This window comes from Sparus aurata, chromosome 4 (assembly GCF_900880675.1).
Source record: "Sparus aurata chromosome 4, fSpaAur1.1, whole genome shotgun sequence".
Taxonomy (NCBI): domain Eukaryota; kingdom Metazoa; phylum Chordata; class Actinopteri; order Spariformes; family Sparidae; genus Sparus; species Sparus aurata.
The window spans coordinates 3,061,444-3,133,532 of record NC_044190.1 but is presented as its reverse complement, the minus strand read 5'-3'; the positions used below and the strand labels follow the sequence as shown (position 1 = coordinate 3,133,532).

General features: G+C 40.4%; 2 protein-coding genes and 1 long non-coding RNA gene across 3 annotated transcripts; 2 read left to right on the top strand and 1 right to left on the bottom strand.

Moving 5' to 3' along the window:
- Positions 1–27,473: 27,473 nt before the first annotated feature.
- LOC115580042 (uncharacterized) lies at positions 27,474–35,086 on the bottom strand. Its single transcript, XR_003983797.1, has 2 exons — positions 34,909–35,086; positions 27,474–33,109 (listed from the first exon to the last, which is right to left on the bottom strand). It is a non-coding gene; the product is annotated as an uncharacterized LOC115580042 (long non-coding RNA).
- Positions 35,087–37,228: 2,142 nt separating this feature from the next.
- Positions 37,229–48,193, top strand: LOC115580364 (uncharacterized). Its single transcript, XM_030414635.1, has 14 exons — positions 37,229–37,235; positions 37,404–37,481; positions 38,365–38,442; positions 39,231–39,308; positions 40,965–41,042; positions 41,925–42,002; positions 42,791–42,868; positions 43,753–43,830; positions 44,619–44,696; positions 45,581–45,658; positions 46,450–46,527; positions 46,847–46,896; positions 47,624–47,689; positions 47,844–48,193. The coding sequence occupies exons 1-14, from the start codon at positions 37,229–37,231 to the stop codon at positions 48,003–48,005; spliced, it is 1,065 nt and encodes a 354-aa protein (XP_030270495.1). The 3' UTR covers positions 48,006–48,193.
- A 2,855-nt stretch (positions 48,194–51,048) lies between these two features.
- On the top strand, positions 51,049–56,350 carry LOC115580041 (prostaglandin F2 receptor negative regulator-like). The gene is made up of 4 exons (XM_030413866.1): positions 51,049–51,256; positions 51,392–51,510; positions 51,828–51,878; positions 52,634–56,350. Exons 1-4 carry the CDS (start codon positions 51,228–51,230, stop codon positions 52,744–52,746), a joined length of 312 nt encoding a protein of 103 aa, XP_030269726.1. The 5' UTR covers positions 51,049–51,227; the 3' UTR covers positions 52,747–56,350.
- Positions 56,351–72,089: the final 15,739 nt, after the last annotated feature.

The window sequence follows — 72,089 nt, the reverse complement described above, 5'->3', positions numbered from 1 at the left end:
GCTACTCGTAAAAGCTAGTAAAAATCTAGTTTGGTTAACTAAAGCCACTTATAAAAACATTTTCAAACTACTGACAAATTGACAATGAACATATGATATAAATATATCATCATATCATATCATATAGCAAAAGAAATTGCCAGTTCATTGCAATTAAAGTAAAAGTGTTTCTTTCCTCACAGTTCATACATACATCAAGTAAAAATATCTAAAAAATAAATAACATTTGTTAATAAATAACAAATTAAAACAATGAAAGTCTAAATAAGGAAATAAAAGTTCTCAGTTTTGAAACGACTGCAAAATGTATTTAAGCTAGTAGTTTAACTAGCCTGCATGTAGTTCTCAACTCCCCAACACTGGATATACTACATCACATCACATCCAATGGAGCAGATTCATTGTTTTATTCTATCATGGGATTGGGCGGAACATGTGAAAATCCACTACCGTGTCTCCTGGTAGCTCGATGGTGTTTTGTGCCCCAAACGCAGACTTAGAGGCAGCGCTGCATGGAAGGCACTCCCCGTCCCCACACACTAACACACACACACAAACACAGGTGGATACTTTTTTGTATTAATCATTGCATTTGTGAACTCAATAACTTCTAAAACTCACCTGACTGACAAACTTTCCCTCTCGTACACCTACAAACTGTAATACGCACCTGCAGTGTTCAGTATGTCAGATAAAGTCACGTGAAGAGGGGCAGAGGGCATCGCTGACGTTGTCAAAAATAAGATAACTTTTTGATTACAGAAAAAAAAGTTTGAATTATATGCCAGTTTATATTTGTTTGAACACTTCTACTTTGCCAATTATGGGCTTATTGTATTGATGTAGACACAACAGCACTCTCTCCAGAGGGGCAGCTCAGCTACTAAGGGCAAACGGGCTGTTGCCCGAGCAACAATAGCCCGTACCTGTGCACGTCAGTGGCTCTAAACATGTGGAGAACATCTTGCTGGGATATTGAGATGTTTGTGAAACCCAGAGGGAGCCATTTGAGTTGCTGGCAAGTTATCTGAAGCACAGTCCAATCTCCAGGATATAATGTTAGCAGTTAATGTTTTTGCAAACCACAGATACATCCGAGGCTGACATTTTGACAAACATGGCATATCATGTTCACGCTATATGCTTATGAGCCACCTTTTGGTTGCCAACAAAGCAGCTAACTGGCTAGTTTAGCTGCTGTTCTGGATATTTTTAAAGATACCTGTTGACATCTCCAGCCATTTTTGTGGTTACAAACACTGGCTATTTTTCACAGGAAGTTGGACTATTTCCATTCAAGTGCTCCAACTTCCTGTGAAAAATAGCCAGGAGTGTGACTCCAACTGAGAGTAACCAGTTGGGTGCTTTGTTGACCATTAATAACGTAACGAAACGGTGACACAATAATCAAAGTCTGAGATGGAAGTCACTTGTAAAATACTGTCCATTTATACAAATATGTTTCATACAAATCATCACGTATATATGGTATGATAATAAACCCAAATCAATAAGTAAGTAAAAATGTCGGACTGATGCATATACAGAGATGATATCCTAACAATAAACTCCCCACTTCAATCTGAATGAGACTCTTGGCCTTGTGAAATCATGATGCAATGATCTGCCTATTCATGCAGCAGCTCCCGGAATGTCGAGTCCTCCTAAATAATTTGACACGGGCAGTAGGAAGTAAGATTACTTTATATTGGCATGTATTTCTCTTATCTTTATGGTGCAGTTTGGAGATAAGAACTGCTCATCCATGCTGGCACTGTGTACTCACGCTGCAGGAGATGCATACAATTATGCAAATCGCGTTGAAAGTCATAAAGCCTTGTTCGAGGCTGAGAAGCCCTGCTCCCCCCCTCGCTACTATTCTGCACTCTTTAGCTGTGTAGAGCCCCCCCCGCTCCTATTCTGCACTCATTGTCTGTGGAGAAAACCCACAGATTTGGATGGCAGCGAAGGCGGGCTTGTGCAGCAGGCGTGCATTTGTAATAAGAGACGCACCGGGAAAGAGGCAAGCAGGGGAAATATTTCAAAAGTACGAGCAGGATGGAATGGAAGCTTTCTAACAGAGTTGAATCCATCAGCTGCTGTGTGTCTATGTATTCATCAACATATAGAGTGGTCGGTCAAGCCTCTCAACTGGCTAATCACAGATTGCCTCCGCTGTGGTCAAGTATCAACACAGTTAAGGGCCTTGCAGCGTGTAGGTGCTGTAATTATACGGTGCAAGTGGTGTGTGTATAAGCACCCTCAGTTGTGTCACTTTTTCCTTTTTTTCCCCTATCGAAGATATCCATGGTAACCTGTGTACAAATACTTCACCTAATCACACAGCAGTGCAAAATGCAATGGCTTGTGTGTTGCTTCATGTGTCCTGTAGAAGCAGGCAGGTAGGGAGGGACATTGGGCTAGATGTGAAAGCAGCTGCCTGTAACCTCCAGTGAACACAGCCGTACACGACGCACAACAACAAGGCAGCATCTGAGAACAATGGCGGCCAATTTGGAGACAGGAAATAAAGTATTGAGGTGGATTTCTGGCTTGTTTTGACTCCTTGCAATAGGAGGCTTAACGTTAATCAGTTGAAATGAATGCTAATGCTAGCTGCATGAATAGACAAAGAAGTGTTAAATGTCTAACAGCAGCTAAACTCCCTAAAGCCCCTCAATACTGGATTCTCTGACATAAAACTGCGAGCAATAGGTCTCAGAGTTTGTGTTCGGCTCCAACCCTGGCCTCGTCCACTTGGAGCCCAGTACAGTTAGCCACTGTTAGCCATTATTTTAAAGCCATTTGTTTATCAGGAAACTCTGTAAATCACTGTTGGCTGAGGACATGAGAGGGAAAACCAGAAAACACGGTCCTCAGATCAGAGATACAAAGATATACATTTGTGTTTTGTTTGTTCCTGCGCTGCGGCTCGAAACAACCAACAAGTGATTAGGCAGATGCAAGACCCACCCTCTCTTCTTTCATGTCTCTCCTGAGACTCCAGGTAACTGACTCATTCTGTAGCCAGTGAGATTTCAAATCCATAAATATACAGTTTATATAGGTTTTCTGAAGTCTGAACATGGACATTATGGAAGTTTATGTAATTTTATGCAATTTTCTCTTTGTAAAGTCTGTTTTTTTTTTTTAGTTTTTTTTTTTACTTCAGGTGAGAAAAATAAATAATTTAGTGTGTTCAAACTCCTGCACAACAATCACAGAAGCACTTACAGAGCTGCTGACTGTTTGGAAAAGACTTTCAGACTGTGACCTTTAATTTTACCACAATCTTACCTACATTTTTAGTAATTTTAAAGGTTTAACTTAAGTTTAAAATTGATTTCTTCATGCTAGCTTATATAAGCAAACATGACATTTTTTATTTTTACGGGGGGGGGGGCATGTATTCTTAAATAGGTGCACAACATGACTGTGAATGTGATCATAAATGTTAAACTAGTCATTTCTTCGATTCAGCTTGATTTTAAACGTTGCTTCTCTTTAATTCAACCTATTATCATTCCACAACACAAAACAGATTATGACCCCATCCGCACTGTTTTGTTTTCCTAGCGGTTCACTGTTACACATCCGATGATCTTAAAATATGGTTAAACAGTTACGATTGTTCAAACTTTATGATGTGATCTGATATTGGAGCAGTTTGGTTGAATTAAAGGGGACTTTGGGCCTTGGCGGAGGTATGCGCTCTGCCATTCCTGTCCTAATTGTTTTCATGAATACAAAGCTCTGCAGCCCGACCAACTCCTCATGTAACCTCCAGGTCTTAACACATTTAGATCAATAAGTTTCCACCGATTTTTAGACAGCACACGTGAATATTCAGGTTTGATTCGGAGCAAAGGTTTCCATACGTAAACCAGATAAATGTAAATGAATTATTCATATTAAGTGTGTGTGGGTTACATCACAGCACTGTCAATGATAATCAGATGACACTGATAAGATAATTTGTATGGTTCCCGCAACACAAGGGCAAAGAGGATAATCATACTTGTAGATGAGCTGGGACAATATGTAATATAACGAGCGTGATGTGGAAACCCTTCAGTACTGTGCGGCTCTTTCCCCGGCATCAACACATCTAGGATGGATAAGATCATTATCAGACTGTTTTGGCGTGTTCTACATTAGCCGTGCAGAGTGATTACCGCAACCAACTGAATTACGAAGCTGATTTCTGAACCATTATGGCGTCGCTTATCACAGACTGATGGTGATAAAGAATCCAGAGTTTAGACGACGGAGGCGAGTTATGAGGAGAGGAAAGTAGGACACCACAGCACAACATTTGACTTGGAAACTCACATAACCGTGATGGATTAGAGAGGACATCTGGCTTGCAGATTTGCCATCAAATCAATTACATATGTATTTGTATTTGTCTGATGTACAAAAGAAAAGGCAAAAAATAGAAAAAGGCAGTCAGAGTAATGGATGAGGACCACTCGCTTGTGTTCTTCACTCCAATTTTTCATTTTTGTGACGAATTGCAGACGAGGGTGAGGTTTTAACGCAAGACTCCAGTTCTCAGACAAAGGCTCTGCCATTCAGTGACGAAAATCATCATGACAAACAGTGCTGAAAGAGAAAGTGTCAAAAAAGCAGTGTTGTAATTTGTGAGTCAAACAAGATGCAAAGTAAGGTGTTTCGCTTCCAAAACACATTCTCACACTCTTGTCATCAGTCTGCCAGGATGTCTGCTCCTGACTAAATTCTGAGATGGCTCGACGCCAACTGCAACTAAAGCAAACATGTGCGAAAAGATCTTTTCTAATTTTACAACACATGTGCGGTATAAAGTAATGCTGCAATGGATGCACAGAAAATGACCAGAAAGCAGTGCTGCCAGATCTGGTGAAAGAAACAAGCAAGGTTTATGGAAACCAGCCCAAAAGAAGCAAACTGCCCTTTTTTATAAATCCGAAACAGGCAATCTTTACTTTATATGTGAGACAGTCTAATTGATAAATTTACACTGTATATACTGCACAGTATATGAATGTTTTTTTTTTTTTTTTTTTTTATCATTTCATCATTTTCAAAACTACAAGACCTTGTTATATTTTTATTGTAATTTGTTTTCCTTTTGAAATCTCAGGAACTTTAACAAAACCAACTGGCAAACAAGAAATGGGAAATAATTTAACCAGTCAATGAGGATGAAAGTAAAGAAGCTGCATTTAATGACCAGAACAAGAGTCCTTAACCATGGTTGTGTTTAACAATAAAAATACTATAACTCAATACTAGGCTGTGTAAAGATGCGTTGACAGAAACATGATCCTTTTCTATCACACGTGCATGTTGTGTCAGCTTCAGCTCACTCCTGTATCAGACTGTGTTTTTATTTGGCTGTGTTTAGTGTATTCGCTTTGTTTTGTGTGTATTTGATCGTTTTGTGTGTATCTGTATGTGGTTGTGTTGTGAGAATTTGTCTTGTGTTGTGTGTATTTGGTCATGTGTGTATTTGGTTTGTTTCGTGTGTATTTAGTCATGTTGTGTGCAAGTAGATGTGTTGTGTGTATTCAGTCATATTGTGTATATGTGGTTTTGTGTGTATTTGTTCATGTTGTGTGTATATGGTTTGTTTTGTGTGTATTTGTTGTGTTGTGTGTATTTGGTTGTGTTTTGTGCATTTGGTCATGTGTATTTAGTCATGTTGTGTGTATGTGGTTTTGTTGTGTGTACTTGGTTGGTTTTGTGTGTATTTGCTCATGCTGTGTGTGTGTGTGGTTGTGTTGTGCGTACTTGGTTGGTTTTGTGCATACTTGCTCATGCTGTGTGTGTGTCCGTGTGTGTGGTTGTGTTGGGTGTATTTGGTTGGTTTTGTGTGTACTTGGTCATGCTGTGTGTACTTGGTTGTGTTTTGTGCATTTGGTCGTGTGTATTTAATCATGTTATGTGTATGTGGTTTTGTACTTGGTTGGTTTCGTGTGTACTTGCTCATGCTGTGTGTGTGTGTGTGTGTGTGTGTGTGTGTGTGTGGGGGGGGGGGGGGGGGGGGTGTAGTGTGTACTTGGTTGGTTTCGTGTGTACTTGCTCATGCTGTGTATACTTGGTTGTGCTGTCAGAATCTGCAGGGTGTTTCTGGATGTTTTGTGTGTGTGTGTGTGTGTGTGTGTGTGTGTATTTACAGCTTTTTTGGTTAAGCCACTTTCATGTTGATCACAGTGGAGGGTGTATTTCTCATTTTGCCTGTGTGTTACTTTTTCCCACCGCTGCACACGTGTGGTTAAATTGGCGGAGGACTTTCATTCGCTTGTGTTTGATATATTTGCATGCGTTGCCTTAAGCTGCAGCACGTGGTCAGCGTAACATTCAGGTACATTTGGGATGAATTCATACCTGATGCTGTGCACTGAAACAATTAGGCTGAAATCTTTGAACATACAGCTGAAAAAAATTAGCATGTCTGCACAGTAATAATGATCAAAGGAGACGTGACTTGTTTCAAGGGCAGAATCTCTTTGGTCTATTTGTTTGCGCGCCTGCCAGTAATCTCTGGAGAGTGGCTGTGTTTTTGGATTGCTGCGGACCGCGTAGGGAGCCCGGAGAGCGCTGCAGGCAAGTGTCACTTCCCATTGGATGTTCCCGGTAACTACTATACATGTTTCAAAACAAACTGTCACACGCCGGGTCCGAGATGTTTTCATATCTCCGTCTGCCTTTTCACTCGATGACTTTGACCAGCTTACAGCTCAGGAGGAGGCTGATTGGGGAGGTTATGGGGGTTAGAAAAACAAATGGTTGACTCAGAGATGCAAAGTGACCTCTAAGCTGAGAGGATCACACCTTGTGCCTGAACACTGAACGCAGAAGTATAATATGACCGGTGTTACTATGGCCACCGTGGACATGAAGATGTGTGGAGCTGCAAACCAAATCAAATGTTGTGGCGCTAACATCTACCTGCTGATGAAACACCTCTCATGAGGATTCTACACAATTATCATTTACAGCGTGCCATAAATAACCTGGTGGTTTGCGTATTGCATAAGCAAAACAGAAAAAAACAACAAATAAAATTGCTTAAGGTATTTATAAGCTGAGAAATAATGGTACTGTATCTTTTCTCCTCTGTCACAAAGAATAAAAAGTTGTGCAGGGAAGAAAAAGTTCCTCGCTCTCTTCCCTCCCACTGCAACTCCAGAGACATGTTTTCCCCCTCTCTGTGTCTGTGTAATTGCACTTCACTCTCAGATGCCTCTCAACATATTTGATACATTGACAAATTCCCTCTTTCAGTGTTCTCATCATGGCTAGTCCCTGGAAATGTACAAGAAAAAGGAGGAGGCAGGCGCAGAAGACAAGCACAGAGCAGGTCCTGCTTCCCAGATGGGTTGTACCACGTCGATAGACTGGTGAAATATATCTCATATCATATAAAACCAGCTCAGGGCCATGACAGCTCTTTAGGGAGAAAACTCAGAGTCTCCCAAAGGCTTCTGGAAAACAAATTGACAAGATGCAGGGCTTTTTTGCTGCAAGTGAGAAAGCTACAACCATCACAGCAGAGCCGCTGCATCGGTTGTTTTCATCCAAGGTTGCAAAAGCACCAGGAGAGGGTTGATATCGTTGATTTATGGGTAATTAAGAGGAGCTTTAAACATGATTTGTTTTATTTCAAGCCTCATCTAGCATCAGGGGAAATCTCTACTGAAAAGAAGCTCCTCTGGTTGCCATAATATATATGACACATAGATCTTGGAACAAGACAGACAGAAAAAAATTCTGATGGAAATTACTCTGAGGGAGCTGTCATTATTAAGATATTTATACTTGTGATTTTTTTTTAAAACAGCAGGTTAACTGTGGGAATTTTTTCACACCCACCTATGATTTTAAGAGGTGACAAAATATTACATTGTTTGTTTTTTCCCTCAAGAATCTGAACTGGTATGGCACTGAAGTGCATGAAAAAGCTTACAGGACCATCAAGTGGTCTCGCACAATCAGCCCACTATTATCTGCTCAAAATGATATTCCTGACAATCATTTCTCAATCTATGCAAGTGGCGCTGTAATTTTTGAAAGTGATTCTTTCCTTGAGAAAAAAAATAACACTGCTCACCCAGTTTGAAATTTAGCTGAGCTGCTGGAGCTGTAACGGAAAAAGAATCATCTACACACTCCAAACTGCAAATATCCCACATCTGTACAAATGTTTTCTGATTCAGTTTGAGTGTTTTTCTTACCTTCCAGGGGTCCACTGGTTTCAGTTGATTTAAAACACTATGAAAATCAACTTTCAGAGACTTGAATCTGGCAATGACATCATGATGATGCTCTCTCGCTCTTTTTTGGAGTTCATTTTAGCATTTGAATGGTGTGAAAACCATTGAGTGATCTGTGAATCCTGCTTTCTGGTGTGTCTTTGTTCATGGAGTGTATCAACCTAAAAGCCATCCTGATTCTCGCTGACAAGTACACAGTGAAAGTGACAAAGTCGCGCGCCCTCATACTTTTGATCAGAAACACAGTGAGCGTCACAAAGAAGACTCAGTCCAATTAGAAAATACTTGTAAGCAGGACATCTGTCGTACACAGCCAGAATGTGAAGGACTGCCACAGAAACTATAAGGGCGATGGATTGTTTAATGAGAAAATTATACTTACCACAAGTCATAAATGTGGATGTTTTGATAGAAAGTTCACTCAATCTTAAGGTGGGTGTATGACTTTTGTAAAAATTGTATTCTGAAAATCTAAGCAATTAAATAATAATGTACAATAAGGCTGCATGCTTTAGGAGATGACTGGCACTGATTGAAGCTGAAGCATAGGTAGTTATTAAACATACAAAACCATCCATAATGTACTTAGAGATCCAAAGAAACTGAGTCGGTGCTCAGTGCTGTTTGCACACACCAGGACACCTTCTTTGTAGGTCGCACAGTTGTAAGTCGTGTGCTAGTCTCCTGCTGTATTGCACATGTCTCATGTTTGTATGTTAACTATATAATACTGATGTAGATCCAAGCGGACTCATTTACATCTTAACCTCACACTGGGTGTGGGTGGGATGTTGGACCTCGCTTTTCAAAACTCTCTCTCAAAATTCAGTCTCATTGTTTCATCCTACTTAATTCTCTCCTGCCACTGCACTCCAGATGAGAGAAGATCGGAGCGTATATTGTCGATATGATCAGCTGAGATACCGTCAGGTCAAAGCAGGACTCTTAATGAGTAGCGGCAAGTGCCTTGTTGACTTTTTTTTTTTTTTTTAGCCCTGAGACTCACCTCTCAGACTACATACATATTGCTCTACCTTACTGGTGAAGGTTGTTAGGGATGTTTTCAGCCTGAGGAGATAAATTACAGACAATATTCAGGGCTAAACAAGAATAAATACATTTTTGTTGTCAGTTTATTAGTTATAAAAAATAAAGCTGACTTAAAAAAATTCTAAGAATTGTGTTTTATTATACAGAGGTTATTTCTTCTTTTAGTTAGCACAACCAACTTGTATTATAAAATATGAAATTGTCTAAATGCACGTAAAATGCAGAAAATAGTATCCCGTTTAAGCCCTTCTAGTGTCTCATAATTACTTCTGTTAAGTACAAAGAAAGATGGTGTGTATTTGTGTAGTCTGTAATCCAAACTGAACTCAAACACACACCTAAATGTGTTTTGTTTTTTGTTTTTTTTCAGGATAGTATTTTTCCACGACTCTGAAAGGAGATGTAAGGGAATAAGGTAGCCCAAAATTTTATAAAGCTGTAGTGTCTCCTCTTAAATATAATTCATACACATCAGGCAAGGTTTTCTAGAGGTCCATTTTGGATTGGACCCATGGCGACCTCTATTGTATGTGTTTATTTTCAGCCACGTACACCCTCAGGACTCAAAGAGTCTTGGCGTAGCCTGTGAGCCCACACAGACCATGTTTGGTGCTTGCCCACTGACATTAATGCCAATCAGTATTCATGGGACAAGTACTCATGTCTTAGTTATCAGGGAAATCTGCTGAGATACAAGAAACTCTAAAGAGCCATTAAAGCATGACATTCTCCAATGAGTCGATATGTGACAGATTGATAAATGAACAAATTATCCGACTTCATTCACGCAAGACTGTTGTCATAGTTAACCATCAAAAATCAAAATATATCTATTTCATTCTGCAAGCTGTCTATAGCATCAAAGTCAAAGGGATATTGTAATTGGATGCTGATGCAGGCCAATATTAATCATCATTTTATTGTCAGGCTCAGCAGTGAGGTGGGCAGAGCCGCCCCGTTTGGGGGCCAAGATGGAGTATGCAGAGGAGAAAAGACCAATTTCCTTGTTGTGAATGAAAAGTTCTCTAAAGCAGTTTGGAGTGATTTTTCATCAATCACAGCACATTCCTCCTGAGCTGGGAATTGGGGTGGGGGGGAATGAGTGAGCAAGACAGAGAGAGAGAGAGAGGGCTGGACCAGTCTATTACCTGAGCGCACTTCACTGTGAATAATGATGTATGACATAAAAGCACTCAAGAGTTTCTTTAAAATGTTGCCAGCACGGATCTACGGCTTCAGTCATGGGATAACACACATTTAACACTTAGGACACCCCTGGGTGGGAGCTGGAAAACGTTGTACAGCAGCTCCGCCTCTGGTTCATCAATAGAATAGCACAGATTATTTTTAAGAATACTTTATTTTTATTATGTATTATCATAACCTCAGACATGTTTTTCTGTCTCTCAAACAGACTTGACATTATGGTCACGTCTCATTCTCTCCACACCATTTCTTTTGACTTATTTGATAATATCAAAAAGTGTCATCTCTGTGATGCAACGTCAAGCAAATCTGCTCATTTGTGTATCTCACAAAAATCTCCACAGTACAAGTTTTGACATGTTTGCCATCAATATTCTATAACTAAGCCCAGAGGATTTTTTGTCTAAACATCACACTGGCTTTTTCCAAACCACCCAAGGTCAAATCGAGTGCTTGTATCAAGGACCTTTTCTTGACAGTATCCATCCAGGCAACTGAAATAAACTGATATTCTGTGCCAGAATAACATATTGTGTTAGAAATAATTGAGTATCCTATACATGTAAGTTGCAGCATGGGAAAACGGTAGCTTTGACTGGCATTATATCTGTATATTGACAGGTCAATGCGCTTGCATTGCGCTGTGAGGCTCTCTCACAGTCCTTCAGTTATGCAAAGCAGCTGTGTGTGTGTGTGTGTGTCTGTGTGTGTACACTCCAAGGCACAGTGCCTCTGTACCTGCAGGTCTTTTAATAAATAATACTGTACATTGGTCTTTACAGTAATATGGAAAGAAAGAAGTGTGTCATATTGGTGTGCCTAATGCTAATTTCTTTTTTTACTATCGAATGATAATCTGCAAAATTGTCATGGTAATTTATATTGGTTCAAAAAGAGGATGTGTGGAATGAGTTGAATGGCTGCCAACGTCAATTTGTTTTCTTACATTCTGATCTGTAATGTTAAAGGATTCCCTGTATTCCATGATTTGTTGACAAAACGTTTCTACATAAATAGACATTCAACATGCTAATGAGATTTAAATATTCCCTCACTGACCTTCTGGCATGCACCAATGCTGGTTTGAGGGCTCCCATGATGTGTAATCACTGTTATTCCAAGGTCTGGCAGGGAGCTTCATGTCACACTGATTATCATTTACCACTTGCATTAATATACATTACTCATGCGATGTACAGTTGGTCAGTGTACGCTTTGACCTGTCAGGTTGCACTCAGTGTACTGCTTCAACTATATATAAAGGTTTCCTGAGTGCAGAATAGAGTGGAAATATATTCGACAATGTATTTTTTTTTTTTTTTTATTAATGCACAGTATATTTACATGAAAATATAAGTAATGATTCCTTTTAAGTTTGATAAATGAACTTTGCAGATGGGAATGATTTGCTCTGGTTTATAGTTTGTGAATGGTGCATTTGCATTGTGGCAGCTGGCAGATAAGGAGACACAAACAGGACGTTTACAGAGACAGTTGAACATTTACCTCCTGAAATTTAATTAAGGAACCCTTTTTAAAACAATGACAAGACAACTGTCAGTGACATATTTCATCAACTTCCTAATTAAGCTAAGGTTAGCTCCATGAGTTGGTTAAAAACTGGTAGAAGCTGATTTATTTTTTGTCCTAAGCTGTCACTTTAGAATCTTGTAAAACGTGTCTGATTATGCACTTCACATGATATTGTGCCAGAAGACTGAGGATAAAGCTGTCTCAGGCAAAAGGTCAGCATTCTCACCAGCTGCTACTCAACTTGGAAAAAATGGAAATAAACAAACCATCATGACGCTTATATTGCAGTGTATTTCTTGTTCGTCCTATTAAACACCCAGTTCTCATCAGAAAACGACCATGAAAGCTTCTTTTTACAACAAATATCTATGGTTCATGTTAGGCAGCGACCTCTAGTAGTCATATCAAATGTTACTGCAGCAAAGGAGGAAGTCAGGTAAAGGAGTACAAAGAGCAAGAAAGTCTGGGAGATCAGGAACGGATGGTTGGGTAGAACAAACACGGGACGTAATGTAGTTTAGGTTATGAATATAACATGGGTACCTGAGTAACTGAGGTTACAGGAGTAACACTGTAATTTTAACCCCAACCACAATGTTGTCCTAAACCAAACTAAGTAGTTTTAGTTCCATAACCTTAGCAAGTTATTTTGGTTCATAAACGTAACCAGGCAGTTCTATTGTCTAGACCTAACCAAGTAGTTTGAGTGTGTAGATCTTACCAAGTAGTTCTAGTGAGTTAACCTAACTAAGTGGTCTTGGTTCCTCAATCTTACCAAGTAGTTTTAATGTCTAAACCTAACCAAGCAGTTTTTGTGTCTAAACCAAATGTAGTAGTCTAAGTGCCCAAACCTAACCAAGTAGGTTTAGTGCCTAAACTTAACCCAACAAAGGTATGACAAAGGTCTGGTACACTCTGCAACGCTGCAGCAACCATGTTGTTTTGGAAAACCGTGAAACTGTATATGTGCCTTTGGGAGCCACTGATTATTGGTCTAACTGGATGTTCATGTACCTAGATATCCATTTAGCTTAAACATGAACCTAAGTAACTCCAGGAAAATGGGATTCTGTATTCAAATATACTTGAAGTTGCTATTCTGTAAAACTGTACCAGACAAATGAAATAACATGTTGATATTACAGCTTCAAGGAGGTAAGTATGGAAGGAATATATCGTACAGTAAGTATAAAGAAACACAAATGGAGGCCAACAGAGAAATCAGAATCAGAAGGCTATGCTATGCTAACGCTAGACTAGGCAAATAATGCTAACGATGTTAAGCTAACAATGAGCGAATACACAATATATACAACAATATACTTTTAACTAACACATTTACTGACAGTGTATAACCCCAAGATTTCACCAGATACGTGTCCACTGGGTTACGGCTCTGATCTGGTTTCGCTTCCCTGTCCGCTTTCCGGCAACCCCCACCGGTTGCTATTTGAGTCTGCCACGGAGCAAGAATCACATGATCACTCGCAACCGCAGTTATAGGTATGTGTCATAAAAACAACAACACAAAGTGTTTCCGATCGAAGGATTAACAGAAGAGCTTATGTTTGTCTCTTTTTTGAGATTTGTGTGCTGGTGTCAAAAAGGAGTGTTTTATTTTGAAAAGTCACCGGATGTCATATTGTTGTTTCAGTGGTTGACTGAATGCCCGGTGCCAAGTTCAGCTGAATTGCTGCGTTGTGCTCCCGCATTCGCCAGATATAGAAGTGCTGCATATTTGTTCCGGAGGACTCCGGAGTGACAGAGCTGGGCCGGAGCCGATACGCAGTGCAGCGGACCTGGTGGAAGTTAACTCAGCTCCGCTGGCATGGCTATAATGTTTTCATTCAATAGTTTTGGTTGCTTTTTCATGTTTTGCTAGCTAATTTACCATTTTACCCTGTAATGTGTCTTAATGTGCAGTATCCCCAATTCCAGCAAAATGAGCTTTTCTGTGATTAGCTTTCAAGCTTGTGGATTAAAGGGTTAAACTAAAGAGCTGTATTGCTTTGAAAATATGGTGCATTATCTCTTTGGTATGCCACACAGCTATATCCATCCTCATAGTCATTCTGCTCTTAGCACATATATGTTCACTGCTCATCTTACAATAAAGCTCACTGACCTGAGGATACTCTCTCCTGCCCTGACTCTTTGACAGAAATCATATCTGAACCTGCTGACCCAAACCAGTTAATATTTCCAGAGGCCTCAGCCTTTATTACATTAACTCTTAATGTTATAAGTGAAAAGGCTTGTAAGGTAAGGACTTACCATTGGGTTTGGCAAACAAAACGTTATCTCAGGTAAATATGGCCGGTGTTGCTGCAGTCTAAGGCCTGGGGTCACACTATAAAAGAAGTGTTAGGTAAGATGTGCCATCAAAAATCAATAGTGTTAATCGTTGTTCCAAACAGTTTCACTGGAGGGCTGAATGAAAAGCTGGCCATCATAAAAAGGGGGAAACTCAATACAGATTAAAATTTAGATGTGCACATCTTCACTCTGACCTTTAAGATATTCATGGTGCTGCCCTTATTTGATCAATTAAAGCTGACAAAAACAGTTGTGTGAAAAATGAAAAAAAGAGCGAGAGAGGAAAGTTCAAACAGGGGTTCCATCCTATGTGTACACAGCTCGCCAATCACAGTGTACAGCGGGTATGAATTTTGGATTGTCACCTTCGGAAAAAGTTACATAAATGGTTGGATGCAGGTAAAACAAATGTATATATATATATATATATATATATATATATATATATATATATATATATATATATATACACACATATATATATATATATATATACACACATATATGTACATATATATATATATATATATATATATATATATATATATATATATATATATATATATTATTTATCTAAAAAACACACACCAATTTGCGGCTTTTTATATAAGGTGTGTGCATTATTTCTTCTAGCCGTACTGTATACACAAAATAATAGCGATAAAAAATACTAGTACTATGTTCACTACCTGCCCTGAAAATTAATTAAGGTAAAATCAGTGATTTGAGACAACTGTCATAACCATGGTAGCTTTGCTGAGCCAGTGTTGGCATGAGATGAGGTACACTTTATTAATCCTAGAGGGAAACTGACTGGCATGAAGGACAATGAGACCCAGCAATGGAAAGAATGCCAAATGTCTCATTTGATTGCTATTTGGGGAGTGTCACAATTCAGTAAAAACTGGAAGGCACAGGCTGTACTCTAACCAAAATATGCTGGAAACTGAAGCAGATGTGTCAACTTGTGTTATTGTTGCTCTGCACAGGCTTCTCCTTTGAATGTTGCTGTCAGATTGTATTAATGTTGGATATGGGCCACATCCAAGACTATAAGCAGCAATTAAGAACTGTGAATAAATTGTGGCTTTTGTGAACAGCAGGAATAATAATTTACCCACAAGCCCTCTGGGGTTCCTTCTCCTTCAACCATATTTGCCTTTACATACTCAAGCAATATATTTCTATGCTAACGAAACTAAAGTAAGCTAAACTAATGGACTTGACATAACATTAGCTAGAGGGTTCAGCGCCAAAGAAATTCACTCAAAATTGGTGTTGGTCTGAATCATCTGGCCTGAATATGAAATAAAACACTGGCATTTTAATGAGAAGAATGTTTAATAAAAATCTGTGATTTTTTGAAGATTAATCATGTGATTGTTTTTTTAAAACCCAATGAGATATTAAACATTCATTTAAACATATGTTAATTATGATGACAATACACCAAAAGCAATACTAAATATTGTAAAAGGCATTGTGAGTTTTGCATCACCAGTGGGATCAGTGCTTATGGTACTGGAGGCCATTCCATTTAAAAAATAATACAACTAACTTGAATAAATGTTGTATTGCCCCACAGTTGTCTGTCTCACATATTTTAGCATTTTTAAATTTAGAAAACATGAAATATATTCACTTGTATCTACTCTGCTACTTGAAGGAACCTCATTCACAGTTCTAAAAGGAATATCTGATTATGTGAAAAACAGTGAAATAATTTCATGTGGAGGAAACAAAAAACATGAAACTTAACATTATCCAGCTGCAAATGTTCATGTTGAATGTTTATAAATGCTAAGCTGGTGTTAACAACCACACATTCAAATGATTTCACTCTCAAAGCTTAACATGTATATAATGTATGGACTTGTAAGGACAACACAAAAAAAGGACTTAAGTGTATAACCTCAATAAGGTATGTTCAGTTGACTTACTTGTTAAAGCTCCTTTTGCTAATATTCTTTACTCAGTGTTGGGAAAGTTCACTTTCTACATGAACCAGTTCAAAGTTAAGTTCACAAATTTTAAAATTAACTAGTCCAGTTCATAGTTAATAATTCAAAATTGTGAACTAAGTTCACAGTTCCAAAAATGAACTAGTTCATAGTTCTTTTTTTCAGTATTTTCCTGCGAACTATTAATTTTCAAAATTATTGTCACAGCCCATATAGAACCACAGACAGCAATTATTTTATCAATTTCAGCACTGAACCTGCAGCTCTCCCACAATATTCTGCAAAACCAGGTTGTCCAGCTGCGACTGGGAGATGAAGACAGTGGAGCTGCTACTGTACGCCGTTAACATGATTTGGGTGGTAGAGGACCTGTTTTGGCTCGCCGTTGCCGTGTCTTTTGATTTTTTATTCAGTCACACATACCTTGAAAGGCTCACCGGGTGCTTAAGTTCAATGTGCCGTTTCAGGTTTGCTGTTGTTGATGTACGGAGTTGCTTCTTGAAACCCGGCGGGCAAAGTCTACACAAAAAGGTCAGAATTTTCCCACCTGGATCATCACTGACCTTTTCATAAAATTGTTTTAAGTTATCATACGAAGATGCCGTATTACTGGTGGAGGCAGAGTAGGGCTGGATAATTCAATTCAATATTGATTTAAATGCTTCGATATTGATTCAGTATTAAGAAGTAATAAACAAATAATTAATTAGAGTACCTGTTGATAATTTTTAAATTAAAAAAAGTCATCTTAAATTATAAATCTTTCCTCTAGTAAGTTCTAGTTCGAAATGCAAACAAAGGAGCAGGATGTGTTTAGTTATAAAACAGTGCACCTGTAGCTAAGCTGAGACAGTGCCATTGTTTCTGGGACTGCATGGTACTTTTTGTCTGACATAAACATAGACATAACCGCGGTCCCTCCGCCTAGACGCCAGGGGGTAAAACGTTGACACTGAACCCCCCCTCTAATCTCTAACTGGAGGAGAGTGCTACCTGCGGGCGCATGGTGCAGCGGCCAGGGTGAGGCCGGCTGTGCTGGGAGTTTACAGTCTACAAATAGCGGTGCATCAGACATCGGCTACCCGCCTCCGCAGGACGTAGGCGAGGTCGTGGGCGAGGCGCTTCCAGCTGCTGGAGGTGGGGACCGAGAGGTGTCTGGCGAGGGACAGCGGGTGGTCGGGGGGTGCTGCTTGCCTGAATCAATTCAGAAGATTTTCTGAATCGATATTGAATTGGGAAGAAATAAATTGCAATGCACTGATGAATCGATATTCTTAGCCAGGGGCTAAGGCAGAGTCTGAGGTAGTGCTGCTGCCATCATTTGTTTTTGTCTCCATGCTTAGCATGTTGATGATGCATGTGGCGATGCGACTCTGTGGTGGCTGGTGCTGCCAGATTGGGTGTTTTTCCGCTACATATTGAGGCCTGTTTACCGTGTGTTTCAACCGGGTTTTCGCCTGGAAGGCTTTATGGAAATCTGGCACTCTCACGAACGAAGTTAAGCTTTGTGAGTGCGCCGTTCACAAATGCCAGAATGAACGCGTTCATAATAATGTTCATCAGGCAGAATACAGAACGTTCAGTTCACGTTTGCCCAAAATATGAACGAGTTCATGAACGATCGTTCACTGAACGCGTTCAGACACAACACTGCTTATACTGATGTATTCGGTTTCCCAACTGGCCAATTTTCAGCTTTGTGGTGGTAGGTCGAGTCGGCCACTATTCAAAACCGTTAAGTTTTTGATGAGTTGGGGAAACCCAAAGCATCAGGATTTGACAAGTTGGATATGAGACATGGGAAATAAACCACCTCATCAACAGGTGCTTTACATTGAATAGGATTTCATATTTAAGAAACTTTACAGAAGCAATTCATCATTGTACTTTGTTACTGTAGGATTATCAGCTGCTGGGTCTGAATGATTGTTTGTAAGCTTTGTAAAGGAGTCCCAGTGCATTTTTTACTCCAGTGTCTCAACTGTTAAAATGTTTAAAAATTAAATATAGATCAATCTGGTGTCATTGTTGAGTTGCTTTTATGTATATTAGTAACTCCTTGTTCTTGCAGTTTAATAGTGCCTTTATTCAAATGCATGAAAGAAAATGAAGTTGAGCTGAAGGTAACCTTCACAGGGCCAGTTTATTTTTCATGTTTGCAATGTTATAGTTGTGGTTCATTTGGAAATTTTGTAGGCATGAGTGCTACATCAACATCAACAATCGCATATCTTTACAAAGGAATGAAAACAGGTATAGTCCTGCTTAATAAAGTCACACAAGAATGCCAATCCCAAAATCGGTGCAAAGTGCTTCCTAATTCCAGGTTCACACCACATGATATATTTGTCTGTTACTGTTTGTCTGGTCAATGTTTCAGATCAAGCGAATATGGTCATAAATTATTGACATGACTTGGCCAACAGGTGTATCAGACTACACACTGATCCTCAATCAATCATAGCCGTCGTTCACTACTTGTTTGATGTGACCAGGAAGCAAATAATTGGAACTGAGAACAAAATTGCAAAGTTTTCTCTGTTTTACAGTTCCACTTCTCAACAACATAATTCCTTTTTTCCTTTCGAAATGTGTACAGCTGTGCTGGCTCATCTCAACTGTGATATAAACGTAACACTCGGTTGAACATGCTAATTCACTCTCCTTTTCCGGTGCAATGGTACGATTTGTGGTGTTAATGTCTTTCCATCCATCTCTTTCAAGCAGCTTGAACATCAATCAGTCTGCACTGAGTTTGAAAGAGAGACTCATGTTAAAGATATCAAAAAAGTAACTATTGTCAGTTACTTCTGTGTTGTTTGAGTCTTGTCAGCTGCATGATCGGTACTGCGCATGTGCAACTGTCGACAAAGATGAGATAGAAGACAGATGTGTCACTTCTTAGCAACTTTCATTTACATTTACATTTAGGGCATTTTGCAGCTCATGCAGGGTCGAGGTGAAGTCTGAACAAGTGAGTCTTGAGTCTTTTGCAGAAGATTGCGAGTGATTCTGCTGTCCTGACATTGGTCTGAAGTTCATTCCACCACTGAGGCTCTTTCTTTAAGGTTAACTCTTGTACTGTCTTCACTTTTGGGACCCTCTGATAACCCTCAGGTCAAACTGACCCGGGGCATATTTGGGGTGAAATAAAGCGTTACCTCATAAATCATTAACATAAATTGTTATCTCAATTTCAAACAATAGAAATAACATACATGTTTAATGATTTCAATCAGTATCTGCTAGAACACAATTAACAGTGGATGTGTGATTTTTTTATTTTTTTTGTCGTTGCTGGCTGTTGGGCTGCTCCAGTGCCTGCCTGTGGTGCATAAATTATTATGTATGTGTCTACATATACCCTACAAGAATACTGTCTTAAGTATTCCATCCAAATTACAACAGCGCTCCAAGTTTGTCTCTAGCCACAAATCTGGAAAACGCAATTACCACATCTTGCACATTTGAGTTTACATAGCCCCTCTGTGCTTTGCAGGGAACAGGACTCGGCCAGTTGACAGAGATACCCAGTGTTGCACAGTAACTCAGCCTTGAAAGACAAATACTATGAGAGTCAGAATTACTGGTAGCTCAGTTTTTACTGCTGTGGGTAGAGTTGTTTCTGATTGCCAGTAGGAAAGGGACTCCTCAGAAACGTTTCTCCCAGGCACAACTTCCTTCAAACTGTGTGATTTCCATCAGTCAGATAGTTATGAACAGTAGGTTATGTAAGGGAAAGTGCAATAGCTGGTGTAAGGGGTCAGAGGTCCAATCATAGAGAGAAAGGACAAATTGAACATAGCCTAAAAGGAAACGTTGGCTAAAAAAATCAGGGCTAAGCAGCAGTCGCCTCAGCTGTGGAGAGTTGACTACCTCTAAATCCTACCATCGATTCTCCAAGTCAAAATTTAACATATCATTGCATGACTTACCCAGACATATTCTAGTGAAACATTTCCTGTTGTTTTTCTTCTGCTGTCAGTATAGAACGCTGACAAACAAGGACACAAAATGACTGTAAATGTATTTGGGGTTTGATCACCTCGAACAGTGTTCTAAAGTCAGGTTGGTGTGTTTAAACTGCAGAAAAAAACACAGTAAAGTCTGGAAAACCCAGCACTGTGATATATGTGGACATAGAAGCACATTACAAAATGCAATGATCATTGATTTTTGCTTTCTCGTAATAATCACTATTTTTATTCAATCATCCTGCCCAGAGTGCCACTTGTACCCGAGAATACTGTAGAGCTTTTGTCTCAAGAGCCAGAAACTGTGCAGTAATGCCTCACTGAATAAAAGAGCCATTTAGTGAAGTGGATATCCAAGATATATGGCTCATCATTATTCCCATGCTATATTACGCTAAGGCCCCTAAACTCCCAGCGCCCATCCCGAGAGACCAGTCCTAATGCCTCCTCTTCCACAGTCCCTTGACCACAATAATAATGGGTAGCTTTTTACCACACAGCATTCTCCAGACTGCAGCTCTGTTCAGACTGGCTCTCAGTGCTACTCTTTGACTTTGCAAGCATCCAAAACACAGACAACCGCTCATTTATCTGTCAAACAACATTTTTTGGACAATCGCAGAGAAAATTAGGTGGAAAATAGTCTTTATCCCAAGACAGGCTTTCAAAAGAGGTGCTGTCCGGGGCTTGAAATGTTCTTTGTCTCCTTTTGTCACTTTCTACATCTGCTCCTCTCCTTTCTTATACCCTTCTTAACTTAGACGTTCATAAGAATGTACTGTAATTGGAGATAAACAGCATTAATCTTCTCTATTGTCCCTGAATAACCCTCTGGCCCATTTCAGGTTTATTAGCCTCTTTATTGCATGAGTGTGAGGGTACAGTACTTGACATATTCATCTTCCCAGTAATCTTTTATACTGCATTTATAATGATACCACCCCTTGGAAAATGAACTTTTATTCATACCAGCAATTAAGATCTTGTGCAGTTTGTCTTGGCCACCGGGGAATGAAACAACCTGAGGAATCACTCTGCTAATGATGGCCTGTCAACGATGCAGCTGTCTGGAATAAATCGTCAAGATCCCCTCATAAACAGCTATTCCCCCAACATCCAGCACACACACACACACACACACACACACACACACACACTTAGTTAAAGTTTGTTGTGTTGCCAACTTTGTACCTCATGCTTCCTTTTCAAGATAAGGGTAGAACCAATGTGAACCATCCACACACGTTTATTGATTGACAGCTCACTAACCTACGTCCTTTTAGCTGCACCTTTCAAGCATGCCATTCCAGCATAGCCCATTAATAGCTCACAGCAAGAAGAATCGCTTACAGTGATTTCTTCTTCCTTTTTTTTGAAAATAGGATGCAATTACTGTTCATGAGATTTTACCAGCTGTATCTAGCTAACGAAAGCTAATGCTAATGCTGAAACTCTGTGAGGTGACTTTTAATGTTACCAGTTGATTCATCTTAACAAGAACCATGTAAAAGGGCTGTGGAAATTCTGACCCTTATGTTGAAAAGTAGCAATGAACTAAAAGTGTATGTAACAGACTGATGTGAAAATGTAAATGTCCTATGGGGAATTGTTTTATTCATATGTAGAAAATGTAATCACTTGTGAAAATGTTCGGTTTGCATTGTGACATAATTTTCTTCTGAAATGTTACAATTTTAGTGCGTCATATGATAAACCAGCTGATCACATTAGAAAATATTCAATTCAGACGGAGAAGTCACATTTACCATGCAATATTTTTATTCAAAACTAAAACAGACTTGGCATTTCAATGTGTCGTACAGTGTTACGTTCACATTGCATGTTCATGACCTGTCTTTCGTATTGACAGGTGGAGGTGATGGTGGTGGAGTCACAGGTGATAGAGTACAGTTCAAGATTGCTTTTAATTTATTTTTTTTGTTTGAAACTGCTGGCAATTTCTGATGAGTGACTATAGCTTTTTCAAAATGAATAAGCATGACACTGTGTTTGAAAATGAATATGTTTGAATGGTGAATGGACATTTCTATTGTGCTTTTCCAGTCCGCTGACCGTACCATGAATAAAGCAGGTATTTTAAGCCAAACCACAATGTTTTTCAAACCATGACCAAATGTTTTTTGTGCTTAATTGTAAATAAAGCACACACTCGGCACTGTTACAGGATAAAAATGTAATTTGAATTTAAAGAATCGTAACCTTGCAACTTAAAAAAATATAATGTTTCAATATATCTGTTATCATAAATACATGCCAACATTCATTGTGGCGACAGGGTTGAGGATCCTCATCATGTTGATGATGCATCTGGTTGAATTGGAAATAAAGCAGCAGCAATGTGTATTGTAGGGAAACTATTCACAGTGGTAGCCACAAGGGGTTTGTGTGCTTTCAATAAATAAATTACAAAAAGAAATAAAGCACTTTTCCAAACAAACGGCAACAACAACAGCAAACGCTGATAAAAGCAAAGTAAATAAATAAATAAATAAAACCAACAAGAATGATTTACCAGGGGATTAAAAAAAAAAATCAAAATATAAACTGTATGAAGGACCTGGATAAGCCACAAAGTGAGAGAACACCTTTTTCACAGCATACATTTTGACACAGTTATAATTATCAACATCAGTGGTGGCTGTACTTCATTTAAGTGTGCCATTTCCAGGGTTTATTACTGTTCATTTTGGCTCACCAGAGATTCTCCCAGGAACACTTGATGAAATGGCGCCTTCCTTAATGTCAGTGTTTTCATGTGTTTTCCCTGCTGTTCGAAGTCAAAATGTCTGTTGTGAAAAAGGTCTATTAAAGGTCCCAAATTATACTGATTTTCATCAATTTCACACAGCTGTCGGAGGTCCAACAACACTGTATTCGAAATGCATTGCCCCAAACTCATCCGTGGTCCTGAATTTCAGCTGTCTAAGTCGCTCTACTGAGTTCTACTGAGAGCAGGCTGTTTCTGTGCCTGCACCTTTAAATGCTAATGAGCTCCGTCTGTCAACGCCTGCCTTGCCTGCTACACGCCCCTCTCAGGGAGAGGATGCCTCTTGCTAGCGGTAGCATGCGTTAATGTATACAGTGGATGTATCGCTATGGCTCGCTGAGATGCTGTCGTTCAACCGAACAAGTTTGACCCAGAATGAGACCCACAAGGAGAGGCTCCTGAAGAAATACAGACCCTGCGGCTGCAGCAGGACATTTCCGAATGGTTAGTGTGCCTGAATAATGTTAGTTTGTTTGTATGTGTTGTTACAGTTACTACCATGTAGCTTATGGCTTACAGCTAGCGAAAGCTGTGTTTGTCCCCAACACAGTCTACAAACTCTTGGACACTGTCCGCATCGTTTCAGTCTCCAGTCTGCACATGTTTCCAGACTTTTTACAGGGACAACCAAGCTCCATCGTAATATTATTTACATTAAACTTGCTTCAAACGGCATTGCATAGCGGACTGAAGTGGAGCTAACTAGTTAGCCAATTTCCAGCTGACTTCAGCATACTCTTAGGCAACTGTAAATACTATCAAAACATGGCGACACTTACCTGTGGCTCAGGTGCAGTTGCTGGGTCCGGTATGGTTGGGACTGATCCTTTCACGAGGGTCAGTGTCGAGGCAAAGCCAGCTTTGTACTGACCCTCGTTACTGAAGCAGCCCGAAGTGAAGTGGTTAGCACGCACATATTACATACAAGCTAACAGGGACTGCAGCCGGCGCGTTGTCATTAAAAATGAAAGGCAACCACTGTCTCTTCTGTTGTTCTGTAGCTGGGACAGAATATAGGCACTGATGCTGATTTTTACAACCAACAACAGAGTAATTTGCGTGTCGTTTACGTAACTCTGAGAGATGAAATTGTGAAACACTGCTATCTTACTGCTGGTCACGCCGAACTTCACCTCGGGGATGGATGCCCCCCTCTCGGATATCTCCTATCATTGCGCAGAGGAGGTCGGCCAGTGAAAATGACTCCTTACGTTACCTAACGACAGGAGCAGAATCTGAACAGCCTGTAGGAGCGCCGTTTTACCAGTGGGTGGGCTGCAGAGACCATGCAGGACTCGCTTGTTTTCCTTATTCTAGGAGTTGGCAGGCTAAGGGAGGACCAGCTTATATATGCAGACACAACAGAAAACATGTGTTTTTCATAATATGGGAACTTTAATGCTTCATTTTTTAAAAATTACACTCTGGAAAAGCTTTAAACTATCTATCTAACACAAGTTTCGGCACAGTTGCCAGAGTGTTACATTCCCTAATCAAAATTTTAAAAAAAAGGTCAAAGAGTCGTGTCTGTTAGTCTGAACTCTGATAGCTGCAACAGAGTGGTCGTTTTACACAGGTATTTTTCTGGCGTTACCTGTAACCTCACAGAAAAAAATGTGTTTGGCTACTGACATGCCTGTTAGCAGTTACTACTGTGGGGACTAATCTTTTTTGTCAGACTTGTGAATGTTTGCAGCTTGAGAAGAAAAACAACAGACTAATCCACTCCCTAAAATATCAGTCTTTTTAAAAATGTAAAAACAAAGAAAAAAACACCAGCCTCCAAATCTTTTAAAAACTCCTCTTACCAGAGCCGCATGCTCACTTCAGGCCCGCCGTGCCTGGTTACAGGGGCAGGTGTTAAGCCAACAGTGAAAGTATGTTTTTAAGATTTTTTTTTTTTTTTTCCTTTTTTGTTCAAAGCATGCAAACTCTCAAACCAGGAGAACAAAGTGTTAAGCGGCCATAAACCAGGTAATTAATGTAATTTGCACAATGAAGGACATCATGGTGTGTAATGTCCTGATAACAATTTCCGATGGCAACGGATAACAGGATCGGTTCATTAAGAATATCACACTGTGACCACACAGTATTACATAAACAGAAAAGCAGCACACGTAGTCCGTCCAGCCAGAATCTGCACATTTTCAGTTTTCACAACAAAAGCTCTGAAAAGTAGCAGTTTCAATCTCAGAGGATGCAAAATAATTTAGGACTTCATTTCTCCCCCTCGACAATATCATATGTCAACTCAGATGCCATTTACTCTCATCAGATCAGTTTTGTGATTGTTAACCAAGACCATCCATCTCACACTCATCTCAGCAGCCTTATTAGTCCTTAATTCAGAAAATTTGAAATGTTTAATATCCCAAGATGGATTCTAATGTAGCTTTGTCAGATTCAATTTCACTGATCATATTTAACCCTGAGCCTGCAACTCACTCACATGTTTGAAGACTGCATTACCATTATCAATTGTTCAACCCACTTGCAGAGGCCTCTCAAAGTGAAGGCTCTAATCATTCTGTTCTGCTCTTGTGGACTGAATGGAAATTTCTCATTTGTTATGATTCATGATGAGTCATTTTGAGAGGCAGCCTGTTCTCCTCTAGCATCAGACAAGTTTCTACATTTGCACTCACATTTATTTCTGAATGGCACAAAGCATAGTTGTAGTAGCGGCTGTGTTTAGGAAATGTCAGCAATTAGGACCATGAATAGAGCAGATAATACCACAAATGAAGTGTAAAATACAGTAAATCGAATTCAGTTTAGGAGTTATTGGATACAACTGTTAGGGTTAAAGCAAAATGATAACTCTAGACATTGATCTGATATCAGTGGCTACAATGCATGTGGTAGATTCTTAACTGTTGAGAAAAGTGTGTTTAAACTACCAGGGCTCACTTGGCAGTAAGATTGGGTCGACTACTTTGGAATGAGGTCAGTCTTTGCATACAAACTGCATAACATTTAGGAAATATAGAGAAGTTGCTTCAAAATCAAACACTGACAATATTGTACCATCTAAATGACTGCGATCACTCACTACCATGGGTTGGGTTTGGTGTGGGTAGTATTTTGTTACAGCATCTTGCGATGCCACAGCTTGTGATGCTATCGGGCGGACAATATCTTTCCAATGACTGACAGAAAAGGTTCAAATGACAGCAGCTATGCTAGACTAGCAAATGATTCGAATTGGGATACAGTGACCTGCAACCTGGGCCAGCGCCATAAATTTGAGTTAATGTCCTGACCATGTTCATTTTGTACTATGCTGTGGAGGCTGGTAAAAATTTTAGTTCTACAAATATTGTATTCTCTATGAGCATCTCTGAATACTTTCAGTGCATATAAAAATCATCCTGCATGTTCAGGATTTATAGTTGATCAAATCAAGTCAGCCTTACATCAACAGAACTAGCACAAAAGATGAACTGTGTTCTGTATTCTTTTTTTTTTTTTTTTTTTTTAATCAAAAGCCACATGGAGGACTTTACGCTTGTAACACAAAGTGGAGCACATGTCGAAGAAACTCTGTATGTTAAAATGGCATTGTTAGCAATACAAAAGTTACTTCAAAATGTACATTTGCCATAGCCACTCAAGAATGTACTCCTTGACAATGTAACTATGATCTAATTTACATTTTTCAAATGTAATTTAGGCTGATTACAGTTAGTTATTGTCATCTGTTACGATCCAGCCCTGCTCGGTTGGTACAGTCCTGTGAGAGGAAACAGGAAAGATTTATAAAGCAGTATTAGTCTAAATATGGGTGCAGCATCTGTGCAGAATATAAGAATAGATAGAGATGGTGTGTGTGTGTGTGTGTGTGTGTGTGTGTGTGTGTGTGTACTTGTTTTCATGACAAATCAGGACAATTTTATGATAACACACCTTCACTATCAGGACACTTGGAAAAATGAGGACATTTTTGACGTCCTCATTTTTCTGAGCTCTCTACAGTGTTCTAGACCCCCCTAACATGCTCCCAGACCAAAAATCTCCAATGTACTGAAACATCACAATTTTAAGAAATGAAGTGTGTAAGTGTGTTTAGCATTTTTGCTCATCTTTGAGTACGCCAACTAGGGGCCAGTTTTGGAAGTTAACACACTTTTAACACACTTTCAGTGACGTCACTCTGCGGGTCCTCATATGTCACTTTGTTCAGACACACTAACACATTTGAAGCACTACTGCAATACACATATTCCATACAATAAGAGTCAAATAATAATAATAATAATAATAATAATTATCATCAACATCTGGGTCTTAGGTGCAATAGGTAATATCACCAACAGTAGCCTAAGGCATGTTAAGTGGGTGCAATGTATTGTGAAGGAACAACACTATTTAAAGCACTGGCAATAATCATATATGCAATATTTATTAGAATTATTACATTTTTAATAATTATAATCAATACTCTTCAACACTGTAGTAAACAAGTGTTACGCACAGTAAGCAGTAGGGTTGCAAAGGGGTGGAAACATTTCTGGGAACTTTCCATAGGAAGTTAAACTGGGGAATTTGGAAACTTACCATGTGAATAAATGGGAATTAATGGGAAATGTGGGGTAATTCATACAAACTCTGTCATAAGCAAGCATAAATATAACACTCAGACTTTTTGAATTATTTTCTTTTCGGCGTAACATTTTTGAAGCTGAAATAAGTAAATCCCACGGGAACCGTGGCAAAAGCCAGCCTCAGCTGACTCAACACTTCAGCCCGCACTATAAAGACGCTAGCAAGGTAGATGGTAGCAGTGTAGCAACAGGTGGAGCCCAACCGTTAACACTGGACATGGTCATCGGTGAACTCGAGAAAATACGCAACGATGTAACAGCTCACCACCTCCCTGAATACTGCCATGGCTCCTATCAAAGCATCTCTCCAAAAGATCGCTGATACCATAGCCTCACACACAGCTACCATCTCCGCAATGGAAACAACCCTCACTTCCCACTCAGGTGACCTGACGACTCTGCAGCGCGAAGTGGCCACACTAAAATCCAAGGTGGAGACCACCACTCAGATGAATGAAAAGCTACAGCTGGCAGCTTGGTTTCATGATCCAAACGGCAGAATCTCCTTGTGATTGGCATCCCAGAGGGAGCGGAAGGGACTGATGCTTGACTCTTCATGACTACGCTGTTCAGGGAGGTGACCGGAGATGCTTTACTGGATACTAGCTTTGAACTGGACCGAGCTCACCGCAGTCTGGGGCCGAAGCCAGCACAGGGTTCCCAGCCCATTGTTGTACGCTTTCACAGACACATCCAGAAAGAGCGAGTGCTGCTATGGGTGAAGAAAACACGGAGCATCTCCTACCAGGGTTATCCCATAAGGATCTTTGAGGATTTCAGCACCTCACTCACCAAGAAACAGGCATCATTCAACAAATTTAAGTCTCTCCTTTATAAGGATGGGATACGCTTCGGGTTGATATACCCGGCGCGGTTACGGGTCACCGTCGCATATTTGACTACTGTTTCTACTGTAATCTCAGCAGTAAGTGAAAACATAACGTCTCTTTACACATCTCCTTTAACTTTTTTGGTGCTCTATGAAAACTGGACTGAAGTTATAGGCAGACTGGTCTGCCTGGTAGGATTTGACTGTGCTGTTAAACATTAGTCCAAAGATTACCTATGAAGAGCACAATTGGTTTTTGTTAAGTACGGAAAACTGGAACACTAAGGTTTTTACGCTGTCAAATGGTAAATCAGAGGTGTACACATTTTCACAGCTGAAAAGGAAGCAAACTCCTATCAACTCAATCGGTTGCGTAAAGCAGTAGTTCCTGCATGCTCATCAGTGTTCAAGATGAGGTTAGGACAAATATGTAAGTTTCTTTGGAACTTGAAGGTGTCACTAAGGACATCTGCCTTTTCTCTTTTTTTGAATATCTTTGGTAGAGGAGTGTTCTTTTTTTCCTTAGACTCTCACGATGGCACTGTATATGTTGTTGCTACTTTGCTCAAAAGTACTGAAATGACTCAGCTAAGGCACCATATCATCAGAGCACTTGGAGGATTGATATTTTGGCACTGATTCCATGACTGACATAAGCCAGAAAGACATGTTACAAACCATCAGGCTCATGAGCTGGAACGTCAGGGGACTTGGTGGACCTATTAAAAGGACAAAAGTACTTTCACACCTTAAGAGTGTGAAAACAGTCATTGCGTTTCTACAAGAAACCCATCTTCGTCTATGCAACCACACCAGACTACGAAAACCCTGGGTTGGACAGGTTTTCCACTCCAACTTCAATAGTTGCTCAAGAGGCACAGCTATTTTTCTGCACAAGCAAGTACAGTTCTCATCAGAACAGGTCATATCTGATCCCAATGGCCGTTATATTATTGTCGTTGGTGTGCTGTTCCAAACTCCTGTTATTATGGTTTGTGTTTATGCCCCCCATCTGGGACTGCCCTAATTTTATGACTTCCCTATTCTTATCCATTCCAAGCCTAGATACACATCAACTCATCTTTGGAGGGGATCTTAACTTATCTGTCAATCCCACACTTGACAGATTGTGTTCAAGAAAACTAACTCAATCCAAAGCAGCTAAATGTGTATCTGTATTCACAGATCAAATTGGCAGTGTGGACGTGCAGCGTTTTTTCCACCCAACAGCGAAAGAGTTTTCATTTCATTCCCAGGTTCATCAAACATACCCTTGAATAGACTACTTTTTTCTTGATAAGATTTTATTACCCTCAGTGAAACAATGTGAATAATTATTTCAGGCCATGCCCCCCTCTTATTAGATTTAGAACTAGTCCCTAAAACCAAAAGCCACTCAACCTGGAGATTAAACACTGGGCTATTATCATCCGACAAATTTTGTGGATTTATTTCTGACAGGATTTCACGCTTTCTCGAAAATAACAAATCTGACTCTACATCACCTTCTCTCCTGTGGGAAACCTTCGGTAATATGTGGAGAGATTATCTTATATAAAGCGAGGATACGAAAGGGTGAAAAACAAAGACAACTTGAACTGATGGAAACAACTCTTCAAATTGACAGACAACACTCCACTTCAGCCAATCCCACTCTCTAGATGGAGAGACTTAAATTACAGACTGAATTTGACCCCATTTCCACAAACAAAGTGGAGTTTCTTTTAAGGGGTACAAAGGGCACTTATTATGAATATGGAAACACGGCTAGCCGGTTACTGGCAAGGCAACTAAAACATCAATCCTCTTCCCAATTCATTGCACAAATTCGTAAGAACCCCCAAACTTCAGTTACAGACCCAACCGAGATAAATATTTTCACTTCATATTATTCTGATTTATATAAATCAGAAGCCTCTTCAGACACTACCTCAATGAACAAATTCTTAGATAACTTAGTCCATTGCCGCTTCTAGGTAGAATCAATTCTATCAGAATGAATGTCCTACCAAAATGTTTATTTCTTTTTCAGTGTCTACCTATATACCTGCCCAAAACTTTTTTTAAAGAATTGGATAAGATCATTTCACATTTCATTTGGTCGGGAAAGACTTCAAGGGCAAAGTACTCAATTTTGCAAAGAACCAAGGATGAGGGTGGCCTTGCCGGATTTCAGGGCATACTATTGGGCAGCCAATATTCCAAAAATCTATACCTGGTACAACTCCCCCAGCACAGACTGGTGTCAGATGGAAGTCTACTCATGCAACTCCATCTCTTTATCAGCTTTAATATGTTCCCCTCTAAATGCACACCCTACTAAAGTCACCTCCAACCCAATTGTCTTGACTACTATAAAAATCCTGAAACAGTTTAAACGGCACTTCAAAATCACCTCTCTTTCCCCACTGATGCCCTTCTGTGAAAACCATTTATTTCCACCCACGGCCTTGATTCAACTTACACTCTGTGGAAAGAGAAAGGGCTGGTGAATTTTGATCAACTTTTCGACAAGGACATTTTGATCTCCTTTGAGAACTAAATTCGCCCTTCCATTTTTTTTTAGATATTTTCAAGCCAGAGATTTTGTTCGTTGTAATTCCCCGACTTCCCCCACAAACCATCTCGTACTCTCATTGATATAATTCTTTCTCTCCCTGCGGTCTGTGGGTTCATTTCAATTGTGGTGAAATTAATCTTGTCATCATTGTCATCCCCACTGGCAACTAGGAATTCATGGGAAAAGGAGCTAGGTGGTAACCTTGTCAGGCGAATGGTGGCAAAGGGCCCTTGACAGGGTTAACTCCACCTCATCTTGTGCCAGTCTGACATTAATTCAGTTCAAGGTCCTACATAGAATACATTTTTCCAAAGCTAAACTTGAAAAAAACTTTTTAATACAAGTGATACATGTGACAGATGCTCTCTGTCTTCAGCCAGTCATACACACATGTTTTTTTCCTGTCCGAGATTAAGCTCATTCTGGTCCTCTTTCTACAATACTCTTTCAAAAGCTCTAAACAGCTTTGGAGTCCTTTAACCTCCAACTTTGGTGTGCCTGAAGAATTCACGTAGCCCGCCGACGTATTTTACTTCTTTGGAAGGATAAGAATCCTCCCACCCCTAACTCTTAGCTAAAGGATCTAACGTAATTTCTACACTTAGAAAAAACCAAGTACAGTATTAGGGGGTGCTCCGATCAAATTTGATAAAACTTGGAATCCCATTCTTTACTTACTCAATTCCATTCCATCATTTGATGATTAAGATAGATGGTTCCAATTAAGATAAACTGATGTAACTTTTTTCCTTTTTTTTCCCAGTCAGGATTCTGAAAGACACCAGTAATAGTCTTGGTGTGATGATATGGTGGTCGAACACCAGGCACAACATACACAAACTGTTATAGTTAATTTTTGTTTTTTTCCCCAAGCATTGTGGGTCCCTCCTCTAATTGCCCCTTTTTACTTTTTGTTGGTTTGGCTACTGTTCACCCCCTCCTGTTTTTGTTTTTTGTATCCTTACTGATTGAACATACATTGTGTCTAGATAACCCAATAAAGATATGAAAAAAAATGCTGTATAAATGAATAGAAAGGCTAGATGAATAGATGAACACTCAATCAGTATGCTAAATCAAACTATAACCTACATTCTTGTATGAAAAAAGGCCAGCTGAAGGCAGAAGAAACACATCACAGTTGAGCTAGCTAGCACCATGATAGCTAGGCTCTTAAATTGTCAATGAAATGATGTTAGCTAGCTTACATTAGCATATCTGATTTACTTTTATTTGCTTGTTAAACTTGCATGCAGTAATGTGGCTTCAATAGTCCTGCTGTAGTGTGCAGGATACTAGAAATTAGTTGTGCTTGTGATTGAGGAATGCACAGAGCAGGGTAGCAATTCAACTGAATTTGAATTAGTTCAACTGATTTAATACAAATTCAGTTGAATTGAATTTGTATTAAATCAGTTGAATTAAACTGAATTTGTATTAAATCAGTTGAATTAATACAAATTCAGTTGAATTATTTCCCTGCTCTGTGCATTCAACTGAATTTGTATTAAATCTTGTTGTTTTAACTAAGATATAAGCAGGATATTTTTTAACTACATTTAAATTCCTTGTTAAAGGCTAACCAGCAATTTTGCAAATTTCCCATTATTCATGTTAATTCCTATAAATTCCCATATATTCCCTTTGATTCACATGGAAGGTTTCCAATTTTGAACATTCAAGGAATTTTGCAACCCTAATAAGCAGCACCATAAATTCTCACAGTGAACAACAATATCATATACTCTCATTCAATAGTTAGTGCTTAGCTCTGTACAGTAAAGATCTCAGTGTTCTGTATAGTAATCAGTCTTACGTGAATAAGCACCACTCAAATTCTCACAGTGCAATTGAGAACAATAACAACAACATTCTATATTCTTAATAAGAATCTAGGATATTGTTGTTACTGTTCTCAATTTCACAGTGAGAATGTATAAGCTGAATACGCTGACCATGCTGAGTGCGAGGGAAGGTCTTCAGGATCTGTTGTGCAGGGCCGGCAGCTCTTGTTTGAGAAATGTCTGGAAATGTAAAAAGTTTCAAAATGAGTCTGTGGAAGTTAATCCTCATGATCAGTGCTGAAATCAAAATTGTGTTTTTCCTCTTGTTCCCACAACTGTACGTTTGAGCTTGTGTATGTACTTGTGTATAAATGTAAACAGTCCTCAAGGGTCAAAATCTGCACATACATCTTTCTGCATGGTACTTCTGTTACTTGATTTTACATTGCAGTATTTTGTAATTGTATTTGACAGGGCTAATCAAGTTCAACCTGTGTGAGCACATGCTTTCTGCCTTAACCAGTGCAGTGGACTGTCCTTCATGGTAAACATATAGAAATTTTTGGACTGCAATAACCACATAAAATATATCTTACTTTTTAGAATGTAAACATTTGAACGCCATAGGAGAAGGCTAAGGATATAAACAACTCATACATGCTTATTTGTTCATGGTCATTTACTGGAAGGTGAGGTAATTACTAGTGGTTCTGTTCAGTAAAGATATCTAAAGTGCTAATTTACCCTCAATATATTGTTCATGTACATGATATGATGATTGATTAATTTAGTTAATATTAGTTAGAAGTTTGTGGAACTCTCTGTTGTCGTCCACATGGAACAAAAGTACTGACAGAGGATTTCATATTTTGCATCAAAGTAATGATGATTTCTGATTGTATGTTGCAATTGAAAGCTGGCTGAACATGGCCACCAGTGAACAAGTAGTCTAAGTAACAGCCCACCACCACAGCAACCACAAATGGAGTGCATCATCCACTGCTCTGATGATAGAGATAAGCTGGTTTCACCTCAAAGTGTTGACTAATGACCAGGAATCTGAAGCTGAGTTGTCAACGCGAACTTGCACAGCAATTTACATTGCTGTTTACTGACAAATATCCCACTTTTCATGCAGTGTGGAGAACTCTGCTCAGGGCAGCTCGGATACAAAATCACGCTCGAGTATTGCAAGTGACAGAAGACATTCCTGAGGGACAGATTCCAGCAATTAACACAGAAAATGCTGCAGTATCTTCTCTATGAAGAAAGTTCATTGGTTGGAAAAGAAAAGCAAAGTGCTGATGGCTCTGCTCAAAGAAAGAATATAATGGTAGGGGAACACTGGGAGCAGAGCGCCACAATCGGTTTATGAGATTGGCAAATCATTGCATCCTGTTTTTATTCACATTTTACACAGCGTCCCAACTGGACTGGAATTGGGGTTGTGCATGAACAATATATTGAAGGTAAAGTTAGCACTTTAGATATCTAAACTGAACAGATATACAGAACCACTAGTACTTAACAACGCCTGCCAGTAAATGACCATGAGCAAACAAGCATGTACCAGTTGTTTATATCCATAGCCTTTTCCTATTGCATTCAAATGTTTACATTCTGAAAATGAAGATACATTTTATATAGTTATTGCAGTCCAGAAAATATGTTTACCAGGAAGGACAGTCCACTGCACTGGTTGAGGCAGGAAGCATGAGCTCACACAGATTGAACTTGATTACAGACATCCTGTGAGTAGTGTGGCCTTCCCTTTGAGTATGTCAAAATCTATTGCTCTTCAGCCCTGTCAAATACATTTATAAAATACTCACCCAAAGTAATGTAAATTTAGTATTTGTGTTTTGATCTTTAAGCATTGACAACTGTGAAATAACATACTGAGGTGGTCAAGCTTTACTTGTTGTCACCCAAAATGTTCTAAGAGACAACAACATTCCAGCAGGCAAGCAATATAAAAGAGCAATTCACATATTGCTATATGGTGGGTTAGTAACATTTTTAGTTAATTAGTATTCTACCTTAGGAACCTTTAGGTACAGCAAAAGTAGGTTGAACTGGGAGGTTCCTGTTGCTGCTGCTCTCATCCAGTTCAATATGGTCATCATCAGGGTCAGTCTCTCCTCCCTTTGTGTACCTATAAGTATTGATTGACATAGCCAACACTTCATTAATCATATTTTAAATTAAAATGTCCTTATACTTTTAACAATATAGCCTTGTGTAAAGTGCAGATGTTTAACAACTATTAAAACACTATTAAAAACCGACCAGTACACAATGCCAGCTTCATTTAGTAATTAATTTAGTCATTAAAAGTGGGTAATTAAGTTACTTCATTCACTGAGCAACTGTAAAATCCTTCAGAACAACACATTATACTACTTTCTTTTCTGGAGGTCCAGAAGTGCTGCTCTTGTTTTCATGACAAATTAGGACATTTTTAAAACACCACACCTATATAACACACCACAATCAGGACAGTGGGAAAAACATTTTCACATGCCTATGAAGTGTTGTTTAAGAACAGTTTCCCATACAACCGGAACCAGATTGACTGTAACAGCAGTTTGCAAAACATGACAACGTGACAACTCTCAACAACTTAGAAGCATTGTTCTTACCTGAACTCCGGTGTGTGCTGCTGAGCTTCGGCTGTAAACACGACGAGGAAAGTCCGTGACTGGTGAAGTTCCTGCATTAACAATTTCCTGTATCTCTTCCTTTCAAAATAAAAGCCCTCTAGCGTTATATACACAGTTCAGTCTTATACTAGGTTTCAGTTTTGTTTCCGTTTGATCATACAACTGCAGCTGGCAACTAGCTTTACACAATGATTGCGTTTGAGATCAGCGTTGGATGGTTAGTCAGTCAGTCAGTCAGTGATGCGGCATCTGATTGGGCGATAGACTGAACCTAATTGCAAAGCCCCGGATACGACTGCAGCGGAGCTCTCGTGAACGGCACATCCGGGACCTTCAGCGCTCAGAAGACATTTAATCCTTTGACGTCGATGCACCAACCTCATGAGGTAAAGTTGGCTCATTAGCTAGCTAATAGCTAGCAAACTGGATGGGATATATAATAAATGGTAATTAATTACTGAAGTTGTTGCTAAATATAACTGTTCATAACAATGCAAACCTGAGTTAAAGGGACGATTCTCCAAACAAACTTTTTCATCTTCAACTGCAGAGACAGTTAATAAGATAATTAGCAGGCTAATTAGCAAAACGGAATTCACACACGCAGTGGACTTAAACAAACTGGAAGGGATGTATCATAAATGGTAATTAATTACTTTTGTTTAATCTTCAAAAGCAGATAGTAGAGGTTGTTGCTAAATATAACTGTTCATAACAATGCAAAACTGAGTTAAAGGGACAATTCTCCAAACAAACTTTTTTATCTTCAACTGCAGAGACAGTCAAAGTTGTTTTTAACTGTTTTTTTTTTCTTTCTGGAATTTAGATGATGTTTTCCTATTTAACACAAATTGATGATACTAGTAATTCAGTACAAGTAGAGTACAGTTTTATGATGATTTTAAATCAGTATTTATCTTTTAAGTTGCTTTGTTGGTGCTTTGGTAGATTAATATTATTTGTTAAAGTGTTTTAATGTTTAATGACATTTGCACAGAGTTTACACTGATCTATTAGCATGATCAGCAAATGAGTTATGAATAATACCATTTAAAAGTCCTCTATGATTCAAATAAGTACTGGTCTCGTTGACTTTTTGTCATCTTCTCATCTACATGTTTGCAGGTTGAGGAGTACATGAAGGAAAGAGCATGTCAAAAAGAAGAGCCAGACAGGTAATTACACATTAATTTGTTCTATTTGGAATTAAGTAGATGTCTCAGTTGGGCCCAGTGCATACATGAAATGCCCTTTCACTGTATCAAAACAATCAGTTTGTGTGAAATGTTCACAATATCAATGTTAGTCTTACTTGTTTTTGAATGGCTTAGCAGAAAGAAATTAGCTATACCATTTGTTAGCTCTAACCTCCCCTTAAAGCATCAAATTGATCTTTATTCTCACAAAATTCTTCATTTGTAGTCCTTTTTGCTAACGTTTTTGTGCATGTTACATCTGCTGATCAGTTTACATAATTGGATTTTGGGGTGTGTAGATCATTTCACAACAGTGTGGGGTTTAGAGCTTTCTTTGACAAAAACAGAAGAAGCTAGAAGTCAGGAACATGGACTCTATATGTGTTCAGTCGTCATGTCCTCATATTGTTTTAGGCTGTGAAAGACTTGAGTGTGTTTCAGTTGATGTCCCCATATTGTCTGACCCAACGACTGTAGAGTGTGTGTTACGTGTCCTCATAATGTTGGGTAGCAGATGCTGTACAGTGTTAGCAGTTTCTATAGAGTTTGGCATAATGAGCCTAGATCCTCCTGTGAATTATGTTTACTGAAACAAGTATGATCATTTGTTCATTAATTAGTCAGGATTTATAGTAGAGAATATGTCTGACACTGTATTGTTGTGTTTTGTTGCAGACACCAAGTGTTCAGATCCTGACTCAACCTTCTACAGACCAAGAAGCAAGCGAGAGATCCACTTCATCCTTCCAACAGGTAATTACACATTAATTTGTTCTATTTGGAATTAAGTAGATGTCTCAGTTGGCTCCATTGCATACATGAAATGCCCTTTCACTGTATTAAAACAATCAGTTTGTGTGAAATGTTCACAATATCAATGTTGGCATTACTTGTTTTTGAATAGCTGAGCAGAGAGAAATTGGCTATACCATTTGTTAGCTCTAACTTCCCCTTAAAGCATCTAATTAATCTTTATTCTCACAAAATTCTTCATTTTTAGTCCTTTTTGCTAATGTTTTTGTCCATGTTAGATCTGCTGATCAGTTTGCATGATTGGATTTCTGGGGATGCAGATCATTTCACATCAGTGTAGGGTTTAGATCTTTCTTTGACAACAACAGAAGATGTTTGAAGTCAGGAACATGGACTCTATATGTGTTCAGTCGTCATGTCCCCATATTGTTTTAGGCTGTGAAAGACTTGAGTGTGTTTCAGTTGATGTCCTCATGGTCTGACCCATCGAATGTAGAGCGTGTGCTACATGTCCCCATATTGTTTTAGGCTGTGAAAGACTTGAGTGTGTTTCAGTTGATGTCCCCATATTGTCTGACCCATCGACTGTAGAGAGTGTGTACCAAGTCCTCATATTGTTTTAGGCTGTGAAAGACTGAGTGTGTTTCAGGTGATGTCCCCATATTGTCTGACCCAACGACTGTAGAGTGTGTGTTACATGTCCTCATATTGTTGGGTAGCAGATGATGTACAGTGTTAGCAGTTTCTATGGAGTTTGGCATAATGCGCCTAGATCCTCCTGTGAATTACGTTCACCGAAACAAGTATGATCATTTGTTCATTAATTTGTCAGGATTTATAGTACAGAATATGTCTGACACTGTATTGTTGTGTTTTGTTGCAGACACCAAGTGTTCAGATCCTGACTCAACCTTCTACAGACCAAGAAGCAAGCGAGAGATCCACTTCATCCTTCCAACAGGTAATTACACATTCATTTGTTCCATTTGGAATTAAGTAGATGTCTCAGTTGGCTCCAGTGCATACATGAAATGCCCTTTCACTGTATTAAAACAATCAGTTTGTGTGAAATGTTCACAATATCAATATTAGCATCACCTGTTTTTGAATAGCGTAGCAGAAAGAAATTGGCTATACCATTTGTTAGCGCTGACTTCCCCTTAAAGCATCAAATTAATCTTTATTCTCACAAAATTCTTTATTTTTAGTCCTTTTTGCTGATATTTTTGTCCATCTTACATCTGCTGATTAGTTTGCATGATTGGATTTCTGGGGATGCAGATCATTTCACATCAGTGTAGGGTTTAGATCTTTCTTTGACAACAACAGAAGATGTTTGAAGTCAGGAACATGGACTCTATATGTGTTCAGTCGTCATGTCCTCATATTGTTTTAGGCTGTGAAAGACTTGAGTGTGTTTCAGTTGATGTCCTCATGGTCTGACCCATCGAATGTAGAGCGTGTGCTACATGTCCCCATATTGTTTTAGGCTGTGAAAGACTGAGTGTGTTTCAGGTGATGTCCCCATATTGTCTGACCCAACGACTGTAGAGTGTGTGTTACATGTCCTCATATTGTTGGGTAGCAGATGATGTACAGTGTTAGCAGTTTCTATGGAGTTTGGCATAATGCGCCTAGATCCTCCTGTGAATTACGTTCACCGAAACAAGTATGATCATTTGTTCATTAATTTGTCAGGATTTATAGTACAGAATATGTCTGACACTGTATTGTTGTGTTTTGTTGCAGACACCAAGTGTTCAGATCCTGACTCAACCTTCTACAGACTAAGAAGCAAGCGAGAGATCCACTTCATCCTTCCAACAGGTAATTACACATTCATTTATTCTATTTGGAATTAAGTAGATGTCTCAGTTGGCTCCAGTGTATACATGAAATGCCCTTTCACTGTATTAAAACAATCAATTTGTTTAAAATGGTCACAATAACAATGTTAGCATGACTTGTTTTTGAATAGCTTAGCAGAAAGAAATTGGCTATACCATTTGTTAGCTCTAACTTCCCCTTAAAGCATCAAATTAATCTTTAATCTCACAAAATTCTTCATTTTTAGTCCTTTTTGCTGATGTTTTTGTCCATTTTAGATCTGCTGATCAGTTGACATGATTGGATTTCTAGGGATGCAGATCATTTCACATCAGTGTGGGGTTTAGAGCTTTCTTTGACAACAACAGAAGAAGTTAGAAGTCAGGAACATGGACTCTATATGTGTTCAGTCGTCATGTCCTCATATTGTTTTAGGCTGTGAAAGACATGAGTGTGTTTCAGTTGATGTCCTCATGGTCTGACCCATCGACTGTAGAGCGTGTGTACCATGTCCTCATATTGTTTTAGGCTGTGAAAGACTGAGTGTGTTTCAGGTGATGTCCCCATATTGTCTGACCCAACGACTGTAGAGTGTGTGTTACATGTCCTCATATTGTTTTAGGCTGTGACAGACTTGAGTGTGTTTCAGGTGATGTCTTCATATTGTCTGACCCAACGACTGTAGAGTGTGTGTTACGTATCCTCATAATGTTGGGTAGCAGATGCTGTACAGTGTTAGCAGTTTCTATAGAGTTTGGCATAATGCGCATAGATCATACTGTGAATTATGTTTACTGAAACAAGTATGATAATTTGTTCATTAATTAGTCAGGATTTATAGTACAGAATATGTCTGACACTGTATTGTTGCGTTTTGTTGCAGACAACAAGTGTTCAGATCCTGACTCAACCTTCTGCAGACCAAGAAGTGAGCAAGAGATCCACTTCATCCTTCCAACAGGTAATTACACATTAATTTATTCTATTTGGAATTAAGTAGATGTCTCAGTTGGCTCCATTACATACATGAAATGCCCTTTCACTGTATTAAAGCAATCAGTTTGTGTGAATGTTCACAATATCAATATTGGCATCACCTGTTTTTGAATAGCGTAGCAGAAAGAAATTGGCTATACCATTTGTTGGCACTAACTTCCCCTGAAAGCATCAAATTGATCTTTATTCTCACAAAATTCTTTATTTTTAGTCCTTCTTGCTGATGTTTTTGTCCATGTTACATCTGCTGATCAGTTTACATGATTGGATTTCGGGGGATGTAGATCATTTCACATCAGTGTGGGGTTTAGAGCTTTCTTTGACAACAACAGAAGATGTTAGAAGTCAGGAACATGGACTCTATATGTGTTCAGTCGTCATGTCCTCATATTGTTTTAGGCTGTGAAAGACATAAGTGTGTTTCAGGTGATGTCCCCATATTGTCTGACCCATCGACTGTAGAGTGTGTGTTACGTGTCCTCATAATGTTGGGTAGCAGATGCTGTACAGTGTTAGCAGTTTCTATAGAGTTTGGCATAATGAGCCTAGATCCTCCTGTGAATTATGTTTACTGAAACAAGTATGATAATTTGTTTATTAATTAGTCAGGATTTATAGTAGAGAATATGTCTGACACTGTATTGTTGTGTTTTGTTGCAGACACCAAGTGTTCAGATCCTGACTCAACTTTCTGCAGACCAAGAAGTGAGCATGAGATCCACTTCATCCTTCCAACAGGTAATTACACATTAATTTATTCTATTTGGAATTAAGTCTATGTCTCTGTTGGCTCCAATGTATATATGAAATGCCCTTTCACTGTATTAAAACAATCAGTTTGTGTGAAATGTTCACGATATCGGTGTTAGCATTACTTGTTTGTGAATAGCTGAGCAGAGAGAAATTGGCTATACCATTTGTTAGCTCTAACTTCCCCTTAAAGCATCTAATTAATCTTTATTCTCACAAAATTCTTCATTTTTAGTCCTTTTTGCTAATGTTTTTGTCCATGTTTGATCTGCTGATCAGTTTACATGATTGGATTTCTGGGGATGCAGATCATTTCACATCAGTGTAGGGTTTAGAGCTTTCTTTGACAACAACAGAAGAAGTTTGAAGTCAGGAACATGGACTCTATATGTGTTCAGTCGTCATGTCCCCATATTGTTTTAGGCTGTGAAAGACTTGAGTGTGTTTCAGGTGATGTCCCCATATTGTCTGACCCACGACTGTAGAGAGTGTGTACCATGTCCCCATATTGTTATAGGCTGTGAAAGACTGAGTGTGTTTCAGGTGATGTCCCCATATTGTCTGACCCAACGACTGTAGAGAGTGTGTACCAAGTCCCATATTGTTATAGGCTCTGAAAGACTGAGTGTGTTTCAGGTGATGTCCCCATATTGTCTGACCCAACGACTGTAGAGTGTGTGTTACATGTCCTCATATTGTTGGGTAGCAGATGATGTACAGTGTTAGCAGTTTCTATAGAGTTTGGCATAATGCGCCTAGATCCTCCTGTGAATTACGTTCACCGAAACGAGTATGATCATTTGTTCATTAATTTGTCAGGATTTATAGTACAGAATATGTCTGACACTGTATTTTTGTGTTTTGTTGCAGACACCAAGTGTTCAGATCCTGACTCAACCTTCTGTAGACCAAGAAGCGAGCGAGAGATCCACTTCATCCTTCCAACAGGTAATTACACATTAATTTGTTCCATTTGGAATTAAGTAGATGTCTCATTTGGCTCCATTGCATACATGAAATGCCCTTTCACTGTATTAAAACAATCAGTTTGTGTGAAATGTTCACAATATCAATATTAGCATCACCTGTTTTTGAATAGCGTAGCAGAAAGAAATTGGCTATACCATTTGTTAGCTCTGACTTCCCCTTAAAGCATCAAATTAATCTTTATTCTCACAAAATTCTTCATTTTTAGTCCTTTTTGGTTATATTTTTGTCCATGTTACAACTGTTGATCAGTTTACATGATTGGATTTCTGGGGATGCAGATCATTTCACATCAGTGTAGGGTTTAGAGCTTTCTTTGACAACAACAGAATAAGTTTGAAGTCAGGAACATGGACTCTATATGTGTTCAGTCGTCATGTCCTCATATTGTTTTAGGCTGTGAAAGACTTGAGTGTGTTTCAGTTGATGTCCTCATGGTCTGACCCATCGAATGTAGAGCGTGTGCTACATGTCCTCATATTGTTTTAGGCTGTGAAAGACTGAGTGTGTTTCAGGTGATGTCCCCATATTGTCTGACCCATCGACTGTAGAGTGTGTGTTACATGTCCTCATATTGTTGGGTAGCAGATGATGTACAGTGTTAGCAGTTTCTATAGAGTTTGGCATAATGAGCCTAGATCCTCCTGTGAATTATGTTTACTGAAACAAGTATGATAATTTGTTTATTAATTAGTCAGGATTTATAGTAGAGAATATGTCTGACACTGTATTGTTGTGTTTTGTTGCAGACACCAAGTGTTCAGATCCTGACTCAACCTTCTACAGACCAAGAAGTGAGCATGAGATCCACTTCATCCTTCCAACAGGTAATTACACATTAATGTATTCTATTTGGAATTAAGTCTATGTCTCTGTTGGCTCCAATGTATATATGAAATGCCCTTTCACTGTATTAAAACAATCAGTTTGTGTGAAATGTTCACGATATCGGTGTTAGCATTACTTGTTTGTGAATAGCTGAGCAGAGAGAAATTAGCTATACCATTTGTTAGCTCTAACTTCCCCTTAAAGCATCTAATTAATCTTTATTCTCACAAAATTCTTCATTTTTAGTCCTTTTTGCTAATGTTTTTGTCCATGTTTGATCTGCTGATCAGTTTACATGATTGGATTTCTGGGGATGCAGATCATTTCACATCAGTGTAGGGTTTAGAGCTTTCTTTGACAACAACAGAAGAAGTTTGAAGTCAGGAACATGGACTCTATATGTGTTCAGTCGTCATGTCCCCATATTGTTTTAGGCTGTGAAAGACTTGAGTGTGTTTCAGGTGATGTCCCCATATTGTCTGACCCAACGACTGTAGAGAGTGTGTACCATGTCCCCATATTGTTATAGGCTGTGAAAGACTGAGTGTGTTTCAGGTGATGTCCCCATATTGTCTGACCCAACGACTGTAGAGAGTGTGTACCAAGTCCCCATATTGTTATAGGCTCTGAAAGACTGAGTGTGTTTCAGGTGATGTCCCCATATTGTCTGACCCAACGACTGTAGAGTGTGTGTTACATGTCCTCATATTGTTGGGTAGCAGATGATGTACAGTGTTAGCAGTTTCTATAGAGTTTGGCATAATGCGCCTAGATCCTCCTGTGAATTACGTTCACCGAAACGAGTATGATCATTTGTTCATTAATTTGTCAGGATTTATAGTACAGAATATGTCTGACACTGTATTTTTGTGTTTTGTTGCAGACACCAAGTGTTCAGATCCTGACTCAACCTTCTGTAGACCAAGAAGCGAGCGAGAGATCCACTTCATCCTTCCAACAGGTAATTACACATTAATTTGTTCCATTTGGAATTAAGTAGATGTCTCATTTGGCTCCATTGCATACATGAAATGCCCTTTCACTGTATTAAAACAATCAGTTTGTGTGAAATGTTCACAATATCAATATTAGCATCACCTGTTTTTGAATAGCGTAGCAGAAAGAAATTGGCTATACCATTTGTTAGCTCTGACTTCCCCTTAAAGCATCAAATTAATCTTTATTCTCACAACATTCTTTATTTTTAGTCCTTTTTGGTTATATTTTTGTCCATGTTACAACTGTTGATCAGTTTACATGATTGGATTTCTGGGGATGCAGATCATTTCACATCAGTGTAGGGTTTAGAGCTTTCTTTGACAACAACAGAATAAGTTTGAAGTCAGGAACATGGACTCTATATGTGTTCAGTCGTCATGTCATCATATTGTTTTAGGCTGTGAAAGACTTGAGTGTGTTTCAGTTGATGTCCTCATGGTCTGACCCATCGAATGTAGAGCGTGTGCTACATGTCCTCATATTGTTTTAGGCTGTGAAAGACTGAGTGTGTTTCAGGTGATGTCCCCATATTGTCTGACCCATCGACTGTAGAGTGTGTGTTACATGTCCTCATATTGTTGGGTAGCAGATGATGTACAGTGTTAGCAGTTTCTATAGAGTTTGGCATAATGAGCCTAGATCCTCCTGTGAATTATGTTTACTGAAACAAGTATGATAATTTGTTTATTAATTAGTCAGGATTTATAGTAGAGAATATGTCTGACACTGTATTGTTGTGTTTTGTTGCAGACACCAAGTGTTCAGATCCTGACTCAACCTTCTACAGACCAAGAAGTGAGCATGAGATCCACTTCATCCTTCCAACAGGTAATTACACATTAATGTATTCTATTTGGAATTAAGTCTATGTCTCTGTTGGCTCCAATGTATATATGAAATGCCCTTTCACTGTATTAAAACAATCAGTTTGTGTGAAATGTTCACGATATCGGTGTTAGCATTACTTGTTTGTGAATAGCTGAGCAGAGAGAAATTGGCTATACCATTTGTTAGCTCTAACTTCCCCTTAAAGCATCTAATTAATCTTTATTCTCACAAAATTCTTCATTTTTAGTCCTTTTTGCTAATGTTTTTGTCCATGTTTGATCTGCTGATCAGTTTACATGATTGGATTTCTGGGGATGCAGATCATTTCACATCAGTGTAGGGTTTAGAGCTTTCTTTGACAACAACAGAAGAAGTTTGAAGTCAGGAACATGGACTCTATATGTGTTCAGTCGTCATGTCCCCATATTGTTTTAGGCTGTGAAAGACTTGAGTGTGTTTCAGGTGATGTCCCCATATTGTCTGACCCAACGACTGTAGAGAGTGTGTACCATGTCCCCATATTGTTATAGGCTGTGAAAGACTGAGTGTGTTTCAGGTGATGTCCCCATATTGTCTGACCCAACGACTGTAGAGAGTGTGTACCATGTCCCCATATTGTTATAGGCTCTGAAAGACTGAGTGTGTTTCAGGTGATGTCCCCATATTGTCTGACCCAACGACTGTAGAGTGTGTGTTACATGTCCTCATATTGTTGGGTAGCAGATGATGTACAGTGTTAGCAGTTTCTATAGAGTTTGGCATAATGCGCCTAGATCCTCCTGTGAATTATGTTCACCGAAACGAGTATGATCATTTGTTCATTAATTTGTCAGGATTTATAGTAGAGAATATGTCTGACACTGTATTTTTGTGTTTTGTTGCAGACACCAAGTGTTCAGATCCTGACTCAACCTTCTGTAGACCAAGAAGCGAGCGAGAGATCCACTTCATCCTTCCAACAGGTAATTACACATTAATTTGTTCCATTTGGAATTAAGTAGATGTCTCATTTGGCTCCATTGCATACATGAAATGCCCTTTCACTGTATTAAAACAATCAGTTTGTGTGAAATGTTCACAATATCAATATTAACATCACCTGTTTTTGAATAGCGTAGCAGAAAGAAATTGGCTATACCATTTGTTAGCGCTGACTTCCCCTTAAAGCATCAAATTAATCTTTATTCTCACAAAATTCTTTATTTTTAGTCCTTTTTGCTGATATTTTTGTCCATCTTACATCTGCTGATTAGTTTGCATGATTGGATTTCTGGGGATGCAGATCATTTCACATCAGTGTAGGGTTTAGATCTTTCTTTGACAACAACAGAAGATGTTTGAAGTCAGGAACATGGACTCTATATGTGTTCAGTCGTCATGTCATCATATTGTTTTAGGCTGTGAAAGACTTGAGTGTGTTTCAGTTGATGTCCCCATATTGTCTGACCCAACGACTGTAGAGAGTGTGTACCATGTCCCCATATTGTTTTAGGATGTGACAGACTTGAGTGTGTTTCAGGTGATGTCCCCATATTGTCTGACCCAACGACTGTACAGTGTGTGTTACATGTCCTCATATTTTTGGGTAGCAGATGATGAACAGTGTTAGCAGTTTCTATAGAGTTTGGCATAATGAGCCTAGATCATGCTGTGAATTATGTTCACTGAAGCAAGTATGATCATTTGTCTATTAATTAGTCAGGATTTATAGTAGAGAATATGTCTGACACTGTATTGTTGTGTTTTGTTGCAGACATCAAGCGTTCAGATCCTTACTCAACTTTCTGCAGACCAAGATATGAGCAAGAGATCCACTTCATCTTTCCAACAGGTAATTACACATTAATTTATTCTATTTGGAATTAAGTAGATATCTCAGTTGGCCCCCGTGCATACATGAAATGCCCTTTCACTGTATCAAAACAATCAGTTTTTTTTAAATGTTCACAATATCATCGATATCACCATTGGATTTCTGGGGAAGTAGATCAATTTACATCAGTGTAGGGTTTAGAGCTTTCTTTGACAACAACAGAAGAAGTTAGAACCACTATTATTTCTAGTTTTGCTATAATTAATTGCATCATAATTTTTAGTTACAGTTCTGTGTAATCTCAAACAAATAATGAATCTCTGTCATTTCAATTAAGGTCAGCCAGACCACTGGAGGTGTCTCCTTCCACCAGACAGCTACTGCAAGGCAAGTAAGACAGCTGCCTTCTTCTCCTTCATTCAAAAATGTTATGTTCTTTTACTGAGGGTATTCACTATTTGAGGAAATATTGTATAATCTTAACTAGGACTAAGGTTTTTTACATTTAATTCTTGATATGGACAGTCAAGAGCAAGCCGCCATCTGCAAAATCTAAAGCGGCATCATGCTCGGTGTGAGGAACGTTACGATGAGGCCAAGAAAAAGATATTTGAGAGAGAGAGGCAGATGATTTTGAGTCTGTTAACCAGAATGAATAATTCTGTGAGTACGCAAATAGGTCATACGGTCATATGCAAATTAATTCTTTTCAAGGTATTTATTTTACAAGAACCTCCATGGGCCTAGCAGATTTTTTCTCATTCACTTGTTGTTTCCAGTTCATGCACCATGTTTGAAAGACAAAGTTGCAACAGATTTTTTCTCTCAAAATATTAGTTATACTTCTATGCGATAGGTGAGTCATAGTAACGAAAAATTTCATGCTATGCATTGTTCTCCTTTATATCATACACCATCAACATCAAATCGCACACTGAGATGTGTTGTGGTTTAGGGATTATTGTCTTAATAGTATGTCATCATAGGTAGGTATGTGAGGCAAAATATTTTCAAAGTGTTATTTAAATCATTTAAACATTTCCACTTTAATATAACTGGGGTGAAAATGTCTATTTAGTCAATTGTATTTACAGTATTAATAATGGTTTTAAAGGTTGAACATCCCTTGGTCGATGATGGTGGATTTCATGATGGAAACTCTGCAAGCTTAAGTGACCAGGTAATGTATACGACACAGTAGTGAATGTATTAGTAATCCAATGCAATTCAATTTCATGTTTTTAATGACTCATCTCTTACAAGTCATCACTTACAATATGTGATGGTACTGTATGGGGAATGATAACCTGGCTTTTTTCTCCTTTTTCCTTCAGATCTCTACTGATGAATCTTCAGATTGTACAGATTATGAAGATATTGACTATGTTCCAGACTCAGGTGGCAATTCCTCAGACACAAGTCTCTGTAGTAACGAACTGAGAATCACAGAATCTCTTGCTCCCAAAAATTGTTCAAGGACATGCCAGTGGGGATAGCTACAGTACACAGTGGGGAGAGAAACCTACAAGTTTAAGTTTGTCACTGAGAAGCAGCAGTCATAGCACTTCAGTGATGAGTTGCAGTAACAATTCCCTGGAGGCAAGATTTCTGTATTTTCTGTTCTGTTTCAATTGACATATTTTGCCAGCAATTAAAAAAGAAAAAATGGCAGAAAGTGTTCCATGTCTTTATTCACATGAACATGTACTACAAAATTTATAAATGCAATACAATAATAATAATAATAATTTCTGTCAAAGGTTACCTGACTGATGAGCATGACTATTGTACACCTGTGTCTATTATATAGGTATTTCAAACATATCCAACAGGAGCCAAGGTAATAATACAGACCCTACCCTTTCCTAGTCTTTATAAGTCATGTATACATGAAAATTTTGTGTGTATCCATGGGTTTCACAATTCACATAAACATGAAATATCAGTGTGTGATTTTATTGCACCTATAAGTCACATAAACCTGACAGTGTCCTCACAAGTAGCATTAAAATCAGGTTTGACCAAAAGTTTGCCCTAGCCAAAATCTCAACAGATGGGCATATTCCTGGAAGCATGGGGAAGAAACACTTTGATTCCCCAGCCTCTAGGACCTTGGGAAAGGCATGTTCCCATTTTTCACATTTTTGTCTTATGTACCGATATGTCCCGAAAACACGTATGTGTGTGTGTGTGTGTGTGTGTGTGTGTGCATGTAGGAGGTACAGTGCTAATAGTCCCTCTCTCCCTGACAGACTAATGACTAGTTTGTGCTTTACTCTCTCTCACTCTGTCTTTCTGTCTGTCTGTCTCTCTCTCTCTCTCTGTCTCTCTCTCTCCCTCTCTCTCTCCATTTTGCTCTTGGAAATAATGAGCTCGATCGCCTCCCTTTCCAAAGATTACATCTATTATCACAAATTCTCTCTTGTCCTCGTTTTCTTTCTTTTGTCATCACTATCCTCTTTTTTTGTTGCACTTCCATCTCCCTGTCTCTTCCCATCTTTCCTCTGACTGTTGGAGAAGACGCGGCAGGCAGCGTGTGTGTCTGTGATGCGAGTGTGTGTTTTAATGAGCTTATAATGGCGTTGTTATGTTGGTTTGAACTGAATTTCCTGGTTTTCGGTTATCTCCTTCTGTTCTGTCATCATAGTGAAATTAGGGCTACAATGTAGATCCAAAAATAACATACTCTCCCTCAATTTCCACAATGTAATAACTGCAATAAGTCTTCTCTGTAATTATGAAACCTAGTCTATATTTCTAGTAATAGCATGTGGAAACTTCCCATATTATGTTGTTTTAAGGTTTAATATTTTTAAATGTTTACATGCTTTAATGTTCAAAAAACACGTTGTTCTCTCATACTTTCCACTGCTGTAGCACCTCTATTCACCCTGTCTTTAATGCCCTCCTACTGAAAAGCCCACTCTGCTCTGATTGGCCAGCTGTCACAGGCCTGAGCAGGCACCGTCCACTGTGTTTCCATATCAGCTCTGTCAGTGTTTTTGCAACCACAGCTGTCCTGGGGGCGTGGCTGAGGGAAGTGACTGTACAGTTGTGACATCACAACCTTACAAGTACTGACAGCTGGTTTAAAGACACAGTATCTGAATACAGGATGTGAGCATTTCTACATGGACTGAGCATTTTGAAACTTCCACAGTATTGACTTTTAAAGTGGTTAGCAGTCATGTTAAAGTGTTTTTGACTCGTATGGGTCATTTATATTGGACCACCATGTTGATGATGATGATGATGATGATGATAAATGTAGATCTTTCCACATTTATCCTCATCATTTGCAGCAGTTTGACATTACTATTTATGTAAATGTCAACAAAGGCTGCTCACCGAATCCACCAAACAGGCACTTTAGCCTTCTGAGAAATGGCTGCTTCAAGGGAAACAGTGCCTCATCAGTGGTGATGTCGTCCTGCACAAGTCAGAGAAACTGAAAAATACAGCCGATAAAGTTATCACAAATCTATCAACAGTCAAGCCTTTCCCAAGCTAACAAATGAAACGCCTCTCTTCTCCATAACTAACCCATCTTTTAACTATCTCTCATATATAGTGTAACATATAGTGCAACACAGTGCAACACATAGTATAACATAGTGTAACATATAGTGTAACATATAGTGTAACATATAGTGTAACATATAGTGTAACATAAAGTGTAACATATAGTGTAACATATAGTGCAACACATAGTGTAACATATAGTATAACATAGTGTAACATATAGTATAACATATTGTAACACATAGTGTAACATATAGTATAACATATATTGTAACATAGTATAACACACAGTGTAACATATAGTATAACATATATTGTAACATAGTATAACACACAGTGTAACATATAGTATAACATATATTGTAACATATAGTATAACACAGTGTAACGTATAGTATAACATATATTGTAACATATAGTATAACATATAGTGTAATATAAAGTAAATGTATAGTGTAATATATAGTAAACATATAGTGTAATATTTAGTGCAATTTATAGTGCAATATAAAGTGCAATATATAGAGTAACATGATATGTAACATAGTGCAACATATAGTATAACATAAAGTGTAACATATGGGGAAAACAAATGTAACATAAATGGAATCCTTCAATGAAATAAGCTCTCCACTTCTGACAGAGCTGATGCTGCAGCAGCTATGCTAACATCATGAGGAGCCGCCAGTGTTTGTCTGTCAAACAGACAGTCTGCAGGAGTTCCTCACTGGTTGAACTACTGTTCTCTTACTGTTCAGCTACAAACACATATGTTGAAGTCTGGAAAGATGCATTTTCAATATTAGGTGATCTTGAGAAAGCAGTATAACTTGAATCCATGTTTCTAGGGTGGAGATGGTGGAGGTGTATGGTGGGTGTAGCCTAGTGTTGCATAAATTCTTGAAGCAGGCAGAAGCCGCTTTAAACAAAATTGGAAAATATGCCTTTTACCAAGCCCACAGCTTTTTTCAAAAATATATCACAGCTCTACTTAACCATCTCTCTCCCCCTGTCCCCCTCCCTTTCTGTCTGTCTCAGATGACCTGGCGTACGAGGTGCGTTGGTTTTTCACCAGGCTGCGTGGTGGAGAGACGACGACCCAGGTGGCCAGTGTCGACCGCTTTGGAGTTGTGAGGAAAGAAGCCCGCAACTCATCTAGTGACATTTCAATAGAGCGCAAAGACACACACACCTACATGTTGAACATTCATGGAACTCAGGACAGGTGAGAGAGAGAGTGAGAGACAGTGTTTCATTATTATAACAACCACAATCTGAGCTGCAGTGTCTTACTGTGTGTGTGTGTGTGTGTGTGTGTGTGTGTGTGTGTGTGTGTGTGTGTGTGTGTGTGTGTCTCCAGTGACAGCGGTGAGTATCACTGCATGGCCACTCCTTGGTACCTGTCGGCTTCAACAGGAGCCTGGACTCAGGCTGGAGATCTGACGTCTTCTCGTATCTTCCTGACAGTCCGATTTGCTGGTGAGGCGTGTGTGATGGACTCGATCACACTTCACACATATACCACGACCACACTGATTTTGATACAGTTGACTTTTAGTTTTAAGCATTTTCTGTTTTGTTTTGTTTTTTTGACAAATTGCTGTTTTGTAATTATTCTACTGGAAAACAGCAGATGAGTATGGATCGAAGGCCGGAACAGACAGACACAGACGCATTACTGTGGACATGAGATTACAATGAACATTCACATATTTATACATGAAATGTAAAATGATGTCATTTTGATATTATTTGCCCCTGTTAAGTGTACATCTCTCTTTCTGTCCCTTCTGCAGTGTGGGAGTCCCTGAAGTTACCTCTCTTATACGGTCTATCAGCCTCATTAGGTAACGTAACCATCAACACTCTAATGTAACAGTGACAATGTGTGTGTGTGACACTGACCAACTACTAAAGTCTGTTTTCATGAGCTACCTCACTGAACGTCGTGGTAGCACAAACAGATCACTGGTGTTTAAATCTAGTTTTCAGCCACGAGCAGCAGCACGATGTCCTGAAAATAGCTAACAGTGAGCTTCCTTGGTTCACTCGGCTCATTTGGTGCGACTCTGAACTTGACTAGCTGATTGTGCTGGCGCTTATTTAGGACACGTGTGTGTGACAGCTGGCATTGTCGGTCCACAGTGGATTTAAATAAGACAAAGACCTGAATTTTATTGGCCTCAGTATAGCCCGATAGCAATCAATAAAATATGCCTTAATTGGCACAGAGGCTGATGTTGTAAAGAGGACATCCCCAGCTGCTTTTAATAAAGATGATCTTAGCTTCTAAGCAGATGTAGTGTCAGTTGTTGGTGTAGCAGTAGTACTGCGGCTGTAAGTGTTAGAGTAGTGTCTCAAAATACTGTTTTCAGATGCTAACAGCCGCTCAGACTGAAGAAAAAGCAAGTATTAGAACATGTAGAACAGTCTAGGTTCAGAAAATCACTCCACTGTTAGTAAGTGAACAACACGTAGGACATATCATGATATCTAGGAGCATATACAGTCTCCTACACCATACCAAATTAAAATCAGTAGAGGTGTTTGTCCTGTCGTCTGATGTGTGATCCATGTCTCCCCCCCCGTCCTGTGTCTCCAGGTGTGGGCCTCTTCTCTCTGGTCCTGGGTCTGGTCTGCGCCCAGTGCTGCTGCCGCAACACCACGCACACTCCACGCTCACGCAACAAACTGATGGACCTGGAGATGGACTGACAAACACTTTCCCCCGCACCCACACACTGCAGCGCTCACAGGAAACACCACACACACAACAGACACACGCCCACGGACGATTTCTGGGACACCCAGTTGTTTCCGGGTGAGGGACGTTGGGAATAAAGCGGCGCGTCGTTCTGGAGACGGAAGCCTGACCCGTTGAATTGAACTCTCCGGCTCTGCAGTGGTGGAGCGGGGGACTTATAGCCTTTTGAGACTTCAGTTTCTATGAAGACCCATTCAAATCTGTGGCGCTTCCAGTGATTTCTTTTTTTTTTTTTTTTGTACACAGCTATATTTGCTCCCTTGTAAGACCATCACACCACGAGACACTCTGAAGAACGTGGTGTTACATTTTTGAGGAGCAGGAGGCTCTCAGACATCACTGCCACTTGGGAATAAAGGAGCACCTCTGTAACCACCAGGGATAAACACATGAAGCGCTCAGGCTACAACCTTTTTTCTTCTTCCAGTGCTGAGGCTCCCTGCTAAGAACAACCACTCTGCGTTCTGATAGAAACGAAGTCTGTCAAAGTAACATCGACACCACCGCACCCCCTGGATTTCTTCTTCTTCTTCAGGAAGAACAGGAAGTTCGAGGGGTGGTTGGGGTTGGAGAGACAGAAGTGAATTTACTCGTCTGATTGAACATTTTTGATGTGGTAACCGCAAAGTCTGGCGGTTGAGGCAGCGCGAGCCGAGCGCCTGTCGTGGACTCAACGTCACGCTCACGCAGGCTGCAGAAATCCCAGAAAATGCAAGTGAGGTATTGCACTAGAACTTCCACCCCAGAGTATTCTTACCTTAACAAGAGGACAATGACTTACCCTTATTCTCAACTCTAGTTTTATGAAAATTGAGAGATTTTAAACTGAGAGACGATTTTTAAGCTTTACAAGGAGATATGCAGTCCGTGTGTGTGTTTGTTTGTGTGTGAGATATACTGTACGTGGTGCCAATATTTGAACTAACAGACGCGTGCTCGGTTCATATCGCCAGATCAACACTTGAACAAGCCACTCAAAGTGGTGACAGCAAGCACTCTAATTTTTTTTTTTTTTGATATATTCAGAAATGTATCCAGCTGTTCTGTGTGTTCCTGTGTGAGTGCCGTGCTCCAGTATGTGAGACAGTTGCATGTACTGTTTTCTAACGACACACTGATGTCGCTCATGAGCAACAAGCAAACAAGCCTCTTCCAGGGTTCACTTCGGACGACATCAAGGTCTCCCACACCAGATTCTCCACCTGTCGCTCCACTAATGTTAGGACTCTCACGTGCTCACAGCGAGGGAGCGTGGGCGGCGCAACAGACTCACTAACTTCCATTGTTAGCAGCCGCAGAGTTGGCAGCGGGAAGACGGTGCATGTTTCTCTGCTTCAGTTTGTGTTTTTAAGGAACGGGAAAACATTTTGGGAAATACATTTATCACTTTTTTTCTTTCATGTCGGTGGATTAAAGGGTAACTCCACCAGTTTTACACATTTAATGTGTTCAGTTGGTGGAGTAAGCCATTAAGTATGGAGCTAAAGTCAAGATGTGGTTAGCCTAGCTTAGCATACAGACAGGAAGCAGGGGGAAACATCTGTTTTCTTGTCTGTTATTTTGACATTAATGTCTGCGTGGATACTGGATACATAACTAATGTGTTGATCAGAGACTGTTAATAAGAGGTGCTCTGAAGACATTTTTATGAATTCTGGACAGGCCGAGGCTGTTACTCCCTGCTTACACTCTTTATGCTAAGCTAACCAAGCCATGCTTTGACTCCAGCTTTGTATACAGCACACAGACACGAGACACGATGTCATCCTCTTATCTGATTCTCTTTTTCTTTACATATCTTAAAAAAGACAGCACATTGGCTTAAATGTTGAACTGTTCCTTTAAAACCACATGCCTTCATTGGAATTGAAGTTGCAGTCGAACATTTTGGGAAATCCACGTTTGAGATTTGAACTGTGGTTAGCCTAGCCGTGCCGACAGGACATGGGGGGGGAAAATGCTAGCCTAGCCCCATCAAAAATGTAACACTTAGCATTGAAAGAACTAATTTCCCCTTTTTTTTACTAATGCCTTATAGAAATCTTAATTTACACTCTCATCACCAGTCAGCAGACTCTATCGTCCCTTCTGGTTTAGCCACTGTATTTCTCAAAATGTCAAGCAGTTCCTTAAAAGTTGCTTACTAGCTTGAAACGTATCCAGAAACAGTTCAGTAAAATGGTCCCAGTGCTCAAATTGTCCTTTTCCAGTTGATTAGGATTGTTTGGTGTCTGCTCGTCCAGAGAAGATCAGTGTTTCCTCACAGTGAGCAGTCAGACCTGAGCTCTGCCTTTACCTGCAGATTCAGAGTCAGCTGACCTCTGTGGAGCCTCTGTGGTGTGTGCACAGCAGATGAACGAACTGTGACGGCCGTATCATGTCGACGGCTGTGTGAACACACACTCACAGTTCCAGCACCGACACACACGAAGTGAGGAGGCTTCGGTCCTGTTGCTCCTGAACCAGCTGGGCTTTATCCGATGTTTAAATGGTTTTATAGAGGTTATATAAGCAACAGTCTGAACTTTCTGAGCAATATGATGATGTAGTGCTACTTATGTATTTTTTCACCCTGAGTCAGAGCGAACAGTTGAGATTAGTTTAACACTGTGTCCTGACTGCCTGCGGGTCCACTCTGAATCATTACAATGCATTCTGTCGCATCATGCACATCAGACTGGAGACCTCTCCAGTAATCAAGGCTTAAGTTTGTTAAGATGTTTCTACGTTTGTACTTTTAAACAGAAAACCCGTGTTTTTTATACAGCGACCTTCAGACGTTTCTCTACTGGAACAGACCCAGCGCTCCATGTTGCTCTGCTCTGCGTCACTTCCAGCCAGTAAAGACACTAAAACAGGAAATCATACTGATTTTGTGGCAGATATTCGCTCACCTGGCATGCAGACAGGACACAGTGTGAACTAGTACTATAATCCAATCAGAATGCAATACCCCCACATGTGTAGATGTCTCTGCCTGCTGATACTCACAGGTTTATTCCACCAACACAAACCTTTATAGATTGCATTCGGCTGCTGTGAGTTGTTCAGAGGGGTTAGGTTTGATTCAGAGTGAATCTCAACAGGCAGATTTGTTCCCTTCAGCAGGGAATCAGCTGAGATCCACTCTGAGGGATATTTATACAATGTGTGTGTTTTTGGATTGATGTTGAGAGTTACTTCAGAAACTCCCAGTAAGTCTCCATAAACCCAGTCAGTCCACAGGTGTGTGTGTGTGCGAGTGTGTGTGTGCATGTGCGTGTGCGCGCGCCCCCCCCCCCGTGATGGTGCTGTTGCAGTATTCAGTATAGGTTTTACCACTATCTTCAATACACACACACACACACACACACACACACACACACACACAGTACTTGAGCACACAGGTGAATAATAGGGCTCTGTGCCAAATGCTAACACAAACACACACACACACACACACGTAGCATTGGTACACACCACTAAACACGTCCCCAGGGTCCTTTTGATTTTGTCGTTTTATTGCAATGAGTATGATGAAGCCTGTTTTTTAAATAAATAGATTTGTAAGATGTATTTGTTTTGTTCATTTATTTTGTGGTGTGATTTCATGGTGTTATTATTCGATTGTCACCGATTATGAGTTGTAGTTTTTGATATGATGCCACAGTCCCAGTGATGTCAGCGTGTGCTTCATCTTCATCGCACCAGTATCTGAAAGAAATGATTGTTTGACAAAAGATTAGACGGAGACTTTAAACTCCCCTCAAAAGCACAACTTTCTCGTTTTGCATTTCTCATTTGTGTGCAGATTAATTTCCTTGAATAAAGGGATGATGAGTTAATTAATGCACAGTTTCTCTCGGAGGCAGAGCTAACAAAAAAAATGCCTGAAAAATGTTAAAGCCAAATGAAAAAACATCATTCTCTTCACTTTTTCTTTAAGGCAACATAAACTATAATAATGATACTGCAGATATTTCCGTGGAGTTTCAGAAAATATCTCTGACTGGGTGATTCCCACGACAGCAGCTGGCTGATGTCTGAGGGCCACTGTCCAAGGCTCACCAGTCCTGATATTACTTTCTTAGCAGCACCCATGCTAACATCTTCAGAAGCCGCAATTGTTTTCATCATGAAGTCACTTCTTTCACTGGCAGTCACATCTAAACCATGCCTATAGCTATAAGCAGTTCCTCACAGGATGAGGATTGTTCAAAACCAATGTGGTCTGGCCTGAAGCGGAGCTTCAAGCGGAGCAGGATGGATTCAGGAGTCCAGCAGCCCAAGGGCGTTATGATTGTACCTGGACACAGCCACGCAGGCGACGTGCCAGTCAATTCTATGAAAGCTGCTCAGCGGTGCATGAAGCCAAAGTGACTCGACTGCCTTCCGCATAGCTGCCCCATTGTGGGGCTCACAGAGTGTGCACACTGGAGACTTCCACCGACCGAGCCGGCTAATGTCCCGTTTAGCGCCCGGCTAACTTGAATGGGTATAAAATAATCTAATTGTGCAGCGGTTTGTGTTCTCGCTTATGGGCGAGACATTTGCCGTTGCGGCCACGGCCAAAGTTGCCTTTAAGGCCTGGAGCTCTTCCTGGTGGCCTGCAGCTGCCTCGCAACGTACGCTACAGCTTTAGCACTGTCAGCTGTCAATTTTCCATCCAACGTTTGGCAGAAACCAATCATGCTGTTTAATTAACATTACACTTGAAAAACTGTGCCACTGTTAGCTAGTGGCCAGTTAGCTTCCTAGCTTTCCCTCTGCATATGACGTTAGCTTTGTTCATGCTATTTCAACTCCTGCTGTCACTGAGGCATTTAAAAAAAGGAGGCGGGCTGGCTAGTGTTAGCTGTTAGCTACACAGGTCCAGCTGCTAGTGCTTGAGTGACAGACAGGACTAAGCGGAACTCAACATGTTAGCCTTCTGCGTTGAGTGCGTGCACAGATATTGAAACAGTGACGTTACAGCACCAGGCTAGTGTTCGGGTGTGAGGACATGTTGACATTGTCACTTTGATTCATCCTGGAGAACAGGTTTCAAGACATGTCAGGATTGTGCCGGGAGGAAGGAAGGACGGAAGGAAACCAGCGAATACATGTTTTATTGTCCAATTAAAGGATTCCTACACCTTTGTGTATCGTGTCTCCTTCTGATATCGCTGCGCTCCACCCAGAGCGACATCCATTTGTCTGACATGCTGCTGAAGTGGATTTATCTTGTGAACGCAGCAGCAGTGGTGTGATGATGGAGGAAGCCCTGGCTGGCCCACATTTGCCCTCCTTCTGTTCGGATGGGGCGGCGGCGGAGTTTTGCCGGAGTATCTGATGTGGTCGTGATCAGAGTTCCTGCTCTGAGGACTGGTGACAAATGTGGGCCAATTTGCTTTTTCCTCTCCGTCTCCGGGCAAGCCATCAATCAAGGCTGCTCGTCGCTTCCAAACATCAGAAAAAGAAAAAATAACAACTTCAAAAAAAAACTTCTGGCAGAATAAATGTTTTACGATTCGACAGTGGACTAAAGTCTATATCTCTTGGCTCCACGTCTTTTCGCTGTGTCTCCGTCCTCTTGTTAGTCTGCCGGGATGTATTCCTGCCTGCTGATAGTCTTTCTCTCTCTCTCTCTCTCTCTCTCTCTCTCTCTCTTTCTCTCTATTTACCACCAATTTTGCTTTCACTCCATCTCCATCTCGCCTTTTCCCTCTATGTTTCTTTCACCTCCCCTCATCACACCGAGCTCCCTCTCTCTCGCTCGCTCTTCATCAGAAATGCAGATGAGCTGGAACCTCACAGTGGCTCTCCTGGGTTTTGATTTTTTTACACCTCTTTAACAACAGTCTCTCCATCCAACTCTCTCTCTCTCTCTCTCTCGGCCTCAGACAGAGGAGAAGATCCAGTGTCGACTGGCTCTTTTTTAACTCGCACTCGTTTCTCTCTCAGGGTCCGTTCGACCCACTTCCTCTCGTCCCTGTGTGTGTGTGTTCACGTATCTGATGGATCATTTGGTAACGCGGCCTTGTCGCAACTTAAACCGTGGTCTTCCGTAATTGACTCCGTGCTGTGTGTGTGTGTGTGAGATTAACAACAAACATGACAGGATATATGTGTTTGCCTCTCATTCTCACCACTGCTGTTTCAGAGATGGCACATTTGGCGGTGTTACCCCCCCCGAGCTCTGGCTCCGGCGTGTCGCAGCTCGAGGGTTGCTCCACATAACAACAATTTCAGACGGAAAAATTCAGCAGCGCACGCCGCCCCGTTCTCCCCGGAGTCCAACCGGAGGCGACACGTTTTTTTTTTCTCCCCCTCCTCTTCATTGTAATCAACGGCGATGTTTACAGCGGCTCCGCACTAGCTGTGTGTACAATATACTCCACCAACAATCGCAATCAAAATGCTGCGTGGAACCACCTCAATCTGAAGAGACTGAACCAATGTGACCAGTCTAAATTTGCGCTGGTGTTCTGCAGACTCTGTTGAACCACCAGGTCACTGAAACATCTTCAAGTTGGACTCGCGCCACTTTCTGGAGAGAGTTGTGATGATGTGTTCTGGCCACTTTGGTGACCCCCCTCGACTTTTCACCTAGCAGAGAGACTTCCAGGAATCGAGATCTCAGTGTTTCCTGGGAGTCCTCGCCAAAATCATCCCCCCGTTTCCCAGAAAACCATTTGGATATGACGATGATGGAGGACATGCTGATAAAGACGGATAGTTGGAGGCTCGACAGCTGTTCTCCTACAGGAGCTGCAGCGGTGTTACTGCCTGGGTGTGACTGCACTACAGCACCGTGCGGTTGATGGATGGCCGCGAAACCCAAAGCATGTCTTTTCACCGCTCGGCGGTCAGCGAGCTCTCCCTGACGCTGTCGGAGCAGCTGAGTCGCTCAGCAGCAGGAGGCTCGCTTCAATTAACCTCCACCTCTGCAGCATGGAGAGGTGAAGCAGGTGCTCCAATCCTCACAGGTGTTGCCGCACCTTTCAGCGCGGCTCCGGCCAATTCACCCCTTGCACAACGTTTACCCACAATGCTCCACAGTGGCTCCCAGAGTCACGTGAAGTGTTTGAGATAATAAACTGAAGTATTTCTACAAGTTAAGTCCTCCTCAGCCCTCCAGCTCTGCACGGGATTACTGCGTGTGTATGTGTGTGTGTTTGTACTGCTATGCTTGTGTGGACCAACCCTTGAAATCCCACCTTTCTTGTGAGGACATTTTTACTTGTGAGGTCATTTTGCCTGGTCCTCAAAAAGTAATATGTGTGTGTGTGTGTGTGTGTGTGTGTGTGTGTGTGTGTGTGTGTGTGTGTGTGTTTCTAGTCTGGCTTTCATCAGCCAAGCCTCTGCGTAACCGAGCACACAAACAGTGTGAGAGCGGCCAACAGACAGTGTATCATGTTTCAGTCTGCAGCATCAGCACTTCGTCACTTATTGCTGTAAGGAAGAAAAGGGCCCCAACACACACACACACACTGATCCTGCTCCGGGGGCCTTAAGTCATCAGGGCCAGGAAAGCAAATACCGAAAAGTGCAGCTGGGTCACATTTTTCTGTCCAGACAGGCCCAGGTCCGAGTGAGTAGTCACTGGAGCCGGACCTGAACCTGTGAAACAGTCGTTACCATGGTTACAGACATGTACAATGTAAATGACAGTGAAGAGGCATTGTTCTACGCACGTTAACGTGCACATATATTTTGTCCATGTGGTGAGAGTTGATCTGGAGATGCATCCAGGCAGTAGCTGCTACTGACGAGACCCAACCTGAACCCCGACACCATGACTGAAATGTATCCCTCTGTGGATATTAAAGGCGGACTGTAAGGTGACGAGAACACAGTGATTATCAGATCCAGGTGCTAATTCACCATTAAACACATAATAATGAATATCAAATTCCATTTTTGCTAATAGCGCATTCTTAATTCTACACACCCGACCTTAATAATCACTACCCACGGGCATGCATCATGTTGCTCGGCCTATCCCACACTCTTGAAACACTGGACGCAACAAGCGATCCGTCCTCCTTGAGGCTGCGAGTTTTTGAACTTTACATTTCATTGTTTACTTTTGAAGGACGGAGGTGACGACGAGCAGCGAGCAGTAAAGAACAGACCGGGTCATCAGACCAGAGCACGTCTCACCTGCAGGACGCTGAAACTCTTCTGGGCTCTTTTTTTTTTACTGAAGCAGCAGCAGTCAAATATTGGACTGGGAGAGAGTGTTCACTGTCCCCCCCCCCCAGAGTAAATGTTAGGTTGTGTGTGTGTGTGTGTGTGAGAGAGAGAGAGAGCGAGAGAGAAAGCCCAGGAATGCAGCGATGACTCGTCAACACCTTCTCCTCACCATGGAAACTATGTCAACACAGTGGTGGGGGATGGGAGGAGAGGAAGAGTGTAAATGAGGTGGGGGGGTGCAGTGTGTGTGTGTGTGTGTGTGTGTGTGTGTGTGTGATTTATTATTAGGTAGAAGATATTTGACCTTAGTTCCCCATAAATCCCCTATACCCTCTCAACATACACACACACAGACACACACACGCACACACACACGCGGACGTCAGAGCAGTTAGATCGCTCTCGGAGTCACTGTCATCATATGTCGACTTTCACTCAGTGATTTATAAAACATTTACAGAGCGGCGCGCTACAAGAGAAACACACAGTGTGACACAGATAGCAGGCGAGGAGAGGGGCCGCTGGAGCATATCACACTCTGAGACGTGTCTCGGTACAAAAGGTGTGTGCGACGCAGCTTGAATGATTATTTACTGTACAGCGGATCACTACCACACAGAATGCCCTCGAGCTAGTTTGACTGTAATGAGAAACATTCAGATCCCACTATAGCAGGTGCACAAATGAAACATTTATGTGTTTCAGATGCTGCTCTCCTCAGGGTATGTGAGCATTATGGATCATGAATCTTTTGGTCAGGAATTTATACATTTGATGGAACTTTAGGAATCGATTGTTGTTGTGTTTTGACCCTCAGGTCGCACCGTACTTGAGAGTACAATGTCATCTCAATGTTTTTGGATCCGTCTGTGGGTCCACTCCAGTGATACATCCTGTACATGTGTAGCCTAGCTTAGCAGAAAGACACACTTCCGAGCCGTGTGTTCGACTTCAACCCACTATTCAGTCCGCTGAATAATAGATGTCGCCCGACTTCAATCTCCTCGACTATCGCCACAATCTCTGAGGAGAAATCACATGACAGGTGCATTCTGTTCCAGTTGATCTGAGGTTTTAATATCGCAGGTACGGGTCTTACAGATGGGATTCTTAGAAACGTCTCATTCATGCTCAGCCTCTTTGAACATTTGCAACCATAACCAAATGTAGCCATGCTGATCGGTCGTCCACCCTCCACCTGGGTCGAGCCATCAGCGCTGCGGTACGCCCTGCAGACGGCCCGATCCTCCCGCAGTGACTTGTCCTTGTATGGTGCTGTGTCTTCAGCGTGGCACCGCGCCAGCCCCTTCACCAGGCACACATCCACATAATACATCCACGTCTAAGTATACACAAATAACTGGACTGTAAGTATGACTCCACATTGTCTCCCACTCGCTCTGTGTGTGGCCTCACGCCAGCTAATAGCTATATAAAAACCAGGCCGCACTCTGATGCTGCAAATACTGTACCGAAGCCTCCAGATGGCGAGGGAAGCTCAGGGTTTGATGATGGCGTTACAGAGAGGGGAAAGGGAGGAAAACCATCTCAGGACCGCTAAAGATGGATTTTAACTAATGTCAGTTAGATATACTGTAAACCCTCCGAAATGGTCTTATTTTAGGGACTGTGGGGGGCAATATTATGGCATAATTGTATCCATATTGAAAGAACTCATAGGCTCAGCTGTATTAAACACACACAGCCCATATTAATATGGTCGTTAATATGGCACAGTGCGGATGGGTTCTTATAGAAACAACAATCAACTCTTCACTTCGACATAACTAAAGTAATTTGTTTCTGAAATTATCATTAGTGACGTGTTTTATTACTCTGTTACTCTGCTAAAAGTAATCTGTTGCTGTAACTCGTTGCCCCCGACGATGCTTATCACTGCCTCCACTAACCACAGGTTTATCCAAAGCAGCATGGACTGAAATTGAAGGCATTATAGCTTTAACATAGTCGATAATTAAGGTAAAGCTCATTGTTAGATTGCTTTAGCTCCGCCCCCATGGACTCAAGTGTTAAGCATGATCACAGCTCTTAAAATAGGTACAAATAGTGATGATGAGGTCTCCACACACACACACACACACACACACATGCACTAATCACTAACAATGTGTATTGACATCATAGCAGTAATTCCAAGGCTGCTGGGATCTGAGCTAATGCTCCTTGAGGGAGCATTAAAGCAAAAAGGGATAAGAGAAGTCAGAATAACTTGGACTCGTCTCTGTGTTTGAAGCCGTTTGAAGCTGGCACGACGCTGCGACTGTCGCTTTCTGCAGACTTTGGTCGCCCCGATCAGCTTTTTCACTCCGTCGACACACTTAGAGGGCTGAGGACACGTTTGAGTTCATGTGTCACAGCATACTAAGCCTCAATATGTCCTAAAAGTACGCGGAATCTTGCAAAATTAAGTTAATTTTCCTTAATGACCTTATATTGTAATCAGATAGTGGTTCAGATCCTATCCCACAGGCCTGAACAGTCTTTAATTGCTGCTGCTTCCATCCGCACTCACGTGATTGATTGTTCCATCGCTCCTGTTTTCAAGATGGAGGAATCTGATAATAAAAGCAGAATAGAGTGACCTGGCTGCTCAGGGGCAGACTACATCCATATCAGCTTACGGAGTTGTAAACTTTCCCCATAAAATCGGACTCAACCTTGTAATCCTCCACCCAGACATTGCTTTACAGCACTTTGAAACGCTCGCAACACTTCAAACAAGCACGCCTCGGCCTGGATTTACACACAACATCAGATTTCATTTTTATAGCAAGCTCTCGGCTTTATTGGATCCAGTGCGGCGAGGTCGACCTGCTGCGCTCAGGTCAGCTTGCCGACGTGAACTCCTCACATCACCTCATGCATTGCTCCACGTGACAGAAACGTTTGGACGACCAGCCTCCTGAAATGTAGCCTCCTGATGATGAGAAGAACAAATCTGACTTCACACACTGAAAATATTGATTAAAATGTAAAGGTTCACCCAAACAGTAGACCAGTCTCTTTGTGGACTGTGAAAACTTCACAAAACCAAGTTTCTTTACTACATAGATAAAATGAAAAATGTTCTGCACACACATAACTTAATCACAACATCCGACATCCTCTCTCCGGCCAAAAGGCTCTCACACTCCTGCTAACAGAGGCAGAAACCTTTGGCAAAACAGACGTGTCAGCATCAGTTTGGTAAATTGCAAGGTTCAACGTTTTGCCGTGTGATTGATCAGCTGCGTGGAGAAGCTGTGAACTCCTCTCTCTCCTCTCTTTTATCATTCTTGATACACCTATTTCTGTCACTCCTGATGTAAGCACAGCAAGCGGCATCAAACTGTGGCTGTCTGAAAATGTGCTCTTTTCATCCCCTCACATTTAAACAAACAGCCCGTCACCACCTCTGCGTGACGGCAGGCTCTGTTTGTCCTGTGTTCTAATTAGACTCTGTGCAGTTTTTTAATGGGGCAGTTTACTTGTACCACTTTTATAATAAAAATCAGCAGTTGTATTGTGTTTTTGACTCTGGAGTCAAAGGCAATTATACACTTTCCCACTGAAAGCACAGAGGTTTGTGTGTGCGAGTGGATTTTTGTCCAGAGTAAAAGTTGGGATGGATACAAAATCTGGACAGCATCAGCCTGACAGTAATTTCCTAATAAGGGCGTGTGTTTACTTTCCACTTCCTACCGATAGACCATGTTGGTTTTCAGTTTCGGAAGGCGCTGACACATCACGCTGTCCTGTGTCATTCTGGTAGAGCAATCACGATGCACTCGGAAGCTTAATTAGGAGGAGTTGGAGTGGGATTCGAATTTAATGTTCCAGTGAAAAAAAATGGACACCACCAAGAGCACATGAGAAAATGGGGGTTTTTGAGAGTGGTATGACCTTTCAAGTAACGGTCTTACGGCATGCCGTGAAAGGATGTTACCGTGGCTACGCCTGTAGTCGTAGTAAGTGGAGGGAGGGTCTGTCGGCTCGTTGTAGTATCATGTAGTATGCTGGCAGCCTTTTTTCTGTGGATTAAAACACAGTAAAAATGTGATGAGCATAAACTGAAGCGTGTGTGACCCAGATCTGCTGTTTTCTGCCACGCTTGGACAGAAGAGTGAAGATGTGGGTCGAGTCATCTTCAAAGTGTGAAGCAGTGTTTGTGTGCAAACGTAGTCAGCGCATCATCAATCACCGCATTTCACGGTCGCATAAACCCACAGGGTTGGGGGGGGGGGGGGGGATGCAACTTGTCACACTTCAAACACAATCAACCAACCATTACATGCTATATATCATTACACACATGTCCTGCTCATGCATGACAACACCACAGGACAACTGTGTAAATACACAGCAATCAGATTTACGCGCGCATGGAAAGAAATGATCAATCAAGTGTCATTTTATCGACAGAACAAACAGGACGCACATTCTATACAGATTATAGGAGTGTGTGATGACTCTGAAGTTTCAAAAGATAACCGAGGATTTATATTTCATAAAGAATGCTGCTTGGCTCTGTCACTTGAAGCTAATGATTATACAAGAGTGGCAAGCGACTGCTGTTCAAGACGGCGTCTCAAGTGTGAAACCACCGAATATTTTGTTAAATCAAGAGAACATTCCAGCTGTGTTTGTGGCAACCGTCAATTCAACCACACAAAAAGTCAAAGACGCTCTCTTACAGAGAGATTCTAATGTTATGTCTTTTATGCCTCATCCTAACCAGACCAAAAGTATAGCATTGTCAGGACATAAAATTGAAATATGAACACAAAGAGGTAAAGATGCAACATATCCAGACTTTGCGGGAACACACACTGTCAACCTTCATCCTGGCTTTAAGCTGAGTCAAATAAAATAAAGTTAACTGAAGCTCTGGTGATTAGTGAATTTTTTTCAGCTTCCGCAAGGGGGCGTGACAGAAACAGAACAAGAACCACTGCCATTGGCTAATACAAAAAAAAAAATGAATGAATGGATTTATGAACTCAGTTGGGACAAAAGTCAGAACTTCATTCAATTAAAACTGAATGTGAAACAGGTTTGACCCCAACTTTTGTCAATTTAACTTTCTAAATTAATTTCAATATGCACTAACGTGTTTTTCCAGCTTGTCCTCATCAGAAAACCACCCATACAGGTCGACTGTGAAAGCAGCTAATTACAACCTGTATTTAAGTTTATTTGTTAGGCGCCGTCTAACCATAACCCTGAACATGACCTAACCCGACTCCTGGCCTACGACAGAGGTCCCATACCTGTTGTTTTGGGAATTACTGGCATTATTCAGTCTTTTAGGTATACTTTTTAAAAAGTTAGTTCCTGCGAAGAAAAAGAGAAAGCAATGCATAAAAGACATAAATACATTAGAATATTGATATTCTCGCTGGAACATTCTATTGGGCTGGCTCAGCCACTTCCTTTATCCGCTCCAGTTTACACCTCACAGAGCAGCATATATGTATCACCATACACATAGAGTGTCAGATCCCATCATTATCAGGGTGACCCTTCATTATTCTGGCTTGTTATGATGCTCTGTGGATGCTCACATTCAGCCTGAGGCCAGCTTACATTAACCTCTTTTCCACGGAGAGACGCGGGCGGCCAGTCAAAGTTTGACCCAGCCCTGCTCCTCTACATAATGAAGTGAGCAGAGTCTGGTAAATAGTGGCTATTAGGATGCCGCTCTCATGTGTACACGCATCTTCCGCATCATGTAATAAGAAGTGCTCATACATGACAAATGCTCTTTTTCTTTGAAAGGGTTTCTGTGTGGGCTATTTCTACAGAAACCCTTCAGAGTCAATAGTGAGCAGTGTTGGGCAACTCATTCACTGCATGCTGGAATATAAAATTCAACAAATTCATATCCTAAATTGGAATATGTTATGGATCCACTATGGAGGTTATGTTTTCACCCAGGTCTATCTGTTTGTTTGTTCGTTTGTCAGCAGGATGACACAGAAACTACTAAACTAGATTTCAACCGAACCTGGATGTTAGCCAAGAATAGACCTCATTCACTTTTTGTTCATTTCTCATTGAATAATGCATGGAACTTGATGAAGAAAAAAAAATCAGGTATGTTTTGGTGTATCTATGAATGAGCATTATATACAAGTAAAACAGTATTAAATTGTGTTGACAGTATATCTTTACAGTTTGTTCAGTCATGAACATATTATCCTCTTCTCTTAAAAATTCGTCTCCAAATCTACTTTGAAGGGGAAATTTGTAAGATATAGTCAGAAATTTGATCAAAGACTTCTATGTTTGTAGCGGCTGTTAATCACCTCTGTACTGTGACCCCCTGTGGTCAAACTGGCATCCTGCAGTCTTTGGATGCTGTGTTCAGCTCCAGTCTGGTGTCCACTGGGAGGCAGCTAAGGCTTAATATTTGTAAAACTATCTTTGCATAGAGAAAAGTGATTGACAACATCACAATATAAAGCCTAAGGGCCAGTGGGTTAAACTCTAGGGCATATGTTCAGTGGGCTGTAGAACCAGGAAGCAAACCCTGAAGCTAGAAACTTGACTGGCAGACGCACCAGGTGAGCAATTCTCTCTGAACAGACGTTGTCTTTGCATTCCGTATCTAGTTCAACTATATATCTATGGGCTAACTGAGTTAATTAGCTAATGGGACTAATTAGCCAGAGACAGCTATAGTATGGTGTATAGAGTAAAGCGACCAGCAGTTATTGGTAACTCTAGTGATATATTGAATACAACCACCTCTTTTTGAATGTCATTTAAATGTAAAGTGTATCTCCCTCTGTACTATACTAGAATCAGTGTGCTGGTCTGTTGGTTGCAGGCGATCAAGTGCAGTGTGTTACAGAACTGTCATGGAGAGATCTTTGGGGTCCCCCCACACACAGATGAAAAGTCAAACTATGCCTTGGGGTTATAAGACATGTCGACCTCCTTTCTCTCACTAACATACATGCTCTGTGTCTGCGCTGCTTAAACTCTCCTGGGTCGTCTCCTCCGACACTGCACCGATACTGCCTCCAGCCACGTTTCAAATCAAAGAGCAGCTTCGATTCTTCAGCGTGCAGCTAAATTTAGGAATAATTCATTCGTGCTCTCAGTCCCACTATCTTTCACACTTCAGCCACGATGGCAGGGCTATTTGCCTATTATATAATAACACTCAGACAACCAAACCCCTGTCCAGTCGGGGAAATCTGTCCGTATCTGATGTTGTGGTCTCTGTGTGTTGATGTTGAATACCTCTGCAGCTCTTTTCTTTGATGAGACAAGTGTAAGTGATAATCAGGCTGAACTGTCATTTTGTTTGACTTCATTGTTCAGTCTGACATCATTTCCATGTCTGTTTGAGAGGCTTGTTTTGCTCTGAATAATCAGTGGTAACTGATGTGTTGTCTCATCAACAGCATTTGTAGTTGATGAAGAGGCTCCAGTTGCAGTTGCTAGGAACAGATGGCTCTTTCTCTACAATCAAAGTCACGCTGGATCCAGCGACGTTGCAGCTAGTTCAGTTAGCTGGCCAGTTTATTATATAATATTACGTAAACGTTTCTCTTGAAAACTCTAGTAATCACGTAATGCTTTCTTTGGAATACATTGTTTAGCTGGAGTTGAGTTTCCATAATCTCTACAACAGAGATAGTGAGTGAACAGTAGGCGTAATTATCAAGGTCATTATTCCTGGAAATTCATTAAAAATGATCATAAAACATCTATTTCAGTCTAAGAAATTTCCAAGCTGTTGTTTGGAGTACAGCCATGGTTTTGGGCTTTTCTCACCTAATTTCTTAATGCAAAACCCATGCAGATGAGCTAACAGTCTAACTATGTCCAAGTTCAAATTTAATAACAATATCTCTAAAAACAAAGTGAAAATGTGTTTTTATGAGGAATTATTCAGGCTTCTGGCGAAAAAATATTGAGACCTCAAAATACTCCTGTCTGACAGTGACATAATCTCATCATAGTTCTTTATTTCTTTACTTACATGACTTTTACGCGTATAGGATAGTCAGAAATGCTGATGGAAAGGTGGAAAATTGGCTATTCAGAGAGCAAAACGTATAAAACTACATAAACTTGCAAAATGTCCAACTTTATGGCCTTAAAGGCTGATATAAACTATACATAGCTGGAATAGATATCTCATTGGTTACATGATGCGTCAATCATCTGGAGGCTGGCGTGCAAGTGGCTCAGGAGAGAGGGGAGAGAACAGAGAGTGGGCCACTTGTCTGCGCGATTACTCTTTAGGCCTTTTCACTAAGAGTTTCCGCATTATGGCTGCAACGATGCTCGCCTTTACACCGCCTTTGAGAGGAGGAGGAGGAGGAGGAGGAGGAGGAGGAGGAGGAAGTTCCCACTGAGCCAGGCAGCCCTGGCATAAAGTTGATCCAGTGTGTCCTTTCAAACAGCATGCCAGCGTTGTGGAACCAAAAGAGGCGTGACGGAGAATGGGGTCTGCTGTGAATTGAGAGGAATCTTTTCACAGGTAAAGGTGTGAAAAAGCAAAGGATGATGGAGCCATTCTTAAAACCAGGCTTGACTGGGTACGCCTCCATCCAAATGTAGCACAAGATTGAACTCAATTGTATAGATTGATGTAAATGTAAATTAACAGCACTGTTATGCGAATAATTAGAGACACAGTTGGCGGCACGGTGGAAGTGTGACGTTAATCAAAAACGTGTGACATGATATTAATAAAGACGTCGCGATTAATATGGTCGACTATGTGAGACCTGAAGTGATGATAGTGGCGCCGCTGTGACCTGTGGCAGCGCCCCTCTATTATCTCAGCGATCACGCGTTATGACTACTGTCGGCGCGATGCGAGACTTTCTGTCGTCGACCATCTTGTCGATCACTGAGGCCAGAGCGAGTCGAGTCGTGAGGTTCGTCTCCACTGCGATCGCCTCCTGCAGATCTGTGGACAGGAAGGACAGATGGTACTGGAGGTGTGTTCACGACTGCAGGCAAAGGTCAGACACCACGAAGGTGAGCGTGACACATCCTCTTTGGAATAAGACACATCCAGTGCTGTCTGTACTGCTCGTTCAGAATCTTCCTGTGGAGCCAGAGACACTTGACTCGGCTTCACTCTCTCTAACCTTTCTTTAACCAGAAACAGCCTGGGGCAATAACTGCACACATGTATGAGCAGTTATTTTTTGCCAGATGGAGGTCCACTACACTTTGACCAAAGCCTGTAGGACCAGAGGAGATGTTCTAAACATAACTGTAAATTCAGTGATCATCTGAGACCCTGACATCTATCCCTTAACCCCCAGCAGCAGCTGAATTTCACTGGATCTGAATCATTCAGACGCTGAATGCTCGTTCGTTTTATGTCTCCCAGTAGTATGAATCACTTTAAAGTATGTCCTGCGGGTGCCGCGCTTATAGGTTTGTCGGGAATGAACGTCAGTGTTCAAACACACTATGGTAAATCTGTACGCGTTAATGCAAATCTGTGTTCCATTTGTGTGCGCTCTCATCCTTGAAAACAGGACTCAATGTCGGAACACTTCACCGTCCATTTAGAATATCACCGCTTATTAGATTGTGGTTACCAATGTAACCTTCATGTATGCATGCATTTTAAAATGTCTTTGCGCGTGTATACAGTCTAAGCACAACTACTCCTACAACGGACCATATTTGAGCAGTATATATACTGTTGGCTTCAAGCTCATATAGGATTTGAAGAGAGTTGAGCTGAGTATTGACATGACATTTTGGTTGTTGAAGGAATGTATCAGAGTGAGCGTGTCTTTCTTAAGCATTTCTTGAATTGCAAAACTACTTCAAAAACACATTTAAAAAACATATATGGGACAAATAGCGTGTTTAAAATAGAGTGTTTTCTATTTTGATATATTCAAACAGAGTGGTGGGCAGGGTGCTGTTTCGCGTCCAACTGGGTGTAGCACATTCTGACAAATGACTTTTACATACGGCACTATGTGGGATGACATGCACGTGCACATATTACTATAATCCTATTAGAAAAAAACATTTAAATGACTCCATTACCATTTACAGTTATATGTTACTTCAATGTGTTACTTGTTTAGCACGTAACCCCCAAAACTGTATGAGGATATGTTCAGAGCAGTTCATCTCAATGACATCACTTTGCATACAGTTATCTGGTCCATTTTTAAATATAGAAATATTGAACATTTCGGTCCCCGTTTAACTTTTTCTCAGTGCCCATCTCTGTTTGTATTCAACTGCTGTCCTATGTAATAAATGTTTAATACCAATATCTTAATCCCATTCCTGATTTTCTCTTTTTAAACACTTAGCCATGCGCCCTTGTATCAGAGGAAAAAATCATTTAATAACTTATTTTTTGTAATGTTCCAGTCTCTCTATTAATTTCCCCCCTTGGTGAAATCATGGTCCATATATTTGAGTTATTGGCTCATTAAAAATCCTGTTACTACGACAGAATTTGTTTCCTGCAGTGGCACAGGAGGATGGAACAGATCAGCCCTGCAGCAGAGCAATGTTATTGTTTCAGAACAGGAATGAGCTTTTGATTTTATTTGCTCTTGAAGCCTTACATTTATAGTTAAATGGATAAAGTAAGCATAAGTCAGTTCAGTTTAGAAAAAAAACACTGTGCTCTGAGAAATCTGTGTCGACTGCTGGTTACAGACAGGATCAGAACCAGCCTCCAGAGTCAGAGTCTCACTCAGAATGCACATCCATCCACCCTGATCTCCTCTGTTAGGACACTTTCATGCTGCTTCTATCTCTGCTTCTGACAGAGGAAGGTTGTCATTCACACAGAGAATCAGCAGATCCTTAAAGGATTGAATGTCTCAGGCTACTGCCTGGAAACTGGGGTTCCACAAGGCTCACTCCTGGAGGCCCTTGTCTTTTTCCTCCACATCAGGGACCACATGCACAAATGTGCTGTGAGTGTGTGTGCACCTCGTGCATACATGCTGAGATACATATGAAATATAAGGTGAGAGACACAACCTTACAATAAAGGATTGTTTATTGCGTTGCCAGTTTCGATCGTTGTGAAATTATACGGTTTACACAAGGATCAGTAAAACACCAAATCAAAAGCACAGGTATAAACTTTAATTATCTATGAGTGATACAGAGT

Bases quoted from the DNA above. Each gene is read 5' to 3' on its own strand.
- LOC115580364 (XM_030414635.1), top strand. The intron at 42,869-43,752 runs GTAATTACACAT...GTTTTGTTGCAG, and splicing joins CCACTTCATCCTTCCAACAG to ACACCAAGTGTTCAGATCCT. The intron at 46,528-46,846 runs GTAATTACACAT...ATTTCAATTAAG, and splicing joins CCACTTCATCTTTCCAACAG to GTCAGCCAGACCACTGGAGG.
- LOC115580041 (XM_030413866.1), top strand. From the start codon at position 51,228: ATGTTGAACATTCATGGAACTCAGGACAG. The intron at 51,511-51,827 runs GTGAGGCGTGTG...TCCCTTCTGCAG, and splicing joins CCTGACAGTCCGATTTGCTG to TGTGGGAGTCCCTGAAGTTA. The intron at 51,879-52,633 runs GTAACGTAACCA...CTGTGTCTCCAG, and splicing joins CGGTCTATCAGCCTCATTAG to GTGTGGGCCTCTTCTCTCTG.